This window comes from Xenia sp. Carnegie-2017, unplaced genomic scaffold (assembly GCF_021976095.1).
Source record: "Xenia sp. Carnegie-2017 unplaced genomic scaffold, XeniaSp_v1 HiC_scaffold_6, whole genome shotgun sequence".
NCBI classification, from domain to species: Eukaryota; Metazoa; Cnidaria; class Anthozoa; order Malacalcyonacea; family Xeniidae; genus Xenia; species Xenia sp. Carnegie-2017.
Genome location: NW_025813526.1, coordinates 4546902 through 4618990, shown reverse-complemented (window position 1 = coordinate 4618990; position 72089 = coordinate 4546902). Strand labels below are relative to the sequence as shown.

Genomic DNA, 72089 nt, shown 5'->3' with positions numbered 1-72089 from the left:
TTGGCTTTATTGCCACTGGGACCTTAAACAAATTTTAGGTTAGGAGATGTCATTTATGCTTATTAAATCCTATATAAGCACTTTCAAGAAAGTAACTGATGGATATACCTCGTTTTGCAAAGAAATCTGCCATGGGAACTTTTCTCTTGTACTTTGATTGATATTTCTTCTGGTAGTTTGTCACTGTGAACTTTCCAAATTTTGGGGAGCTCTACTTCTTCACAAATATGACAATACAAGTAAAGTCCTTCGTCCGAAGATCAGCTGAAAAAATGGGTCGCTCATTGCATTTGGTCCACGTACTTCAAATGCTTAATTAAATGACTTTCGCTGGAACTGATTGGATTAGAAAACAAGCAAAAGCTTACCTGAAAATGTGCATGTGATCTTCAACCCACCAATCTGCTCCAATCTTTCCTTTGAAGCGACAAGAAAATGATCTTTAACTGCAGTAGGAAGAGAGTGTGCATTCCTGCCATGCAATGATTGCAGCTTCTCAATAAGCCCCTGCATCCCTTTTGGAACAGCAAGTTTCACAACATAATCGGGGATTGTTTCACCAGATAGATCATTGGCCTCGCCATTGGCTCTCCACACCACATTGCAGTTGTAAAACTCCAGATCCTCGATAATTCTGTTCCGTCTCCAGTTTCCTTTGACAGGATCGACCTCTGAGCTTTAAGGAGCTTCGACAACATCAGGAGTGTAACCAGTTACGTTCGCACACTTCTTTGAAGAGGTTGATGGCATTTAATGCAAGTGTTGAATTACCTATGTACTAGTACTACTTATCTGTAAATAGTAACACCTTTAAAATTACTGAACTAAACAAACTAATACAAAAACAGACCAAATTATAACGGTTATTAATCACACAGAGATAGACACCCACTCACCCAACAACCAACATGTCACTAACTATGATCAAGGTTCATGATTTTGAGACAGGGAATTGACTGATGCAATCAATGGCTTATGCAATTAATGGCTGATGCAATCAATGGCTGATGCAATAACATGGTGTCAAATTAGGGAGATATTTTTGGTCCTTTATAGGGTAATATGAAGATAGATGACATGGGGGCAAAATTGAGTGATGTTGAACTTTGAAGTTATTAACTTTTTTTATCATAGATGCATTTCATCTATTTTTTAATTTTTCTAATAGGGAAAATCTCAGAACCCACCCCTACATAGACATACCCACCCCTAGTTTATAACCCACCCTAGAAATTCAAAATTTTTTCGACCCACCCTAGAAGGCATTTTTGAAAATTCCAAGAACCCCCCTAAATTTAGGGGGTAGAAACTGTGCCTTGCCACTGTAGCCATCAATGCACCCATGAACTGGAAAACCATAAGGTTTTAACTTATCATATCCATCCACGTGCCATGTATAGTTTGGGCCTGGGGTGTGATAAATTCGACGATGATGAGTTTTGGACTTTCTTTGTTGTATACCTTGAGGATCAAGTTCCTTTAGGATAACTCTAACGACATCTCGTGGAACCTGCATACCTTCAATTCGCAATGTATGCCAAACCACACGGTAACCGCCAGAACAACCGGGACCGTCAAGCTCTTGCTGGATACGAGTTTTAACATTATTTAAGTTATAGTCAATGTTCTTTCGTTTAAGCCCAAGATAGTGAAGTTTTGTAGTTAAGGTTCTCAAAGAAATTCTGATGCCATGGTATTGAGACAAAAAACAAAGTATCTTTTGGTAATCAAAGCCTTGTTTAAAGTAACGCTCTATAATCTCTTCGCAAGGTGGATTTTCAGCGCGACTCTGACTATTCATTTTCCAAAATAAAATGCGCTCGAAAACGCTGCATTATACGCTGTAACTGTAATTAATCTAAGTAGTTTCTTCGTTTTGCAATCGTGGATAAATGGCAGTAACAGGACTATTCGTAAAGTGTTCCCTTATGATCGTTGATGTTCACAGATGCAACATTTTGTTGTGTATTGAGAACAATATATTTGTGCATAAAGTATTTATGTTAATGTTTATATAAAAGGAGTTGGTATATTGAGAAATATTTACTTGTGTATTTTCCAATTTTCTCGTGCATTTAAACTTCTTTATGCGAGAATATATTTTGAATTTTGTACTGAAAAATTTATTTATGCATTTCAACTTTAGTTAGTGTGCTCATATATTTATTCGTGTATTGCACATACGGGCCACCCTAGTGTTGTGACAAAAAACCGCAAGTTTTAATATATAGAAACATTTTTTTTACAAATATATTCAAAACAGAAATGTGTAAATTTTAGACAACACTAATAATAACTCAAACAAAATCCATTTGCTGTCATCACATCTATTAAACAATTACCTTCAATTATCTTATGGGTGATGATGGAATCTGATACTACTAACTTCAACAAAATCGAAAATATAAGTTTTATTATAAAATCTAGATGCAAAATTTTTTTTCACCACTTTAATGTATTGAATACTCAATGCGGTTTGTGTTATGACACATATCGCAAGTTTTAACATATGTGAAACAAGTAAACGCAAAAACAGTATGTTTGTAGGGTCACAAGGTTATATTTGCGGAAAAAATTTGATCTAAAAAATTCAAGCATTTATTTCATCTACTTCACTTGCAACCATACACTTATTGCGAAAGCAGTGAGAAACAAACGGTGAAAGCAAACAAAGAAAAATGGGAAAATGCCAAAAAGAATGAATATTACGATAGAGAAGACGTCAAGCAAAAATTAAACAACAGAATAGAAAAAAATTAAAATATACAGCGACATAACGAAAGAAGTTTGCGATGAAATGATAGACTTGATTGAAAAAGAAGTATTAAATTTGAAGAAGTCACCAAATCAAGACAAAGACAATTGGAACACGACATGAAATTAAATGAACTAAAGAAAAACAAAAGAAAGAAGAAAAAAAAGAAAAAAAAATGTAATTAGAAAATGTAAAGATTACTTATATTTTATTTTTTAGATGTTAATATAACCGAAGATGAAAAACAACTACATTTTAATTGTTCAAACAAAATTTTTGATGAACTATATTAAATTTATTCAGAATAACATTTCACTTTGTCTGTCATCGTTTTTTGATATCACACTAACTTCAATTTTGAAGTTCTTCATCCAACTTAGCTTGTGCTAGTATTAACTTTACTTTAACGAAACGTTACAATAAATTCAATTTTAAAATTTTTTGGTCTATTTCTATGGCTCTAATTAAAACTTTGTTGGCCATTAACTTTTATTACACGAAGATGATAAATGGTGGTCTTTGAACTAACATTCAAAAAACAAACCGATATGTGTTTGCTATATCATTTGATTTATCAGAGAGTCCCTGACTGGAAAGTATGTCGTGTGCAACGTAGATATAGGCTGCGCAATTTTGGATAAAATTCGCGTTTGAAATTTCTGAGGTAAATTAGTCTATAAGCAAAAATTTCAGAATTTACCCCGCAAAGTTGAACTACAACTTCACAACAAGCCTTTTTATCGCATCATTATTTTGAAACTAGGTTGAAATGAATTATACAGCCAGCTATAAATCAAAATATATAAAACTTACAAATATGAACAATCACTCAGCACACATTGTTGTGTAGAGAAATACATTTTATTACAAAATCATAACAGGAGATTAATGCTATGTACAGGTAACTTTCCTCAAAAGAAATACAAAAAAGCTGCAGTCATCTGATTTAAGTATATTCAGTAGGGGGTTGGCTTATGAGTCTTTACTCCCCAAAGTTGACAATTGCCAGGTTGATCAAGTGCGATGCTACCCAAATCATCAAGAAGCCCTGAATCCTTACAATGTGACATCTCTTCCTGGCAAGAGTCAACTTGAACAGTGGAGAAGAGCAATAAATAACCAGATTACCACCAGTGGAAGTACATGGAAACACCCAAAGGTCGATTGGATATTGACTGCCTTTATCAGTTCACAAGATTCCATACGGTTAGGGACATTAAAGCTGCAGTTGAAGAAGACATTCAATGGTTCTCACGTCAACAGTTGCTGGTCATCCCACTGTTTCTTGTATTTTACATTTCCAAAATTTCCTGTGCTGTACAAGGTATAGTGAGATCTCCATGCCATATGGTTTGTCCTCAGATGAATTGTCTAAGCTGTTCGCAGATAGTTGGGTCTCATCTGATCATATATGCTGGCAGACAATCAACCTTAATCAAATCCATACTATAACTTACTTTGTTTACCTAAATGGACGAAAGCAACTCGCAACATCTTAGCACTGATTTACCCATTGTAAAGTGAAGCCTTCCAAATTCAGCACCTAGAGAGGGAACATGGTGTGGACATTAAAAACTGAAACATTATTTTGCTGGACAAAATGACAGGTTAGAATGTACAAAAAATATATTACATCTTACAGTTTTGTTTCACTTCTATTGTCTATCTCATTTTATTTTAGCATTTGAGCAATGGAAAGACAAATTGGAAGAACACGTATGCTCTTTTACTAAATAAAATGGCGTGAAAAACACAACACAAAATTACCAGTGTAACCGAAGTGGTTTGTATGTCCCACGAGGAAATGGAAAAAGATGCACAAAGTTGCTAGGTGAAAAAATGTACTACACATGTATATTTTCAATTGTATTATGTACATTTTATGACAGTTGAGAATTTTTTTCAGGGAGTTGTAAAATGCAAGAAAATTGCACTGCAGGAATTAAAATTACGAAAAACAGGGATGGAAATATATTGGCTGAGGTATGTCATACTCATCATGGACACAAAACAGAGGTGCAACATACTTGGCTTACTAAAGGAAAGAGAGAAGACATTGCTGCTTGTCTCAGCAAGATGTAGGTAGAGAAAAAATATTAAACAACATCAGGGATGAAGCCATTAAAGAGTCTGACAAGGAGTTCAAATGTCATCACCTGCTTCAAAAAAAAGATCTTAACAACATTAAGATATTTGTTGGAGTAGGTGATGTACAAAGACATACAAACAATCAGAAAAGTGTATGTTCATTGGTGCATAAATGGAGCAACAGTGAAAGCGATACAATTTTATTCACTAAATTTCCAGGAGATGACCCAACTGAAATACAAAATCTAACTAAGGATGATAGCAATAGGCCAAAGTGAGAGCTGGGCTCATTGCTATCGCATGGGTATGGGAATTAACACAAACATGGCCGTAAAAGCTTTTCATAGGGTGTTTAAGTACAATTATCTTAAGGGAAAAAGTAACAGAAGAGTAGATAATTGTTTGATAGGTCTAATGCAATATAGTAGAGACAAGGCTTTTGAGAGAGTAACCAAATTAACAAAAGGAAAATCAAGTTCCAAAACCAAAGTGATTTGTGAATGCCACAACAAAAGTAAAGGACTGTCTATAGATGCAGTTTCAGAAGATGGTGAACTTAGATGGAAAATAGCAAACACTGATGGAATTTCATGTACAGTAATAAAGCAAGCTGATTACTGCATGGATAGCACCTGTCAAATATAATGCGAAGAATGTAAAATCTGTATCCACCAATTTATATGTAATTGTCCAGGCAGTTTGATACACAACCCTATTTGCAAACATGTGCATCTTTCACAAAGGTATCTGACTGCTATGGAAAATCAAGCACAAGAAATACCTGGTGACCTGACAGTTCCCCAGTATGCTTACTCAGACTATAAGGAGAGGGAGGTTAAACTAGTCACATTTCACCTTCAACAGAGAGACAACACCAAAGACAACCTGAGCAGAACACTTAAAGAAGCTACTAAACAGCAGCTCTTAGTTATGATGGACCAACTTAATGATTGTGAAAATAATGAGGCGCTAAAAACTTTAAATAAAAAATTAACAGCTGGAAAACACTTATTCATTTCGATGAAGGGATCCACAACTGAAGTTTGTCACAAGTTCACCTGCCTATAAATGTATAAACAAGCAGAACAGATTCAAGTCAACAAAGAAAAGAAAAACAAACAAAGTGCTTTGCCAAGCCAACAAAAGATGATATCGGATCACTATTTGCACCTAAAAAGAATGGTAAGTAGGATGCATGTGCCTAAGAATGAGTGCTTGGAATTGAAACCTGTGAGGATTACCTGCAATTGTACTTATGATATGTTTGGTATTTTACAGATTTGGTTAGGGAACAACTTGAAGGTTTTGGGGTTTCTCAAATAGTAATTAAGAGAGCAATCTCATTGAAGATATTACTGACAGCAAATGACATTGTTGATGATGTACAACCACCAGCTGAAGCACTTTGTTACAGCCTCACACACATCAAGCAAGTAATTAATATCAAAATATACAAAGCAAGTAATTAATACCATGGCCAAATGGCTCAGCATTTCCAGACTTTGCTCAAATTTTTCTGGTGTATATTAAACAATAAAAGCCCCAAACTTCATAAAATGGTAGCATTTATTTTAATTCTGAATTTACAGGAACTGTGTTAAGATTGTCGAAGAAAACGAAGAATGGTTTTGCCAGATTTGTGAAAACGTAAATAATAACAAAATTTTAGAAAACTAATAAAAACAAAACTAATAATTCTTCACTTGCAAACGATATTTATAACAGTACATACGTGTGATTGATGCGTATCATATTAGTAACAAAATGGTATGTGGTAACTTGTAAGAAATATGTATATCAAATGTAAATTAATGTACGTATGCAAATAAGATTGTTACCAGAAAACATTTAACACATCATTGACGAAAACGTCCAAGAGTTACTTACCTAAAGAAGTAAGGTGAGAAAAAGGTGATATATTATTATATAACTCATCAATTAAAGTTTCATTACACCGTAGTTTACTTATTTTTACTTTTTAAGCCTAGTTCTCATTCATCGCAAAACGTCGGCGATAGAGCTTTTGCGACGTCGGCGAGCGCTTAATAGAGAGTTTACGAAACTTCACATTTTGACGACGACGCCGGGAGTTAATGCTAGTGCGCATGCTTCTTAACATTTTGGCTGCTTCCTTTGGCAACGACGCCGTGAAATCGTCTTCTTTGGACGCGTCCTGCATGTTCAAGATGGCGGATGAACATCAAAACACAAAAAGGTAGGAATCGAAGAGTTTTAAGTGTTTAAAGCCTTTTTTAGCAATAAGTTATTGTTATGTTCAGTTTGTACTGAGATAAGGGTAAATTATTTAACACACAGAGTACTAAATCGATTGTTTTTTTCAAGTATTACAACTCAACTAATATTTTATTATATTTTTATATAAATATTATATATTTATAATTAGTTTATTTGTTTGGTTTTCTTTGCATTCTTAATTATTTTTGTAATTTTAGCAAAAAAGCAATGACTTGGACAAATGAACATAATGAAATTCTAGTTCGTGAAATGTATTTATTCCAACCATGGAACTTCAAAAAAGGATCACAGCAACGAGGTAATGCATGGGAAATGATCAGTGATTCCTTAAATGATATGGATAGCCCAAAGTTTAACGTGACGCAAAAGTCTGTTCGAGACCACTACACTTTACTTCAAAAACAACAAAAGAAAAGATTAAGAGAGGAGGAAAAAGCTTCTGGGATCTCTCCAGAGCCATCTGCAGTAGAAACTTCCATTGAGGAAATTATTCAAATGTTCAGAAATAGAGATGAAGAAGAGAAAATTTTGGAAGAGAAACAAAAACAAAACTCTGTTGCAGAAGTAGAAAAGGCTGTGGAAATGAGACAACAGTCAATGGAAACATTAGCTGAAACTTACAAAAGAAAATCTCAAAGTAAAGATGGTGAAAAACCTAAAAGAAGAATGTCATCCAATGGAAGTGAAATCATTGCCTATTTACAACAAAAGTCAAAAGTTGATGCAGAACTTAAAGAGAAGAATTGATGTTGAAAAAAGCTGAAGCTGATGAAAGAAAACAACAACAAAACAACATCATTTCTCAACAGGAAGCTCTCACTAAAGCTTTAACTGACAGCATTGCTGCTCAGCAAAAGCAGCAAGAGCAACTAATGCATCAACTGCAACTTCAAAACACTGCTTTACTAACATTGATGCAGAATATTGTTAAAAAAGACTGAAATGTTTTATTAAAACAGTGCATATATTTTTGCTTGAGAGTAGACCAAACTTTTTTCACATATACAATTTACTGTTATTGATATTATAGATGAAACATTCATAAAGTTATCCATAACAAGAGTATATTAGAGTGATGTTAAAAAATGTTCCTGATGACTTAACTCTGTACATTAAACAATTAGTCAACTTGATAAAATTGAATATTTTGAACTTTTACACAAAATATTCATGTATAGATGGAGGTTGAAGTCCAAAAACTGTGAGGTTGTAGACCCATAAAACAGCATCTTGCATTATGAAGTAAGGTACAACAAGTGTACATTTTCCCTACTGCACTAAGTTGTATTTTTAGGTTCTTTTGAAGTCAAGAAATTTAAAATAATTAACTATGTCCCCAAAATCCATTCGACAGACACTCTTACACTGCTCATTGCTTTGTTCCATTGTTGCTGTTGAGGAGTTATTCTTGCTCCTTTAAATGGGCATTGTAGTTGAGGTCGATGAGGATAAGCAGGGTCACCATAAATGCAAACAGGAGTTTCGTTGTTCAAATGATCCAGCTGCTGAAGCTTGTTATATAAACTGGATTGGGCAAGCATTGCGCTGTCATGGCGTCTACCCTCCACAGGACCAAAGAGATTAGCCACAAGACCATTTGGAACAGCAACTGACTGAAATTTTATGGCATGAACTCTTTTATGGCCATTATAAAGAACTCTTTGATTTTGACCAGGTTTAGAAATTGGACGTACTGTCCCATCGACAAAACCAAAACAATTTTCTAAGGCACCACTCTTCTGAAACACTGCATTACAAAATTCTTGAATGTTGCCTGAAGATAACCATGGTTGATCAAATGTTAACAGCAAACGGTTCCACTCCATGTATAAAAAGTTTATGACAGCATTACTGATCATACAGAGTTGAGGGACTGGTCTACCAAATCTTGGCAACATATCCAGGTATCGACAAGGGTAGGCAAAACGTTTCAAAAATATGCAAAATGCCTCAACTCTATCAACCTTAAGGCCGTTATAACACGTAATAAATTGTGGTAGCCTCAAAGCATCCACAAGAGTATAAATGTGTGATTTCATAAACCGAAATTCTGCTTTACACTCGTCGCTTAATTTATCTAAATCAAATTCTTCGTATTTCCAATAAGGCAAATCCGGACTTTTAGCAGTATATAAGTTGTAAAGCAAAATAAATTCTTCGTCGTCGATTGATTGATCCGAATAAGACATAAAAAGACGCTCTCGAATTGCTCTCCACTTCGGCATTCTTTGCTTTTGAATGTTTTTGAAAGCAATGTTTTCTGATTTATATTCCCGCCAATTATTCTTCCGCGGAGGCGACGTTGTAAATTTGCGTAAACTAAAAATACGCTTGCGCCGGCGTTGTGAAACACAAGACGTCGCCGTCGCGAAAAACAGTGGAACGTAAACTCCCTAATATTAATGAGAACGCGTTAAAATTTATGTCGCCGAGCGTCGGCGCTGCCATCGCAAGAAACAAAACGGTTTGTTTCTTGCGATCATCGCCGATCATTACCGACAACTTTCCATAATCTTATTCCAACATGGCTGCTTTTGAAAATGACGAAGAATCAGACTTCGATTCAGTGCAAGCATTAAATATTCTTGCTGTTAAAGCAAAGGACGATGATAGAAGCTTTATGGAAATTATTCGTGAATTTCCCACGATATACGACAAGCGAACAAACGGTTTTCGTGACAAACGAAAGAAACCTAACTGCTGGCAACGAATAGCTGAATTGCTAGAAACTACAACAGAAGTGGAAAGGAGATACAAGACTATTCGTACTGCATTTTCTCGTTATCTTTCAAAACAAAAGTTTAAGTCTGGGTCTGGAGTAAGCGATATTCCGAATATTGATCAAAGGTTTGAGAATCTTGGCGGATAAGAGTCACAGGTATGACGACGATTGATTGTATAATTTTAAAGAAATCATCACTCAGACAATTTGCTCTTTCAGCAAAGGAATTTTATATGTATTATCACTAATTTGTATTTGTATTGCCAAAATTGGGTTTTGGTACTAATATATCACAAGGCGGAAGTTTCTGTAATAATTGTGGCCATGCAGTTGCAAAAAAGGTAGTAGTAGTTTCCTATGGTCACACCTCCATGTGTGTCTCATCAAGCCAGCTTGTGAAGTCATCATCCGCTTTATGCACTGTTGTGTAGCCGCCGTCAATGCGTGTGAACGGACATTGCAGGATGATATGGTCCATATTCTGGTTGGTGGCGTTACATGATGGGCAAGTTGGCGAGTCTTTGTAGCCCCATCGGTATAGGTTGTTAGCTGTTCTGCCCTGTTTTTATCTTATTCGGTTACAAGCGCTCCATTGTTTACGAGTTAGCTTCTTGAAACCAGGAAGAGGGACATTTGTGGGATCTTTAATTAGGTCAGCACCCTTTGGTTTATTTATGGACCATTGTTCCTTCCATGCATTGTTGAGGTCAAACGATTCAATCTTGGAGTTATAAAAAGGTTTTCGTGATTTAAGTCTCGAAGTAGTTGGGGCAGACTGGATAATGGTTTTTAGTGGAGTGTCAATTAGTGTATTTTCAATGGGATGATGTTGTTTCTGTGTTGCTTCCTGTCTGCGTATGTTAGGTGGAGCTATAGCACTCATTACAGGTAGCCAAGAGGTTGGGGTTGATTTTAATGTTCCGGAAATTGTTCGCATTGTGTCATTTAGCAATACATCTAACTTATTGATGTGTTTAGAGCGAGACCAAACTGGAGCACAATATTCTGCAACACTGTATGATAGGGCAAGAGATGATGTCCTAAGTACTGTTGGAGTGGTGCCCAACGATGTTCCTGCCAGTTTTTTAATTATGCCATTTCGTTTTCGCAGTTTTGTGGCAGTGTTTTCAATGTGCTGTTTGTATGTTAGCGAGCGATCTAAAGTCACACCCAGGTATTTTGGAGATTATTAAGTGTACATACACACAACTTGTGTGGACAGTTGACACAATTAAAATGACTGTTGAAAAGGTATGATTTTTAAATTGCATATAACCTGCATCTCTGTTAGTGTATTAAAGTGAATATCTCTGAATAAAAAATTTTACAAATCAAGTCTTCTGCAAACGATGATGATTTGGTTGCATTTCTGGAAGAAGACTAGATGATGAATGTTTTGCAAGTAATTGGTTATTGTGGTATTTCTTCTAAGGAGTCAAGAGAAAAAGCAACGAGATAATTAGGCAAATTCAAAAATGTAAAGATGGCTTTGGAAATGCTGCAATAGCTCTGAAAGTAATGTGTCGAAAACTCTAGCCATAACCGACCAAATTAATATCTGGTCTTGGGCTACATGGGGTTTTGACTGAGTTGCACTAAAACAGAATTGTTATTGAACCATTATTTACCACTGATGGAGCACAAGTTTCCACTGAGAGTTGATCATATTCTAGATCATATTTTGATAGAATGCATTCCTGAAGGGAGAAACCAAAAGTTATTAGAAATCAATATTCACAAGATTTTTTGTGATTATATTCTAGCTTTTGAAGCTAAAACAGGTATACATAGTGACTAATTACCATTGCATGGACCAGGGAACATACCAGGATATTGATTGCTAAAGATGGTGAAGTTTGTTGCGAGTAGGGGATCCGAAGACAGTTTTAAAAACTTCAGTTGAAGCGTAAATTATGAGGTAAAGTTGAGGAAGAGCAGAGCAGATAAAACAAATTATTTGATGGGATTAGCTGCTGCTAATCCCCAAAATTATGATATTCATCTTAAAGATTTTAAAATAAATACTAGAATGTTTAAACCAAATGAACAATTGAGTAAAGCCATAAATAATAAACTGATACAAGAAAATAAAGAGTGTCATTATTTTATAAATAATATGAGAGTTGTTACAAAAACTCTTCCTATTGGATCCCAAGCAATCAACTGTTATGATGTATTCACTGGGGGTGTACCATCAAGAGTTTTTATAGTTTTTCAAAAAACAACAAGATTTAATGGATCACATCAACTCAATTGTCACTTATATAATTTATTGAATTTCCGTTATTGTTGTGCACGTACTAACCGTGCAGTAACACATGAGTATTACGGTCGAAAAGAAGCATATTGGAATTTAAAGAAAATTTTAAATAAAAAAAATGAAAAAATGAATTTTGATTACGCACGATTTAAGTCTGAATGTGGAATTATCGGATTTGATTTATCTCCTAATCAAGATAGTTTCACCGAAGTTTTATCGGGTCAGAATACAGGGGATTTCGGATTTGATATTAATTTAAAAAATGCATTAACTGAAGCACATACGATGATATTTTTTGGAGAATTTAGAAATCAAATGAATTATGGATATAAAATCCCTATATATTTTGAATATCGATTTTAATTTTGTTATTATTGTTGTGTATTCAACATGAGAAGAACAAAAAAATTATATAAATTAAAGAGAAAGAAAAAAAATTTAAAAAGAAAAACTTTAAAAGTAATCGATATTGATTTTCCATTAAAAAAACAAATTATACACGTTGATCCAGTAATAAACCCTACTTATTTATAATGGATGATAAAGAAAATGTAAATGAATGGGGAAAATATGATATGGAAAATGAAGATAATAAAGAAAATGTGGAAAAAATTGTTAAAGACGAAGAGAATTTAATTAAAGAAAAAAATAAATTTGATGAAGAAAAATTTGATTCTGATGATGATGATGATGAGTATGAATTTGATGATGATAACGATAATGATGATGAAGATGATGATGGTGAAGAAAATATTTTAAATGAAGAGGTTTTAAAAGCAATTGTCAAATTAGTCGAATTTTCAAAACAAAAGAAAAAAAGTGAAAAAAATAACATTATTCCAAGTTTGAAATTATTTATTAATTCTAGAGTAGAAAATAGAATAAAATTAATTAAAAATAAGAATATATTTAAAAATCTGATTTTTATTTTAAAAAATATTTTAAATGATAAAATAATTTTGCATGAAGAAATAAATCCATTTCATAAGAAAATGTTATTAAGAAGTTTAAAGAAAAAACATAGTGACGATATAAAACATTTATTATGTGAAGATGTTCAAACGGGGTACTTATTAGAAGATGCTTATAACATAATTAAAAATAATGGTAAATGATAGTGTTGAGAAATTTGGTCTTGTTGACACAAGTCAAATAAATAAATTATTAGCAGAATTGAAGAGAAGACGTGAGGAAGATGATTTAATTAATGGGATAACTAATAATACAAAAAGACATGAAGTAATAAAAGCATATAATATATTAAAAAAAGATAGGAAAAATAAAAGAAAAGGAAATTTAATTAATTTTTTGAATAAAGCGAGTGATTTAAGACGAGCTGAAAACGAGGACGTTGTAGATACAGATGATATAATGGATGATGGCGATACTTTAAATATAGATGGTGGGGGTACTCCCTTTAAAACACCAATAATAACGACGGGGTCAAAAGCACAACATCACAATTTAATTTCAAGATTTTTTAATAATCAGGGCATAAACAAAAAAGACTTAAAAATAAATGGGAAGATATTTAATTTTACCTACTTTGATTTAGTAAATGATTTAATATCTAATAGAAAAACATTAAATCTCAAAGAACATGAATTAAGATCTATTTTACCTGAGTTAAAAAGAAAAGGAATGCCGGTTTCATATATTAAAAATAATAAAATTAAGGAGATGTATATAAATTCTAATGCAAGCAATACTAGAAGACGAACTTCACGTTTATCTTTTTTATTATCTTCTTCTTATTCTTCTTCTCCTGCTTCAACATCGTCATCTACACGTACACCACCATTATTAACTCCTGAACCATCCTTAAATTTAGGGAGTTCTACACCCCATCATTTTTCTAGTTTTTCTCGACGAAAAACATTGAGAGAAAGTAAAAACATTTGATGTATAAAAAATGGATATAAATTGTATGTTAGAAAAGTTTTTAACAACTGATAATTTAATAAATTTGGGTGGTAATAATAAAATTATAAAAAAAAAATTCAAAGGTGTTTTTCCAGCTGATTATTACCCTAAAATAGATTTTAAAGAAGGTGGATGGATATGGAATACAGATACTAGTGATAAACCAGGTCAACATTGGGTAGCAGCATGGAAAAATGGGAAAAATTTATATTTTTTTGATAGTTTTGGATTAACTCCAGAACATTATAAAAATAAAAGATGGAAAAAATTTGCAACTGATAAAAAATTAAATTTTGAAATATTTTCTTATAAAAGACGTCAAAATATTAATACAACTACTTGTGGGTTTGGTGTTTGTTTTTGTTACAAAATGTTTAAAATGAATATTTTAAATGTAATTAATCATAATTCGACTTTAGATAATGATAAAAATTGTTAAGTTTATCTAAAATGTTTTTTCAAGAATTAAAAAGTGTATAAGAAAATGTAAAATGAGAAGAAAAATACTCAAATATGTTGTAGTTATAAAATATATTTAAAAGTAAAATTATGTTGTTGTCATTTTATCAGGAATTACATCAATATCTTTGCTTACATATCCATGTCTAATACATAAGTCCCAAAACTTTTCAACAAACTCTTTCATAACATAAAGTTCATCAATTGTATAATCATTGAAATCGGGATGCATCATGAATACTCTGATAAATAGCGAGAATACAACTTCATCCAATGTAAAATGTACTTTTTCATAATCGTTCTTGTAAAATACTATGACAACCATCACTTTTCTTTTTCTTCTTCTTCAAAATCTTTATATGAAACACGAAGTTCGGTAATTTTTAAATCAGGCTTGCTTAGAACTTTAGAAAAATAAATATTTGAGAACGCAATTCAAATCTTTTCATCACATTTAAACAAAATGTTTACCTCGTTCAGGAATCAATGAATTTTTAAGAAAGTACCTCCAAACTCTCGTGACAAAGTTTTCATCAATACATATCTCTTCGTCCCTTTCATTGACAAATGGGACTTCTACATTTTCTTTTCCTATATTACTTACTATATCTTCAAACACATCAAATTCACACCAAAATTGAAAAATGGGTATAGTGTAATTATGCTCAAAAAAAGTTACAATCATTTTTTTTTTAAATAAGATGATTTCGTTAGAAGTATTATACAAAATTTGAAAATTTACTCTCTATACAAATCATTTAGCGAAAAGAACTATCTTTATTTAATAAAAAATATATTTCAGAAATAAAATTAAATATTTACATCATATATTGTTGTCAGTTCATTGGGAAAAATATCTTTCCTAATTCTTACATTATGTTTACTTTTTATATGATTGTCGAAAACAATATAACCATGATCATTCTCATTCATATCCTCTATTAAACATTCCATGAAATTTTTTGATAAACCCTTATTAAACAATAATGTTTTTAAATTCCTATTATCTCCTACATTATTGAATACAATAATGTATTGACTATTTGTTCTAGCTGTTCTTAATTTTGTATTTCCGTAATTTAAATTTTGACATGTAAATATGATAGAAAAATCCTCATGATGACAGTCTCGTGTAGCAATTTCATCCAATTTTTTTGTATTATCTTTATTATCCGTTGCATTAATCATCAAATCGTCCAGTATTATTAATGTTTGATTTCCTAATTTTGTTTTATGTCAGTTACAGAGGGTATGTGTAATTTGCATTTGATAAATTCGTAATTTTGCAGGGCTGTATTTTTTGTTCATTAATAATAGATTTTATTTCGTCAAACATTTCTTGATAACTAGACGAGTAATAATATAAAAGTTTTGTAAAGGGGGTTCAAAGATTTCATCATTAAATTTTATCAATTCTTTTATAAAATGTGTTTTTCCACATTGTGATGGTCCACAAATAGTCATCATAAAAGGATGTTGAAATTTTACAACTGGTTTATATATCATATTTTCAATCTAAAAATAACCATAAGGAATTGTAAAAATTATCTAATACTATACGTTTATCAAAAGTGAATGCAAACTTTTCACTTCTTCGTTTAAAAATACATTTTGTTGGTTATCACGTGATATTTTTTCTTTATAAATTACTTCAATTATTTTTTCATTATCTTTTACACACTCATTTATCGAATCAAATGTTATTTTTCTTTTCCCATCACCCTTTAAAGAAAATCCTTTTGCATGCACTATTTCATTATTTTTATCTGTTTTAAAAGAATAACTTTTTGGTCCCGTAGAACAAAATGATTTAATATATTCACCATTTTTTAATTCGTTAGTAAGGTCACCTAGGTAATTACCCGTTTTAATATCATTTCCATCAACACTAATGTAAATTATTGAATCGGTATCATAATATAAAACTTTGTCTTGCAGCTTATGTAATACATTTAAAAGCTCTAATCTTGCATAACTTGTTACAAAAGAAGCAATAACAACATTACGATTGGGTAAAATTGACGAACATGTTTCATTTTTTTTATGTGTTGTTCTTAAAATATCCGAAGACACGATATTTAAAGAAGTTAATTCGTTAGTATGATTGTTTGCTAAATACAGTAGATCATATAAGTTATTGATAAATGATACTGTAACTACATTATCATTTTGAGCAAACTTTCCCCATAATGAATTTAAAATCATTTTCATAATGGTACGAATACATATATTTTTCTTAATATTACTTCTATCTAATTGAATTCCTTCGTGTTCATAATAATCTAATATAAATTCATTTAATTTTTCTTCATTAACAGTTTTTCATCCTCATTAACAGTTTCATCCTCAGTTTCATTATAACATTCTTTAGGAATACCACTATTTTCTTGTTTTATTTTCATAAAATTGTCTACAAACCCTCCGAAAATTTTACCCCTGTTTTATAATGATAAATTTCATATATTTTAATTATTCTATAACCACATTCAATAGCTTTATTTATTTCAACACTAGTCCATGTACCCCTTAATGCTCTCTTCTCATCATTATGATTACATTTTCGATTTTTTCCATAGCACAAGTGTAACATAGTGTAAATATTAATTTATTATCAATGCGTAAGGGTAAAACAGGAAATAAAAGTGTAGTAGGGGGTAATATACAACATTTAATTAACCCAAACACACTTCCGACATCAATATTTAAACATTCTTCCTCTAAATATATTTCGGGATGATTTAAAGGATATTCATACTTTTTTTGAACATATGGATATAATGACGTAAAGTCAACATATTTAACCTTTTCATTTTCCTTCACTTCATAATATAAACATGAAGGTGATGTTCTACCACCATATAATGCATCACGTGGATGCAACGGTAATACATTAAAAAATTCCTCTTTCCTACTTTTTATTTCACTTATATTTTTATCTTTTAAATATTCACATTCCCACATTTCGACTACATTATAATTATTTTCAATTAATTGTTTTGAAAACTGTTTTGTTTGCATTCGTAAAAATACATTTTTCTTTTTCAAAGTATTATAATCATCGTTATTAAAACATTTATTACAACCGTGGAAAAAACATCCGTGAAATTGATATACAGTATTGTTTTCTTCACAATACCCATCAACAAATCTACCTAGAATTTTTCTTTCTCCATTAATGGATAGTTTGTATTCTAAAGTGTATCCCATTTCATCTAATTCTGATTTAACTTCACTCAACCAACATAATGCTATTAAACTTTGCATGGTATTACCCCTGTACCCGAATGATGGAATTTGTGCAATTTTATCATCTTGTAAATAATTACTTCTAAATATTTTTAATGTTAAACCAGCAATTGTTATGCATGTTGTGTCGTAAAAAGGCAAAATATTTGTAATGTTGTAGATCAAATTTGAAAATTTTATACATCCAAGCCTTAGAATATTAACATCATTACTACAATAATAATAAATCGCATCTCGAAATACGTATTCTTTTCACATTGTTTGTCATACCATGTGTTAAAATCGTTTTATCATCTTCTGAAATATCAAAGTATTTTTATCAATCATATTTCCCTATACGTCAGATCAAAAATTTGTATGGGTGATATCCTTTTACAATGTTATCAATTTCAAGTGATTTTGGAAAGTCTGCTAATTTCATGTTTAAAATGAATAACTATCAATAATTTGCAGATTAATTTCTTTTATTTTTAAAGATAAAATTTTATTTCCGTTCATAACAGTTTCCGGAATTAAATTTTTTTCTGTCAATAAGTATTTTAATAAAAATATTGTATCAAATCTACCACCATTATGTGCAATCCAAACAGAATTTTTTTGTTCTAACATAAACTGAGCTAATCGTGATGTTACATCATCATTATTACAATCAAAGACAAATTGACGATAACCACAACAGTCAACGGGATCAATTGATAAGTCAGTAATATAATCCATATCGGGTAAAAAATACTCAAAATTTTTATGAAATGGAATTTTTTCACATTTACGACATACTTTTTGAACAACACAATAGAATGGTATCATTAAATTATTTTCATCTGTTTTTGTTTCAAAATCAAAGAAAAATAACGTTGGTGTAGACTTATACTTATTAAATTCTAAGGGTTTGATATGACATTTATGTTGTTTGTCCAAATATTTTCTACAATGAGCACAATATGTTTTTTGACAATCATGTAAAACAACCTTATTTTTTTTAACAAAGAAAAATCTTGGAACAATTTTATTACATGTATTACAAAAAAATTTTTGACATGGTGTGACTTTAATACTATTCTTATTTTTAAACAATTTATTAAACAAATGTTTCGGAAACAATCTGATGATTTGAAAATTATATTACATTCGGTGCATTGAATAGAAAAATTTGCTTCTTTTTACAGTTTGAATAACATTTTAAACATGTGTCTTCATTTTACAAATATGAGAATCCGCATACTCGTCAAATTTCAAATAATGCATGCATTTAAAGCAAAATAAATCCAATTTTAAATTAGAAAAAGTTTAGGATTTAAGATTAAGTCATAGTGGGAATCATTTAACCATAAAAAAATAATTTTAACACTAATGTGAAAGGAATCATGATTACTCACTCTTGAGTCATAAATTATTGTATCTAATTTATTTTAGAAAAAATCACCAAATGAAAATTATCTTTTTTTAAGTAGTTTTCGTAAACTAAATTTAATTGATTAATGGCGACACTTCCTTCTGATAATTTAGCTTCTTTATAAAATGATTTAACTTCGTCTACAGTAATTATTTCATCACATGTTTTATTTAAATTTTTTTTTAAAAATTGTTAGTTTCTCATCATTATTAATAAACATTTTTCCAACTAATACAGCCACAGCAAAACAACAATTTTTAACTTGAGTTTGCAATTTGTCACACTTAATTTGCAATATACCATTTCTAACTTCTCTTTGATGTTTCAATACTGGACGATTTGTTTTACCACCCCCCCTACTATCATCATCAGGATTTAAATTATAAATAAGTTTTTTGTTTTGTTTTTCCGAATTGGTCTTTTTTTTTCCTAAATGAGATTTTCTCATTTTTATATTGATGTGGGACAATCATAAGACATACATTAGTTTCCCAGTCATTATTTAAAAATTCTGAAATATTACTTTGTAAATTATGTTCAAAAGTATCTAATAATCTCTGTATAGTAAATTCCTTTAAGGGTAATAAGGATGTTGAAAAAGGTTTTAACGGAGCTTTTTCGAAAAAAAATCTAATTAAATCATTCTCAGATTTACGGATAATTTTGCTATATTGAGCAAATATTGTAATATTTTGAAAATTGTTTCAAAAATCTGGTAAACTGTTGAAATTGTTTTTTATAAAATTTGATATATGTGATCCTTAACTTCACCATTTAATGTAAAATGGTATTTTTATATTGTAAATCAATTAATTTTTATTTTTTTGATGTATTCAATTTTTTCACCAATTTTTGAATGAAATATACTAACTATTTTCTTTATTTCATCATTCGAAATAATTTTCATTTTTTTTCTTCTTTCTTCTTCAATTTCTTCATTTTTCCGTTTTGACATGGTTTGGGTTTTTCTTTTTTTATTTTTTCTTTATTATTTTCTTTTTCCTTTATTTTTTCTTCACCGTCTACATTATCATGATAATCAATTTCATTTTCGGAACCTTTTATACACATGCAGTTTAGATTTAATTTTATAAGCGGTGTATCGTTGGATGGTTTACACATAGAATTACCCATTGCTAAAATTAATTAATAAAATGGCTGGAGAAACACTATGTTATATAGAAGTTCATTTATTCTTAAATGAAAATGAAAAGAAAAAGAAAAAATAAAAGAGCTAGTACTAAATGTACCTATCAAATACTGGATAATGATAAATGTATTTTATTCTCACCTTTCTTATTTCATCAATCAATTCAAGATTGGAAATCAGATGATAATGATGATAATTCTGTAAGGTATTATGATGTCAATTCATTAAAAAAATTTTCTTTTTAAAAAAATATATAATCTCGAGTCAAATCATTCTGATATATGTTTTAAAATTGAGAAATTAATAGAATATATTGAAACAAATATTGAACTTTATGCTGGAATAAGATTAATTTACTAAAAATGAAACAAAGTATACGAAAAGTACAACAATGTGATGGAATTACCTTAAAAATGTAAGATGTCGAAAAAACTTCAATGACCAATTTATGTTGGATTCACTTGGGAAAAATTTAATTTAAAATTAAAACTTCAAACATTTCAAACGGTGGTAAAGGATTATTTGCATACAAAAAAATTCAAAAACAAAAATTGCAAATTATACAGGAAGACATCTTACCTCAAGTCAAGTAATAAGAAAATATGGTGATGGTTTAGCAGAATACAAATTTGCGATAAAGGAAAATGTGTTGATGCTAATGAAACAACTGATGGCGCACCAAGATATGCAAATGATGCTCGAGGCTCACGCTTTAAAAACAACTCGTTTTTACTTGGAAAAAAATTTAATTATTTCTTAAAATCATCAAAAAACATTAAACCACACCAAGAAATATTTACTAATTATGGTAGAGAATATTGGAAAAAAAAAGTAAAAAAGTAAAATATTTTGTAAATAAATAATATTTTTTTATTGAATAAAAATATATTTTTACATAAATGTTTTTTAATTAATTAAGTACACAAATTGATTTCAACTAAAATATCGATCCCAATATTGGTGCTAACAATGGTAATATTCCTCCTTTTTGACCTCTTCTTCTTTTACCCCTTACATACATCTGACCTCTATATGCACCTTTACCCAATTGATTATTTGCAATTTCAAATGCTTTATCCATTAAGGGTGAATTTACAAATTTTTGCTTTAGAACCCAGTATTCCTGATTTTGCTATAGCTCTGGCAGCTTTTGCAGATTTTAGCTAAATGTTTTTACTTAATGCTTTTTAAATCCAGATTTAAGTGTATTGCGATTTTAGAAAATTTAATAAATCCTCCTTTTGTCGTCTCCTCCTCTTTGACGTCTTCCCATTTTTTAGTAATTTTAAAAATATTTCAGAAATTTAAAATGTGATTTTGTAAAAAATCTATATATATGTTATAACAATTGTACTACTTCTGCATAAATAAACAGATATTGCTTCCCATGCATATATTTATTGAATTTGCTTACTATTTATTTTACTTATTTATTCTTTTTAAAATAAAAATAAAAAAATGTATAAAAAGAAAAAAAGAAAATATAGAAAAAAGCACAAAGAGGAGGAATTATTGGTGGACTAGCAGGATTGGCATTAAAGGGTATTCTTCCAGCTATAACCGGTGGAGTTGTTAAAAAAATATTTAAATAATAAATTAATAAGGAATAATTTCTTTCTGATGAAACAAAATATGTGTAAAAGGAAAAGAAAAAGGAAAAATTATTGTATAAGAGGATCAATAAAAAAATAAAACAAAAGAAGGTGGCTATTTAAAGACAATGATGAATGAAAATAGAAAAAATAGAAAATTTGTATTTAATTAATCAATTATTTCCATTAAAATTTGAAAAAAATAATTCGTATCTATCAAGTTCATTTTTTTTAAAATAAATAAAATATCATTACAAGTTGACGTATGAAAATTAGGATCTCTATCAAATATTAAACCAATTTGTTCAAACGTTAAAAAAGTACGTGTTGTTAATGTAAAATTAGGTTTTTCTAATTGTTTACATTTTATAATAAGTAAAGTTATAAAATCATCAAACAATATATTACAATATTTACAAGATAATATATGCGTGCATAATCCGTATAAATTTCGTTTTCTATTAAAAATTATAAATTACATCTTTATTTACATTTTTCAATTTTATTTTTCAATTGTATTAAAAATTTTTACAAGATATATAAATTTTACATTACTAACATGTTGAAAAAATATCTATATATCCCATTACACTCTAAACCTAAATGAAAACTATCTTTTTACAACCTGAGAATCATGCAAATAAATGTTGAAATAATCATATAAAATTATATTCGTTTGTTTATTTACATTAAAATAATGATATCTGCAACAAAATTTTCATTAAATAATAATATTTTTTATGTTGCATATAAACTTTGGGTAACCAATAAGTCGAAATTAAATAAAGATGTTCGGTATTTTCATTCTCCCAACAACGTATTATCCCTACTGTTCCATATAGAAATTCAATGAAATCTACATTTTTGAAGACGGATTTGAATTTTTCATTATTTGAAAAAGATTTAAAATAAAGCGAATATTTTAAATCTTCTACAGTTGGCTTAATTTTAAGCACTTTCATTAGTGACGAGGTTCTTTTCAATTTTAATAAACAACTGCATACAAAATACAACGGATATAACAATGGATGACCGGGATATTCGTTCAATAAAATGGCAAATACTTGGATAGATAAAAAATCCATATCGTTAAACTATAAAAAAAATATAATAAACGTTAATTCTTTCGAGGTTATGTAATGGGTGAAATACACAAAAACGGTATCAAATATAACCAATTTCTTTGTCACTATGTTATCTGCAAAGAAATACTAATAAAACCATTTAAAAATGAAACAATTGATTTTTAATATATTTTTATATACATTGTATAGTTAGAGTTAATATCAACTCGTGGTTTATATTGATTATAATAAAAATTACAAGTATGTCCACCAAAATGTCCTACACGACAAAAAATATATCCATTGTGATCTATAACAGCACATGACTTTTGATATAATGTTTTTCCATTATACAATTTCCAAAAAATTACTAAGGAAAAAAAAAGTATCATTAATTTAGTTTAACTCGTTTCATAGCTTTTTTGTCAGATATTATTTTTCTTTTCTGACCTTTGTTTTTATTAAATTCAAATTTATCATTGTCATATTCTTCTTCTTCCATATAATTGTCTTCTTCTTCAGTATCATTATTTTCGTCTTTTTTAAACCATAAATTTTATTCAACAATCCATTTGGGTTTAATAAAGTACAATCCATATTTCCTTTTTTCAAAATTTTTAATAGAAAATTGTCTTTAATTTGAAAATGATCCTTTCTTTGTATCTTTCCACGAATAAAATGAAAGAAATCAGCTTCAATATAGTCCAGTATTAATTTTGCTAAGCAACTTGAACCTTACACAATAATAGCACTTTTGACAGTTCTGAAATTTACTTTCGCAGAGTTCTTTAAATAAGCTCATAACTCTTTTTTGAAATAACCCATAATTTTCCTAGCAAAAAATTAACATAAAATCTCTTGTTCTTTTAAAACCCTGATTCTTTGGATTATGCATAAAAATATTTAAAACTTTATCAAGATCTTTAATATCATAAAAGTTCTTTTCATATCGACTAACTTTTATAATAAAATGATTTTTCATCCATATTAAAAATTCTAAGGGTAGGTGATATACGTCTTTACAATAACAATTTATAATAAAAACCCAGTGTGATATTTCATCAGTATGACGCAAATACTCTTTCAAATGACCCATTAATTGTTTTCTATACCGTGTGATCATCTATAATTTTTTACATAAATAATATCATACTTCGTAAGTAAAAGCAAATAATATTTAAATTCTTACCTTTATTTCAAACAGTGTATACTCCTTCCAATAAACACACTTTAGCGTAGCTATAGAATGTTCAAAACCCAATTTACTGATGATACAAATTCTCTCGTTTCAATACATCATCCACAATAAAAAATCGGAAAAAGCATTTAAACTTTTCACCATATTCATCGTCCCAAAACCAGTCTAACCAATCTTTCATTTGTAAACAAAGACATGGATAAAACCTTGAATTAGTTGTTATGTTACACATTCTAAATTTTACCAAACTCCAATTTACTGATGATATAAATTTTTCGTTTTAATATATCGCTTTCCAATAAACAGATTTTAACGTAACTAGAAAATACAATTGCATTATTAAGAACTATCTCGTAAATAAACGCAAATAGTATTAAATTGTTAGCTTTATTACCATTATTTGGAAGAAAACAGACTTAAACGGACTGTTAAGTGGGGGTAAACAGACTTTAACGTAACTAGAGAAACGTTAATTCAATTGCGATATTAAAAAATTACCGCGTAAATAAATAAAGGCAAAATTCTTACCAGTACAAGTTTCGTCTCAACAAATAGCGAGTGGTCAACGATTTCCAACAAGATTTCAACCGATTTCCAACAAGATAACTTCAACAGAGCTTGAGAAACTTCGATGCAATTGTGATATTTACACGTTCTTAAATACTCTCGTTACAACAAAATACCCTTTGTTTCCGTTTCACCTTGAACGATCGTATCTACATCTCAATACACTGTATCTTTGTTTGCTAGTTGCCCTTGAACATTCGAGAACACAAACAAACCCATTTACTGTCATCATATCAATTAAATATCAATTAAACACCTGTGACTGGTACAATCTGGCACTGACTTCAACAGAATCGAAAATGAACATTATGTAATAAAGAAAGATACAAAAATTGTTTTCATATCTTTAATGTATTTAATAATCAAAGCGAATTGTACCATGACAAAAATCGCAAGATTTAATACATAAAATCACACCTAAATTCAAAACAGAATTGCACAAACTCTAGAGAATACTAATAATATCTCAAACAAAATCCATTTGCTGTCATCACATCTATTAAGCAATTATCTTTAATACCTGTGACTGGTACAATCTAGTACATATTTTCAACAAAATCGAAAATATGCATTTTGCATTAAACAAAGATGTAAAAAATTATTTTCACCGTTTTAATGTATTTAATAAACAAAACGATGTATCTTATAATAAAAACGCATGTTTAATACATAGAATCACACCTAAATTCAAAACAGAACACAAATAATATCTCAAACAAAGACCATTGGTTGTCATCACATTTATTAAAAATTATCTTCCAATGCTGTCATCACATTTATTAAAGTATTATCTTCAACAAAATCGAAATATGAGATTTGTATTAAAATTTTGTAAAATTCTAACATTTTCTGTACAAATTTATCACATTTAACATATTTTCGCGTTCTTTTTGTAATTTTTTGATTGCTTTGATTTCATCTTTACACACCTGAAAATATCGATGTACTTTAACTTGATCGTAATTTTGTTCTTTTAATTCAGAGTGCATCATCTCTAATATGTCTTCTATAAATCCCTTGAGGGTGTCGATGCGAATTTCACATTTATATATCTCATCATCTATTCTATTGTACCAATCCCCATCTGGTGTCATACCCATTATGATACACGAGTTACAAAACACTCTTTAACCTTCAACTACCAACAATCGATACAATTTGTGTTGTGACAAAAAAACGCAAGTTTTAATATATAAAGAAACAATTTCTTACAAATAAATTCAAAACAGAATTATATTATATTAGACAATACTAATAATAACTAAAATAAAATCCATTTGCTGTCATCACATCTATTAAGCAATTATCTTATGGGTAATGATGGAATCTGATACTGCTAGCTTCAACAAAATCAAAAATATAAGTTTTATTAGAAAATCTAAATGCAATTTTTTTTTCAACACATTAATGTAGTGAATACTCGATGCGGTTTATGTTATTACAAAAATCGCAAGTTTTAACATATGTGAAACAAGTAAACGCAACAACAGTATGTTTCACTGGGTCAAAAGGTTATATTTGCGCAAAAAATTGATCTATAAAATTCAAGCATTTGTTTCGTTTACTTCACTTGCAAGCATACACTTATCGCAAAGACAGTGAGAAAAACGGTGAAACAAAGAAAAGATGGGAAAATGTCAAAAGAAAGAGTTCTACGATACAAAAGACGCGAAGAAAAAACAACGCAATATAAAATATATTAAAATATACAGTCATATTTGGAAAGAGGTTTGCGACGAGATGGTAGAGTTTATTGAAAAAGAAACAAAACAATTTGAAGAAATCTTCGAACTAAATAAAAACAAATAGAAGAAGAAGAAAAAGAAAAAGTAATTAGAAAATCTAAAGATTATATAGACTTTATTTTTTTAGATGTTGACATGTCTGACAATGAAAAACAGTTGCATGTTAATCGTCTAAACAAAATATTTGAAGAGTTATATTAAAATCGTTATATGAACTATATTTCATCACTTTGAAGTTCTTCATCCAACTTAGCTTGTGCTAATATTAACTTTACTTGAGTATTTTCTTTTATTTTTCATAATCAGTTAACGAATTGTTTAAACAATCGCATTCATCTTGCAAATCTTGAACATCTTTTAAATATTCAATATGCTTTGCTTCATTTTGCTCTTTCTTTTTCCAACTCATCTTTTAAAGCTTGAATTTCTTTTGAAAACTCACTCAATTTTGCTTCATTTTGCGTTAGCTTCTCTCTCGTTTCTTCTAATTCACTCTGCAAGTCAAGTATTTGTTTTCTAAAATCGTTAAGTTTTTTATAATTTTCGGTAAGTTCAATGTTTACATCATCATCATCATCAGATATATAATAAAATTTTCTTTTGAGCCAATGCGATGTGTTAGGACTTTCATCTTCAGATGAATTTGGAGTTGAAATGTGTGATGTATTTGTCTTTGATTCTTGTGATTCCATTTTATAAACAAACTTAACAAATATATGACACGTTAGTTCTTCAATGCATACAATTTCAAATAACAAGTCTTTTATATACCGCAGCAATATTAAAAAAACCAAAAAAATTCAAGCAATGCAAATATGAAGCGTTCAAGGTTATCGTGCATGTAATAACCATATATAGTAATAAAAACATGTAGTAATTCTTCATTGACATCAAAAAATGCAAAGCATCTCAATTAGTAACTTCTAGACACTCAGTAATGTCAAGGTTATATTCTAAATTTAAACAAAAAATGGTATCAGATTGTACCAAGTACAAACAAGGCTATGTAGCAAGTTCATCCAAGGGTAATCATACCATAAATAGATTAAATGAAAGGAAATACAATTTTTTATATCAAATTCCAGTAGTATATAAGAGCTTGCTCGTTAAAAATTTCTTTATTATAAAGAAAAATGGGATCAAACGTGTCATATGAAGATTTTTTACTTTATTTGAAAGATAAAAAAACAAAAATCGTTCGATTTGTTTATAAAAAAAAAAAGAAAAAATTTAAAAGCAAAAGAAAATCAATTTCAAGAGAATAATGAATATCTCTCTTTACATACACCCATACCAAATTGGATAAATACTGAGAAAAATAACGAGACAAATTCTGAGACAAGTGGCATCGAAAATCAAAATCGTATATCATCATCACCAAATTCTCCACAACCCATGGATGAAGATACAGCAGAAAAGAGTGATGGTAAAAGTCCTTTGAATACTTATAACGATAATATTCAAAAATCATCTCCTTTACCCATAATTAATAATGTATATTCAACAAAAGATTCTCCTACTAAAAAATACAACTCTTATGAATATCATGTCTCCAATCACAAGTACAAGTATGATGTCACCAAACACGAGTCTTTCTTAAATTACAATGTCCCCACACCTTTTTAAGAGAACTTGGAGACATTGAATTTAATCAAGATCAAGGATTTACAACTCCTCCCAATAATAATACTGTGATTCAAAATCAAGGAAATACATCTCCTCCTCCTGAACAAATGAATCAAGATCAAGTATTTGCTCATCCCATCTAGTATTTACAAGTCCTCCTCATAATCTTAATGAATGGGTAGGAAAAAAAGACAATTAATGGATGCTACTGAAAGTATAAAAAAAAGAGGACGTCCGACCAAAAAAACTTGAAGAATACAACAACGAAATCGTTAAAAATCCTGAATACTCTTGTAATATGTTGTCTTTCAACAATGGACAAAATTATGTCAATAGACAATTTTATTCACTTATAAAAGGAAATATAATATGTAAAAATGAGGAAGAAGCCAATTTTTTAATTGATCTGTTTGAGAGAAGAAAAAAATTACTTGATCAATTAAAAGAACTCAACCAAGAAATTAATTCAAACAACACAATGGAGTATTTTTTTAGAAAAATGTCTTAAAATTCTTTTATATACATCAAAATTGTAAATACTTCATCTAATACTTTATATAATACTTCATATAATAAAAAATTCATGTTTTTGTATTTTATTGAGGCTAGTATCAGGTTGTACCAGACACGGTTCTTAAAGATGCTCGCTTAATTGATGGAATGGTTGTTGGTGTTAATAAATCAGTTCTACATATCGGACAGTTAGAAAATCCTTGTAATAATAATTGTGTCAAACAATCAAAATGTATCTTGTGACCACATTTTAACATTCCAATTCCAGTTAATGTATCTTCCAAACATATCATACATTGAACATGTTCGTTTTTGCATATATGATATTGATTTTTTCCTTTTTCCTTTTCGAAACACGATCCACAAGCATCACAATGAAATGATCTATGTAATTTAACTCTACAAACACCACATTTTACACAATGATAAGGATCTTTCGAATAATCATCGTAAACCTTACATTTGTCACAAAAATAATCAGCCAACTTTTTCTTACACTTGAAACAATATTGATGAATTCCTTGCTCAAACCCACAATAATTACACATTATCCAGGAAATATCTTTTGGATTGACTTTTTTATTGCAAAAATGATCTTTATTATGACAATGATGACATGGATAAAATCTTTCACAACATTTAAAATAAAAAGAACAATTTTTTTTAGAGTGTATACAATTTGTAAACATACATTAATACTTCTGTATCCGAGACATTTTTTAATCAATCTGTTTTTACGTGGAGGGGTAAATTATATATATACACACATCTTCACCTATTCACCTACATAGGAAAATATTTTTTCAACATTACTGTTCATAAGTACTTTCATTTGTTCAAAATGTTGATGATTATCATCATTTTCATCCAAATATTTTTTTAATACTTTAATAAATACTTCAATAAGTGATTTTTGTTCCAAGATATATTTCTTTTCAGTTGCATCAAAATTCATTATTAAATTATCTTCTTGACATTCATCAATAACATCAAAAACCCTGCACTGCTTTTTCCAACTCAAAATAACATCTGAAGATAGAAACACTTTATTCGAAATATCAACATCAGCATCATCATCAGGAGTTAAGAAAAATACTATAGTTCTGCTTCGCCAATCCGCCATTATCACCAGCAAGAAATGATACTAAACATCTAACACTCAAATGTCAATCAAACTTCGTCTTCTTAAATATATTTTCTACATCATCTGGTAAACTGAAGCGATCTGGTTGTCGCATGATGATTGGTGATATATATAATACTTTATCCATATTAAATTTGCATTTGAAGACCGCAACCATTTTTCCGAAATTTCAGCAATTAATACAATAATTCTGTACAAAACAGTCATTTTACCAGTAAGAAATTATATTATGCAATATCCGCTACTTTTACCATCTTATATATATCATATAGTTACTATTACAATTTTTCAATAATATTTTTATAAAACACTTTAATTAAATCCAATTGTGTAATGTGCTTATAAAATTCTTTTCATCATGATAATAAAAGTAGTCTTCCAATTTTTCTATAAATATGTCAATACTATCTTTTTGCTGATTATCATCCCTTCATCATATAATTTGAAATTAAATTTTCTTCCATCTTCAATTTCTTTATTAAAATAATCATTCCACCACCATCAATGAATTTAGATATATATTCTGATTTCATAATAATTTGACTTAAATCTTTTTCTTCATCAAAATCTTCATCGCGCTCAAATATAAAAGTAATGCTATGATTTGAAGATTTTGCCATTATCAATTAGACAGCAAAACATTCAAATGAAAATAAATCTTTTATTGAAGATTTTACATTAAAAGAGTGATAAAAAGGGTAAGAAATTCGATTTTTTTTAAAAAATAAAAAAAGAAATATGATGAAAAAATTGAGAAATTCGAATTTTTTTATAAAAATAAGAAATATGTTTTTTTATTTATTTACTAAAAAAAGTGTAATATATAAATCCTTAATATCAATGTAGAGTAGATAACCACATTGGTATTGGATAAAGAAAGATGGAAAAAAATGATGTGGATAACCCTTCCAAAAATTATGGTGGATTTGGAAATATTTCATATGAAAAACCACCAACATTTCGTGAATTTAATAATTTTAATTCACACCGTATTTCTCCTCTAAAAATATGTAAGCAATCAACATGTACAAAATGTATCTATTGTGAAATTGAATCTTCTGTAAATTCAAAAGTTTTTTCTGAATTTAACAAAATAATACCAGTAATAAATGGAGAAATAAAAAAAATTGAAGAAAGACTTACAGAGAAAATTGATGAATTTATAAATCATCTAAGAATAGAATTTGAGTTTAATATAAAAGAAATGTATGAAAAAGTAGAAAAAGATATAAAGTAAGAAAAAAAGACAAACAAAAAATTTTATTAATTGAAAATAAAATTATTTGGGTAAAAATGTTTGTACTTATAAAAAAAGAAAAATAAAAAACCCATAAAAGGAAGCATTACAATGATTGGTTACTAATAATCATTGTGAGGCTTGCTTTCATGGTATTATTTTCATGATGTCAAAGAAACTGGTAAATGCATCAAGACGGAATACAAGAGAAAATACTAAACCCGTCAACTGTATTAACTATGTTGAAAAACACACTAAGAAATATCCTGATGGAAAATGTATTTACAGCCACAATGCAAATGAATTTCTTTGGAAAGGAAATATTGTTCATTGGTTGAATAATCGACAAGAAAGAATTCAACAGAATCAACTTTATTATGAAGGAGATGATGAGCTTTTTCAATTTCCATATAAATCAAATAGAGGTGAAGTTGAATATGTTCCCTATTCTTTTTATTTATGGATAAGGCAAAAAGAATATAAATATGTTGGTGTTTGCAATCGTTTGAAGTCGTTTTTTAAGAAATAACTCAAAGCAATAAAAGAAACCCTCATTTACAATGTGTGTGTACAATGTGTGACATACCATCTTCTACAAATTCTTTTACATGCGTTTGTGTACAAATAGAAGATTGGATTAATTGGTTTTGGGACGACAAAGTTGGTGAAAAGACTGAGTCATATTTGCGATTCTTTCTTGTCGATGATATATTGAAACGAAACAATTTATACCATCAGTAAATTGGGTTTTGGCAAAATTTAGAATGTGTAACATACAAGTTGGGTCAAGTTTTTATCCATGTCTTTGTTTACAAATAGAAGATTGGGTTAACTGGTTTTGGGATGAAGAATTTGGTGAAAAGATTGATTCCTTTTATCGTTTCTTTAATGTGGATGAAGCATTGTTGCGAGACAATTTGTATCATCAATAAATTGGACTTTGGACTTTCCATATTATCATTTTTAAAAAATTGGACTTTGGACTTTTATCAATGTAATTATTTTATATTTTATTTGAAATATACTTTTTTTATAAAATCTTCTTACTTATATATTTTATATTACTCTTATTCACTATTCTAATATATATATGTATATTATCACAGGCTCACCCTTCTCTATTTTTATGTTTACTACCGCTGACTGCCTCAAAAACGATCCCCCCGGTTTTTTTTATTATAAGATGTATTATGACTATTTTTAGACATAATTCATTTTATAATAAAAAAACTTGAGCCTGCGATGATATATATATATATATTAGTTAACTACTTTCCTGAAGAGACTTTCTCGATGGTGGTAGAACCCACTGGGTCTGTGCCTTTGCTGATGTGTTCTGTGTGGATTACTTTGACAGTTTCGGACCACCACCACCTGACATGGTTAAAAACTGGATGGAGCAGTCAAAACTAGTCGTTCGCTATTCCTGCAATGAGATACAAGATCAGCGCTCAATTATGTGTGGCTGGTACTGCCTTCTCTTCTTACACGATCGGGTTCACAATCGGTCTGCGACAGATATTCTTTTAGATTTTGATTCGCACCCTTCTGCGCATAACGAGCATATTGTAAAACAGTTTGCTAGAGAAACTATAAGAGTGCGCTAAATAATGTACATCACGATCCATTTTCACACATATTTATAGGCAGCTATGGAGAGCGCATACTGTTGTCAAAGAAAAAATCAAATATACAAAAAGACAACCTACGCTCACGGGGCGCTGCCGAGTCTGTGCCAAGTTTCTTTCTAAAAGTAAACTTCTGGATAAAAAAGGAGGAAGATTAAGAGGTTTGAATAGTGCACTTCCATTTGGTATTTATCCAATTGATTTGGCAATCAAAGCCTCGAATAAAATTGATAAAATCAGAAAAGCTTGGTGAACACATCAAACTAATATATAGACAAGTGAAAATGACAGTCGCGTTTTGTATGTGTTGCAAAAGACTGCAACCAGTTATAAGTAGTATAATTTTTAATCATAATGGCAACCCCAGAGTTGCAGGGCGCTGTGGTGTATGTGGTAGTGCTGTTTCTAGGTTTCTTTCCCAAAGCGAATCTCGTCGTAAATGAGGAAAAATAATCGTTTCTACAGACTGAAGCGTTGAGGAACGCCTCGCAGAGGCATACTACAGTCCTGCGGGGTACTGGCGCGGCTGTGCTGCTATCCCAAAGCTGGCTAAAGAGGCTGGCATCGGCGAGGATGTGGCTCATGAATGGCTAACAAAACAGGCCATCTGGCAGATTAACTTTCCCGCACCAGCGCGAAGTGCTATCCCCCGACCTAAGTTTGACATCAGCACCCTGAATGAGGTCCACCAGGCTGACCTCTTGTTTCTGCCTCACATTCAAATACGCATTGATGGGCGTCGACATAGCAAATTGGTATAAGGAGGCTCAGGCAATCACAGACAAAACAACGACCCATGTTGGGAAGGCGTTAGAGTCTATTTATGCCCGTGGGCCTAAAGTGACTCTTCGATGGCCTAAAGTTTTACAAGTCAACCCTGACTCGGAGTTCCGCGGGGCTGTGCAAAAAGCGTGTGATAAAAATGGTGTCATGATTCGACGGAGTAAGGTTGGGGTTCATAGATATCAGGGGATCATAGAAAGATTTAACCAAACTTTAGTGGAGTGATTGTTCGGTTACCAGTATCATCGCGAGCTGGCTGAACCCGGAACTCAGAACAAAGAATGGGTAGTAAGATTACTTGAGGTGGTTAAAGTGCTCAATATGAAACTATTGTTTCACAGGTGAAAAGCCCTCCCTTGCAATTCGGAAGAAGAGCGTTAAGGCCAAACCTGCTGCCCTGGCACTTTGTCCAGTTGGTTTAAAAGAGCGACGCTTGCCACCATCGAGAAAGTCTTGTAGATTGATAATACTTTGTTCAGCTTTAAGGGGCTCTTCAGAAATAATGTCTTTTGAGAACACCCCCCTAAATCCTTTAGCTACTGATTTAATATTACCATTTATTATTCGGTTTATATCTCCGTTTGATAGCGGCTTCCATTTCCTCACTCGCTTCACGGCCAACCGGGGAGGACTCCTTCCCCCAATGTCCCAAAGCCAAAAATTTTTCCTAGGACAGGAGCTACGATCGGAGCAGCTACAACTGCAAGCAAAGAACCAAGACATCCTCCTTTCTGAGCTGGCTTCATAGCTGCGATCTGACTTTTAGACAATTTCAGATCGATTCCAGATCCTTTGGGTCTTGCGCCCATTATTCGCTTGATCTGTGTATTAGTAAGCATAAGCATATCAGGACCTTCAAGAGCATTGTTGGCAATTCGCAAAGTTACTCCACTTATGTCTCTAACTGCTTTTGCCAAGGTAGTTTTCTGATCTTTTCAAAGTTTAACACCGTGAACTGTGTATCCAGAACGACCTTTCTTACCAGAGCTACTACAAAAACCAAGAAGACTATTATTATACTCAGAAAATTTATGCAATATGAAATGACCAACTTTTATCTTCCCTCGTTATATTGTTAAACTCTTCAGCCAAGTCGGTGTATGAATCATATGTGGTTGGTAACTCTATCATGGGACCACATGTATGCACAATAGGGCGACGACTAAAACCATCTAGCAATGTAAGCTCAACAGTAATGTTATCACACACTATGACATCACTGCCAGTGATAAAATGAAGGAACTTTTTCTGGGCGTTACCTTCAAGGGATCCAACATACGCTCTAAATTATCGAGGGCTCTTATCTGGCTATCATTTTACGTTTCAGCATTGATCGTACGAAGAATTTTTTATGCACTTGGACGTTTGCAATCATACAAATTTGGGATGCGTTCTATTGTTTGAAAAGCAGGATCTACTTGGGAATTTGCAGTATAACTTGGCTTTTGAATTAACTCTTGATGAGCTAATTCATAAAGGATAACCTGACTGTTATCTTTTGTTGGTAGTCTATGACAGTTCCAGTTTGACAAAAACTCTTTAATCTGTTCATTGGTGGGGTCAAAATCATTATTGACACACTTGTCAAAATCAAGCAAAGCTGGCCTAGTCAAGTGATCGTCTCCAAACAAACAAATTGACATAAAGATGTGTGACAACTGCAATGGGAAGTAACCAACAGCCTTATATCCATATACCAATAGTCTTGCTATAGCTTCCCATTCTATTTTTCTTTGCTTCCAATACTCAAAACCGTATAAAATTCTTGCCAGAATGTTGAAAGCACATCCGTTGTCACACCTTCCCCAGTTCTTTCTTTTTTTCCATTTGCATTTATCACTGTAATCTTTATCGAGTACTTCAATATTTCAGGATTTTTAAATGCCATGAACAAATGAACTCTTATAGTTATTCTATGCACCAATACCTCCACTACACAAATACCTCCAGATGCAGATGACCTTCATGTTGAATTGAAAAAGCGTTGAGCTACATAGGGAGCCAGAGAATTAGAAATGGGGTTGCGACTGCGACTGAAAGTTTGCAAGGACTTACTTTGCTGTTGAGTAACATCTTGTGTTGTTTCATTCAAACCATTACCTGAAAACACGCTCCTAACTTCGCGATTTACATCAGGCGTGGCTATCGCTTCAGAAAGCTCCTGCACTCTGTTGATTAATTCGCCAACTATGCTGTTTGAATGGTTTCTCCAGCTGCCATATTAATCAGACTTCCGCTTTTGCTTCGTGCGTTTTTGAAATGGTCAACCACAGACCTCTTGTACAGACATACGATTTCTTTTTCTCGACAATCAATTTCTTTAGTTTTACACTAAACTATCAATTATTAAAGCTTAATACACTTTTGTCCACTTTGGCTTGCCATACAAACAAGGGCTTGAAAACATCAGTAAGTTTCTCGCAGGAAGTGCAACTGTCAAAATGGGAGGTCCCATATTTTTTGATGTTTTCTTTGGTGAACGATTCCTATTTAGCTATGTTGATTTAAAGTAGTAATGAGCCGTACCAGTGATGAGTTTTCCCTAATGGAATCTAAGGATGGTGCGAAGTCACCCTGAAAAATAGCCCAGCCATTAACCCTGCAAGGCGTGTGGGTTGCAAAAGTTTCATCTTTCCATCAATAAACCCATTGCTGCCAAAAAATAACCTTTTCAACGGTTTAGTGCTGAAATCGCTTGTCGTCATTTTTGTTGCAAGTGCTGCATTCAATGGTGCTTATAAAATGAACCCATTCAATTTCCAACATTTCAAAGTTTTATCACTGCATTTCAATAAAAGGCGAATCTCTACCATTTAAACCTTTCAAGCTGTCTTTTGGTAACCATCGAAGCATTGTATATATATATAGAAGCATTTCTATCGCTATTTGCTGGCACAGAAAAAAATTTTTTTAAAGCAGGAAATGGTATTTTGAGACAAGATTTTCCAAATAGGTTTGCTTGTATTGACTTGACCTAACGTCGGATATGAGTGGTGCAGCAGAGCATTATAATACAGTGCAAAAAGTAAATCTTGCCATTGACATAAAATTCTCCATGGCACCAACTAATGCAGTTAAGTCTTGTCTGCTAAGAGTTTGAAAATATAATCTACATCCATTCTCAAAGAAATGTTGTCTATGACTAAAGTGGTTAAATGAACACCTCACAAATTTGTCTGCTTTAAGATCAGATCCTTTTACAAGCAAGAAATTTCTCGGTGTTTTTCCAGCCAATCGTTTACCTAAAGTAATCCTAAGCTATTGGATGGGCTTATTGCAAGTTTGACATGCCCAGACTTGTCCCACGAAATAACATCAGGATGTGTTTAAGGCGCTACAATAGTGCTGACATACGTTCATGCATAGTTTTTGGCACACTTTGTACAATGGCAGAGTCAGCTAATGTATGAATTTCATTGGTGCTTAGTTCAGATGTACATTACCGACCTCGAGTAACATGACATGACTCGCGAGTATCGAGTGTGCGAGTCAATCGCGAGTCACTCGAGATTGACGAGTTGCGATTGAGCGAGTGACTCGCGATGCAGTTGCGAGTCACTCTTGAGTGCGAGAAGTTTGCGAGTGAATAAGTGACTCGCTGTTTGCGAGTGAATCGAAATAACTCGCAAAAAATTCTTTCTCCAGTAATTGGAATTGACTAACGTAATCTTAAGTGTAGTAACAAATAAAATTCGTTCAACGTTTTGAAGGCAACGGTTTTATATCTTTTTATGAAACATGGGAGCAAAACGACTATTCATTTGAAGCAATATCTCGGGACCTAATGACGTTAAAATCTTTTGAATTTTTTTACAAAAGCATTTTAATAACTTCACATTTTTCATGGCACAAACGTTATTCGTAAAGACCATAGAGAAATTAGTAAGAAAATCAAAGTAACTCTCAAAGATTTTCTTCTAACAGTCTTAGATTGTTGACATATATTATCTTAGGATAGAATACATTCAATCAATTTGTCTTATAAATATTCGTCTTTTCTTGCATGTTATAAAGTACAATATAAAGTCATTGCCCTTTAATTAACAGCAAAACATGCACGCAAAGAGGAATATTTATATGAAAAACTAATTGATACAATAAAAGTTTAAAAAAGTCACCTCGTGGTAAAGGGATTATCGTTCGAGTAATGACTTCCGTTATCCATATTTCATGCAAACTCTATTCATAAAAGCTATAGACACTTAAAGTCAGCAATTAATAAAATCATGTCCTATAAATAGTTACATATACGCAGAATGACTCATACGTATAACGCAAGCCAAATAAAGTGCATGGAAATATTATTGATAGGTGTATGTCACTGGAGTCACCCGACAGTCACGAGTTGCGATTGAGCGAGTGACATGCGTGTGAGAAGTTCTCGAGTGAATCGAAATAACTCTCAAAAATTTCTTCCTCCAGTATTTGAAATTGAAAAACATAATCATAAGTGTTGTGAATAGTAAACTTCGTCCACCATTTTGAACTCGAAACCTGAGGACTTTAAAATCTTTCGACTTTTTTTCCAAAAGCATTTTAATAACTTCTCATTTTTTATTTTCTATATGCACAAAAGTTATTCGTAAAGCAACAGAGGCCATAGAGAAATGTAAAGTAAGCGGTTCGAAAAGTTGCCAGTCACTTGCGAGTAAAGACATTTTGCGAGTGAGCAGTGAACAAATGACATGCCGACAAAAATGAATGAGATGGTGTGATTGACAATTATCAATTGGTCCATGAAATGAAATTATGTCCTATAAATAGTTAAATACTTAGGCAGATTGTTTCAAAAACTAATCTCATTTTTAAACAAATGTACTGGTAAGTGAATCACAAAAATTCTAGCCATTAACTATACACGTGGTTTTATTTTATTGATTGCTATTAAATGTCTATTGCCTTTATCAATATCGTCTGTGTAACACATCGAAAACGTGAAGTCAATGAAGTTCTTTCAGAACCAAATTTAAAAGACTATACGCACACTCATCGCATAGCTCCATTTCTTAAATGTTTGAGCTCAAACAATATTCGTTTTTGAATACATTCTATCTTAAGAGAATATATGTTAACAATCTAAGACTGTTAAAAGAAAATCTTTGAAAGTTACTTTGATTTTCTCAATAATTTCTCTATGGTCTCTACCGCTTTACGAATAACGTTTGTGCTATGAAAAATGTGAAGTTATTAAAATGCTTTTGTAAAAAAATTCAAAAGATTTTAACGTCATTAGGTCCCGAGATATTGCTTCAAATGAATAGTCGTTTTGCTCCCATGTTTCATAAAAAGATATAAAACCGTTTCCTTCAAAATGTTGAACAAATTTTACTTGTCACTACACTTATGATTATGTTTGTCCATTTCAAATACTGTTGAAAGAAATTTTTGCGAGTTATTTTGATTCACTCGCAAACAGCGAGTTATTTTATTCACTCGCAAACAGCGAGTCACTTATTCACTCGCAAACTTCTCGCACTCGAGAGTGACTCGCAACTGCATCGCGAGTCACTCGCTCAATCGCAACTAGTCACTCGCCACTCGCGAGTCATGTCATGTTACTCGAGGTCGGTACTGTATTTAGCGCAAAGTATAATGTAATTTTGACTGTACAATCATACAGAATAATAAATTAGAAAAGATTTCACACCGCTCATCATTATGCTTGTTGTACATCAATCAGCACAATACATCCATAGATTGAGTATGAAATCACTACACTGTAAATTTTGGGGGGTGAAATGAGTGCCACAGAATGCCCCGGTTTTTAAGGGTAATATTTATTTAAGGGTAAAATTTACAGTGGTAATATTCAGTGGCGTAGCTAGCGAAAAACATTTGGTCGGGCTCACGAGGCGCCACCATGGTTGGCGCCGAGCGAGAAAATTTTCCGAATTTAGACTCCCTAGAACGTCGGAAACGGCAATCTTAGAAAGCAAATGCGTGATATTTATGCAGGAAATAGAACCATTTTGGTTAATTTAAATTGCCGAAGGATCTTATAGTAAAGCAGAGAAACAGTTCTACAATAGTTGCAGATATGTGATTTATTTTCTCAACACAACATAGATAAATAGATACCTATGTACATCTTGTAAAGAAACTTTGACAAAAGAACAGAAAAAGGCTCAGATTTGTCATCAACAACTATCAAAAGTTGTGATGAAATTGTCGTGCTGAAATGACAATCATCATTGACTGCATTAAAAAGTTCCCGGAAAAATTCTCACATGCCATGGACGTAAGACATCATCAGCTTGTTATCAGTCATATATGAATACCTATTTGTATAAGAAAGCAAGTCTTCGTGGTTTTTCAATGAACTTCTTTACTACCTCATCATGCAATGTGTTGGCGTCTTCTTTCTCTGACAGTATGTCTTTGTGAATGGAAATCCTGCAAAGAGAACTAAAACGTCCTTGGCTCAAAGTATTTCTAAGATAATTTTTTACCCTCTTCAAACATGAAAATGACCTCTGAACTGAAGCACTTGTAATTGACAAAACCCCATTTATCTTTAACTTCTGGAATACTAGATTGATAATGGAACTGAAAAATATATTTCAATAATTCATCGCATGAATCACAGTGAAAGTCTTTATCTCTGTAAATAAAACAAAGTTGGCTAACTAGCATTGGTATGTCAAACATATCACCATAAACCTCCTTTAGAAGATTTACTTTTTCTGAGGGCACTTTACCTTTCCACATCTTAAACACCCTAGGGTTAACAAGGTCAAAAATCTAAAATGCTCCATATCCTGAAATCGCTCGGTCAGCATAGTCACAATTGTGTCAAGAATTTCAAAATACATTTGTTTCTAATTATGCCGTTGGTCATACCTGGTTACTGGTGGTCCCACTTTCTCAACAGCCAGGTCGTACACCTGACAATATTCTGTATCATTTCTCAGAGAAGCAACAAAGGCCTTGAATCTCTCAAACCTACTCATTCCATAATGAAAGTCAGTGTCCTTGTCTTGCAAGATAGAATAAAGTATGGATGACTGCTCAAGAATTCTCTGACAAACATGTACCAAGAAACAAAACAAGAAGCCATTAAGGTAGCCAAGTAAACCAGTAACCTTACTTAACGTTTCATCATCCCAACCTTTTGGATTATCAGTAAGATTTTCAAATATGTCTATCAGTTTCTCATAGTTAGAATGCAAGACATTGATGACATGAGCCCTATAATACCATCTTGTGTCACCAGGACTAGGAAACTCAAGCCTATGGGATGATAGTAAAGCTTTTCTTTTGGGGGGAATTGCTAGTAAAGGTGCAGAAAGCACTAATATTAACAAAGAAAATCTTAACAGGTGAGATGGAGGATGCACCTTGACATAATACTAGATTTAGTCTATGGGCAGCACAGTGAACAAATTGAGCATAAGGATAATCCTGCTGAACTTGAGCTTGAACACCATTGAGATGACCAGACATAACAGATGCACCATCATAAGTCTGTCCAATAAATTTCTCTTTCACATTATTATAGTGACTTAACTTACCCTTAACCACTGATGATATAGCAGTTGCAGTCCTATCACAACTAACATCAACAAACCCAAGCTGTCTTTCAATGACACTTTCCTCTTTGTCCATTCGAACAATTACACTCAATTGTTCTTTGGTAGAAACATCAGTTGCCTCATCAACCTGTATACTTAAGAAAGTGCAGCAATATATTTCCTTTAAAATCTCATCCTCTATTATCTTATCAAGACAATCAATCAAATCATTCTGAATATCAGGAGAGACTCCAGTAAACCGCCCTCCCCCAACAAGGTGGGTTTCAGCAAGCCTTCCATGTAATCGCCTTTCAAAAACAGAACCCATCTTGGCAAAACTTTCAAGTAGCTCTCTATAATTTCCTCTATTCATGCTGCTACTAGATTCATCACGCCCCCTAAATGCAAGCTCTTGCCTAGACAAATATAAAACAGCTTCTGTTATGGTTTGAACATTTCCCTGTTTTGCCTTACCTCCTCGTTATGACGCTGAATCTCTTCACGTCTAGTTTGTGACATGAGACAGTCGATACGAGGCTGAAAACCATAGGTCTTCCAGGTCTTGTAGGCACCCATGTGCGATTTTGCCTTCTCATGCTTCTTACAATCGGATAGGAAATTCTTCATGTTTTTTCTCTTTTGAAAAACATGGAAATTCTTCCTGAATTGCTTGAAAAACAACTCATGGTCGTGCAGTTTCAACTCGTGTACTAAGTTCACAAATTCCCCTCGTATTGCACGACTTTTAAAAAGCTTTCTGACCCAAAATCTCTTTTTGTATTTTTTCAAACGTCGTTTTCTTCTTCGGTATATCAAGAGCAGGCAAGTTAATTGTTTGCGGCTGAACTCCATATTGCTATATTATTTAAAAGTTGGCGCTCTTTTTCTCATGTGTGGAAATCGAATTACAGGAGAAAATTTCGCAGAAACAAAATTTCGCGCGAACTATTTCGCATTTCGCTGCTGTGGAATTAGGCCTTAATAGACTGTGGATTATTCCAAAAAGAGTCGCAGAATTTAAAATTTTCGCAAATCCAATTTTAAAGAAAACAAATTTTTCATTTTTGGAAAAATATTTGGTCGGGCTGGGCCCGACCAGCCAGACCGCTAGCTACGCCACTGGTAATATTTAGTTAGGGGTAAATTCTATTAAGGGGTGAAATTTATCAAGGGGTAAAATTTATGGGGGTAAATTTTCAAGGGGTGATTTTGATGGACTTGCAATTCCCCCATAAATTTTGGGTAAAAAGAAATTATGCAGAATGCTGCATTTTTTAGGGCACATGAGCAAATACAGGAGGTAATGTTTCAATGGGGTTAAAACGAACTCTGAATCTATAATAAGAATAAATTAAAATAGATAAAAAAAAACAATCTCTTTATTTCAACAGAAAAGGAATGAGCATAGCTATCTCGAGAATGGAGTGAAGGGTGGCAAATATTAAAAATGCACGTTATTATCAATAAAAAAGATTAGATTCAAGGAAAAGTAACGAGGTTCAACATGCAAACATAACTACTCAAGCATTTACAGAGTATTGGCAAACACAAAGACTCTACCATTGGCAGAACATTGATAGTTGGGAGGGGGGACTCATATATTCATATGTTATAATTCCTTAAACTAATTAATTTCAATTTAAAGCAGAACGGGCACAAATTAATAATAGTGCCCCCCAATTTTCAATACTCTGCCGCCCTTGAGTACTCCCCTCAATAATTGAGCTAGCTACGCCAACAAAAAACATGCGTACACCGTAACAGAAAAAATGGTCTAATTGTCCAGTGTAATGGTTTAAATGTCCACTTAATGCTTACTTTAAACTGGCAAGAGCCTTAATAAATTTTTGCAAGCTAATTCTATTGGTAGCAGTGTGCTGCAACCCAACAAAAACGGAATCAATAAAAAGAAATACATCCTTATGATCTTGTGGATAAGCTATAGAAAATACATAGTATGTTGCATAGAGCGTAAAAAGTACTGTTTCTAAAGAAAATGAAGTTGCATCAACGAGTTGTCGTCCTTCGACGCACAACAGTAGCCGGTCAGGCTTCAGTATGTTTTCACCAATAACCAAAACTCGTGGATAGGTGGTGCGGTTATTTTAATCGCAAATCATCATCTTCCTAAAACATACACAAAAAAGAAAATGCTTCAGTGTTTGAAAGTTGCCTCGATGAATGCACTATATGGAAAACGTTCCTAGTAAATTAAAGAAAAACATCGACACAAGCGTTGCATGCAATTCACTAAGAAGTCTTTATCATTGCTTACCAACACCATTTCCATAAGGCTGTTTTCAGACGTTTTCTTGGTTAGCAAATGGACTAACAGCATCACTTAACTTGCTGTTTCAAAGTCTGCTTAAAAGTTAACAAAACTTAGTATTTATAAAATATTATATTTTCCTTAAATATTGTGATAATAGATAAACCACGCGGAAAACATATAGGGATGACAGAGTCATCGCTACATGTTGTAATTTATAACACTCTGTAACTAATAGCGAGAGACTTTCGAGGTGGGAAACTGATACGTATTAAAGAAACAATTGCCCAACATAAAATTCAAAAAAAAAATTTAAAAAATGGCTTTATTACTAGGCTATATTTACCTACCGGAGGAGTCCTCTATTCTTTCTGATACTGCTTTTTCTAGGCACCTTAAAGTATTCTTGATGAATGTACTTTCTTGATTTAATTCTTTACAGTATTTGAAGATTGCTTATCAATAAGTAGAAAATGAAGACTTCATGTCTTTATCGGCACAATTATCTCTCATCACTCTGCAGTATTTATGGCGAATCTAAAATTGCTAGATAATATTTGTGAAACATCTGATTTATTGCAAAATAAGGTGAAAGCAAGACTTTGTCACAATGTAACTTATTCAACCCCTAACCCCTTTAAGTGTGGATAAAGGAGGATATTGTTGTACGATATCTTCAACAGGAACAACTGTAGTCAATATGTTTCTTCGTCTGATATCGTAAGTTGAATTCATTAATTCTTTAATAATTCCATAATCTTGAATAGATGATGATTTGCGGCATTCACTTTGCAAGTGCAAAATATGCTCCTTGTGAATGGTCTCCGTTGTGTTGTTGCATGATGGTACTTCGCTCCAGATTTTTGTTTGTCTTGGCCTTCCTTTCAGAGGAGTCACGCTGCCCTGGAGATCAAAGTCAACAGTCGATGACTTTCGTTTCTTTTTGTTCTCGTATTCTCAAACATGTTTAAATCGATTTTTGATTGATTCAGACCAAGACCCCTAAAAATTTTCAAATCACCACTTATTGTATATATTTATGATTTTGAAGAGAAGCGCACACTTGTTCATTTTCCTTAAATAGCAGAATGTTGACTTATGCTTAGACATTCTTTGACTTTGATCATTATGATAAATGTGAGGAAACATGCAGTGATCTAACTAGATTAAAAGTTTTAGTTCTGCTTTGTAGCTATAAACAGAGCATCATTTAATTCTTTCATGGGAAATTGATTGTTCTTGCAGTAAAGGAACATAGAAAAACTTGCTTATCAGAATCATTCTTTCCTGCAGGCTAAACACAAGTTCAAATTCAGGCAGAAATGCTTGCCTGTCGTCGTTTGTGGTAAAAGAAGTTTGTGCTAACTATACTGTCATGCAAGATCACTTCGCAAAATTTAAATATACTTGTACGTTTAATTACTCTATGAGTTATGACATACCAATCCACTTCCTATAGCATCCTTGAGATGTGAGGGTATTTAGTGACAATTGCCAAAGAAACTTTATTTCTTTCCTCCTTGTTTATGTAAGCGATGCCATGAGATAATATGTCTTTACATATATCCCTTATAAATTCTCTCCTTAGTTTCCCAGTCAAGCAATTATTCGCCAAAGCAGATGTTGCAGCAGGTGAAAACTGGTAAAGGAAACAGGTCCATATGAATATATGTGTAAAATAAAAAGAACTTGCTCTTAAAAAAAACATTTTAACGATAGTTTTCCGTGGTTTCTAAATTTATCAAAATAAGAGTAAAGAGAGAATTTAGACTGTACCGTTTCGAGCAATTTATAGTCTTTGAAATACAGCCTGTTTCGTTTTTCTTGGTATGCAAAGGGTAATGGCAGTGTGCTATTTTTTGTATTGTCGTTTTCCATCAGGGCGTCATCCACATCAGTCCGAACTTCCAACTGAAGACTGGAACAAGCGCACTTATACAAAACATCCTAAGTTTAGTTTTTAGCCTAACAAACATACCAGTTTGATTCAAGACTGTCTGTGATAAGGAGTTATGAGTGATTATAAACTTCCTGTGACCAGCAATATGACCAGTCAAGGTCAATCAATCATAGTCACTGTGGGTGACACATGAATATTATTTTATACACAACACACAAGCATGAACACTTACCATTGTTGTTGTCGTGTCTTTGTTCTGAACCACCATTTCTGCGCAAATTTTTTTAATTCGCATTGCATCACCTGCCTTAACTCCACACAAAACTAAAACACTGATATCTGCTTCATTTAATATAAAACAGTCATTCAACTAGATAGAGAGTTTGGAAATCAATGCGATATTTAACATTATGATTTATATGTTTGTAAATGATACTCCCGGGTATTTATATGTTTGTAACGATACTCCCGGGTTCAAACCATTTACTTTATTATGATTTATGCAAGATGCACTTCACTTACTTTTTCATTTTCCAATATAGAAACTGTTGCTTCTTCTACGCCGGAATTAACGAGTTTCTCCCTCAAATTTTTGTCCATCCTGCCAAAAAACAACACAGCAAAACAGTTTCATTTACAGAATACAATGCTATAAATGTCTTTACAAGCAGAAATGACAGTTATGTACTTAGAGAACTATAAGACTTCACAATCAGGCAGTATACTTACATTAAAATAGAGATAATTTCTTACACGCTTTGAGACCACTATTAATTTGTGGCATATTGCATTTTATCAAAAGTGCTTCTAAGATGTGAAGTTCATTAGGATTATTATTTTTACAGCGATATAAGATTTTGGTGTTACTTGGAATCAAATTACAAGGATTAAGTGGCACGCATGTGAGATCGTGGTCGGAATCAACGTCAGGAAGTGAGAAAAAGTGTGAGATGTAGTTGGCGTCTGGACAAATTATTTTTAGCTATGATTTTTATTTGTTTTATTTTGTATTACTTGAAATTGTCTGCTTGTCGTGGTTATTGGGATAAACACTGTTCCGGTACTTTGGAAAGAAGTCACAAGAAGCTTTGTAAAATAACGGCTTTTAAAAATGGACTGAAAAACCTCAAGCTTTTAAGATAAACAAGACAATAAAAGGAAAATTTGCCATACCTACATATACATCGACGCTTTCATGCCCTGGCAGTGCAATATATGTGGAGATTTTTCTGCTGAACATTGCAGTCAATTGATAAACCATATTGGAAGGTGTCACAGGAATGATCCAAATTTCCATTGTTTGTGTGGCATAAGTGGTTGTACAAGAACGTTTAAAAGTTATTATACTTGGCGAACGCATGTAAAAAAAGAGCATTCATCGCAGCCAAATAATGTTGAGGAGCATACAAACATAAGAAATAATAATGAAAATGATGAAAATGGAGGCGTAGTATTGGAAGAGAATATCGATACCATAGAAAACACCAGATTGGCTGCATTATATATTCTCAAAATACAAGAAGAGTTCTTGATGCCGAAGACTACTGTTACAAGTATTATAGAAAACACAAAATCACTCATTCAAGACACATTAAAAACGGTGGAAACACAAGTAAAAAGGCGATTAGGTAATGAAAGTATTTCGTATCAAAATGTGCCTGAGCTGCAAGAGATTTTTGAAAAGAACAACACAATAGCCAATCCATTCAAAAACTTGGAAACTGAAGCACAACAACGACGTTTTTACAAAGACAATTTTGGATTAAAGGTATTACAATTTATTAACGAGAACGCAGAAACATATGATAAAACAATGAAAAAGCTTTTCGTGGACGTCTTTGCTTTTTTTAAACAGGAACCACGTAGAATTATTCTGGGTCAAAAGAGAGTCTTCAAAAGAAGAAATGGTGTATTACAGCAAATTCAAGTAAATGATGAGGCATATTATATACCACTTTTGGATAGTCTGCAACAGCTTCTATATGATGACTTCATTTTAGCAGAGGTCAGGTGCATGGTCTTTGAAGTTAAATAATAGTTAAGTCAAATATACATTAGGGCAAATTGGAAAAGTTGCAGTTACGATGATTTCACTTGAGATATTATCATTTTCACAATGATGTTTCTTAGAATTTATTTCTTTCACCTCTAAATTTTAGGTCAAAAATCCTCACATCAGTTCAGATGGCCTTCTGAGAGACTATTGTGATGGTCATCAGTTCAAATTTCGAAAAAAACAGAGGCTCTTCAGATTATGTTGTATTACGACAATTTAGAAACATGCAATCCGCTTGGATTGAGGGCAACTAAACATAAAATTGGTAAAGTAAAATAAATTAATCAAACACGAAATTATTAAATTAGAACTTTCATAATTACACATTTAAATTTTTAAGAGCATTCTACTATACACTGGGTAATATTAATCCCTTTAATCGGTCATCGATGAAGGCAATTCAGCTTCTGTGTCTATGCAAAACGTCTAACATTAAAGAGTATGGAATTGATGCAGTATTTAAACCATTCGTTACTGATTTAAAAAGGTTAGAAAAGGTATACTCAAGCTCACACAGCAGCATAATAAAGTAAACAACTCTACTTTTCCACTTTGTTTTCAGAAAAGTGGTCAATCCTTCAACATTAAAGGTGTAGATGAGACCGTTTTTGGATCCATAGCATACACATATGCTGACAATCTTGGGGCACAGTTGTAAGGAGGATTTAAAGTGAGTTTCAGTGCAAACAAGCCATGTCGATATTGTCTTGCTAGTGCTGAAGAATTGAAAACAAAGGTATAAAAAACATCTTGAGCATTTATTCAATAAAATTAAGGCGATAAATTACGGCCGAATGGGGTCTGGTAAATATGACATTAAAGATGTTGATTGATGAACCAAACAAATTTATTAGAACACTTCATAAAAAGAGAATCAAATTAGTTACACCTATGTAAGGGCAGACAAAGCTCATGTTTAAGAAAGACTTCGTTAATTGACTTTGAAAATTTCAACCGAACACTGAAAGTGTACATACAACTATTTTTAGTTTTTTATTCTCAAATAGATTTTGGATAAATAATACAAATGCCGTTTACAGAATTTGAATAACTTTTTTGGTTTTTGAGTTATCTTTCTGCAAAGATGCGAATAACACCTGAATTTCAACATTTTGTAAAAAATGTCGAGAGCTCTAATCCGTGACATGGGACTTACTTGTGACGTCATTTAAGGAACACAAACTGACTGCCAAAACAACTTGCACTGTTTATGCATGTAAACAAACACAAAAATGCCAGATCGATGTGTAGTTTTTGGTTGTTCTAACGTAGCCAGTTCGGAGAAAGGCATTTCACTTCATCGCATACCATTTTTTAACGACGAAAGAAGCAAAGCTAAGCGTAGGAGAAAGCGACGGGTCAACTTTGTGAAAGCTACTCGCGATAAGTGAGTCCCCACAAAGAATTCCGCAGTTTGCTCGGAACACTTAACGAAAGATTCGTTTTCTCGGCAATTCGGCTCGTTTTCTGAATCAGAAAGTAATTTTGCACCTCGACTCATTCAACACGAATTCGGAATGGTTGCTTACCTGGCATTTATCCTCGAAAAGATGACAATGAACTTAAAACAAGAGATCGCGGAATGGTGAGTACGTTAAACATTATACATATGCATATCTACATTTTACCTGGAATCTGTGTGAGAGTATATTTCATAAATATATGTCATTTTAGATGAAAAGAAAGTGGATGTCTGATTATAAAAGACAGGTTGAATCAGAAAATATTCCCAGTACAAGTAGCGAACCTCAAGAGCAAATAGAAGAAACAACTTGTGATGAGCCTGTATTATCAGAATGATAAGCTACTCTTTTCCTGGAATGTTCTGCAGGTATTCTATGAAACATGTGTGATGAAACACCTATGTATCATTACAGTTTTTATTCCCTTGTGCCAATTTAAACTCTTACAAGAAATTGAATGCAATTTTATATTTCATGAAGGCATATCCTTGTTGTAACTCACTTCGAAAGCAATTTGGAAGGGGGTAATCAAGAGGTTAATGGAGTTCCCCAGGTTAAAGTGCACAATCCAAAATTTACAAATGGTGAAGCTGTTGTAAGAAATGTAAAAGTTGCTCAGGATTTTGGTAAGGTAATTTAATATATTTCTCCTACTGCCTGATATCATGTGTTAAATGCCATAATAATGAAAGCCTTAATAAGAAATGATTACCATAAAATAAAATTTTGAATAATTTGCACATTGCTCCTCCAGGGTATGTTGAAGATATATATCAAGTGTTGTGCTCTGCACTCATTGATGAGGAAACATTGAGAAAAGCCAAAGGTGATCTTTATGAATGACTCCATTGCCAATGAATTCCATGTTGGACAAGCAATCAAAAAGTGAAGCTATCTCAAAAAAAGCAAGAAGACAAAGCATGCCAGCTGTACATTTTCCCCTAACTAAGCCAGGTTTAACAAAAAGGCATTACTTGCTTTGAGTGAATTTGAATCTTACTTTTGGAACTGACTCACTTAATTGTTTGATATAGCTGAAGTATCACCTGTCCAAGAAAAAATCGCTGATCAGAGAAATGAGAGAGCAGCACCTTGATGCACTGTGTGCAAGAATTGGATGAAAAGCCATAAAAATATAGTTAACTGTCCAAAAAACCAAAAGTAACCACTTTTTTTAGGAGCTGGTGGTATGAGCCCAGTTAGTTGAGATTCAGTGAAGTGTGAAATGACTGCATGGAAAGAATAAAAAATTGTAATTTTGTACGTTTTGTATAACAAGAATAAGTGTGAATCGAAGATGCAATACATCAAGAGTGGCTAATATTCCACACTTCACTGGATCCCTACTAGCTGGGCTCAAGCACACAACACCTAAAATAATATGTAATGTTATGTTATTTTACAAATTGTCCTTTTCATACCCTGCAAAGTGTTCATTTTTTCTAAAATTAAAAGTTGTTCGAATAACATGGTAAGCACAAGCTGGAAGTGGAATTTTTTTGTCTCGAAGAATGCCATGTACCATTCTTGTAAATTGCCTATATGCAACAACTCGAAAAGACCTGAAAAGGCATAATACACAAGGTCCATTAAAAGAGGTAGGAGTCCATAAAATACAAATTTTGCAAGTGTGCATTCATAGATAACCCAGACGGAAGCATTTAACTATTAATTGTAACAAACCTTTGCTCCAAGAATCCTTTACGATATTTAACTCCATACAAACGTAAAGATTGACAGCTAAATTTAATGCTCATTGATTGAGGCAAATGGCATCAAATCCTGGATGCTCTGTGATGCATTTTGGCTGCCTTCCTAATTTGGATACCACCAAATGATCTTGCAATTGATAATTTCGTGGCAACATCTACATTCTTTTGGATTAACCAAGAGAGGAACACGGCAGTTACCACAATTGCATCTAAGAAAGTTATCTGTCAAAACTTCGGCAACAATAAATAAACAAATTTTCCAACTTTTCTTACCAAGAATCAAGAGGAACTTCATTTTGCATTCTGCATTCGAGCTCTTCTGTTTGGCGTTTTTGTTCTTCTGTCTCTCTATTATAGTTTTCTAACCACTCATCATCAGCAAGTGGTTCGTTTTCATATGCTGCAGCTTGGCCGTACTCAAAATCGCCGTCGGTGTTTCGGAGCGCATTTGATGACGATTGATCTTCGTCGTCTAAATCGAATTCCCGACTGTTCAATTCAATATTTTCCGCTGTTGTTGCTGTACTCGACTCAGAATCGGATGTCGACATGTTTTGTACAATTTTTATATTAATTTCAAAGCAATATATAAAGAATTGTTATTTCACACTGTGTGGTTTTGTATGCAGCGCATTCATACATTCCTTAAATGACATCACAAACCTCTCGTCTTAAGTCCCCTCATAGGCGCTGAAATTTCTCAAAAGCAAGCTAATTCGAACGGCCAAAAACTTTGCTTTCATTTTTTTTTACGAAATTTTCTTCGAAATCATATTTTCCACATTCTAAACTTTAAAAGTTCAACGAATTTAGAAAGGCTGTATGTGCAGTTGAAAGAAAAAATAGATAAAATAATGGCCTGTCAACAGCCATTATTAACTGGTTACTGTCATTTGATCGGCCTTAATTTTGAGCACTGAATAAAATAATAGTTTCTCTGATATGAAATTGAGCTTTAATTTTTTATACAAATTTATCTCATTGCAGCAGCTATCAACTTAATTCAAACTTGGATTAGTTAGTGGTTACTCTACATACAATAACGCAATTATTACTTTGTTTTGAGAACAAAAGAAAACTATAACACCCATGCTTTTCAAGCTGTACAGTATGGCGAACACTTCAGTAAAGTGTATGGCATCAACCGTACATCAATCCTAACTCTAAGCAGCTACTACCATGTTGTTGGTGGCCTACCACCAGACATAATGCATGACATTTTAGAGGGGATTCTGCAATACGAAACAAAGGAATTATTAAAAAATTATATAAGAGAGGAACGTTATTTCACTCTGGATACATTGAATGAAAAATTTGCAAAATACGACTTTGGATATTACAATGACACCAACAAACCATCACCAATAACAGAAGCAAAGTTATCATCAAATGACAACAGTTTAAAACAACATGGTATGTTGTTCGTTGGAAATGCACAATGGCTTATAATAATTATTATCGTAATATGTTGATGTAGTTCCAACAGCTAGATAGCTGAGGTATGTGTTTTTATTATAATTGATTGCAGCTGTTCAGATGTGGTGCTTGGCAATACACTTACCACTCATAATTGGAAATATTGTTCCTCCAGAAAATGACCGATGGAAACTTTTTCTTAGTTTGCTACAAATCACATCTCTTTGCTCTTCACCTGTAATATCAAAAGATGAAGTGGCAAATCTTCAAGTCCTAATCAATGACCACCACAATAAGTTCAAGGAGCTTTATCCCCACTACAGCATAATTCCAACAAGGCATTTTATGGTCCACATTCCTAGTGCTATAATCAGGTATTGTAAAATCAAACAGTAATAGAGTATTCCCTTCAATAGATATCAAATAGCAAGGTACCATATTTAAAACTTGTAGAATGGGCCCTCTAGTTCGCGCTTGGTGCATGCAATTTGAAGCAAAACACCATTTTTTTAAGAAGTTGAGCACTGTAATTGGTAACTACACAAACTCACCATTTACTTTGGCCATGCGACACCAACAATGGGTTTGCTATAAGTTGCAGTCTGGCAATCATGAATTAGGATTTCTCGAAAAAGGCATTGAAGTTGCACTAGGTACAGCAAATAATTTAACCCTATATTAACCATAGTGACTAATTATTTCTGAAAAAAAATTTTCTTTGGTTATCACTTTATTTTTTGCATAACTAACCATACGAAAAAGAAAAAAATCATTTTATCATGTTTTCCAAGAATTTCTTTATTGTACCATATATGCTACATTGGTAAATAAGGTGTAAACTAACATTAATTATGTTCAGGTAATATATATTGTAAGTAGCCTCAAGGTTCAGTGAATAGTTTTAGTTCTAAAAAAACATAATATATGCCATTAAAACATTAATTTTAGCATGTCTTTCTATGATATGCAGTGTAGCAATTACGATTTTTGTTCAAGCATAAATGAACCTTGCACTTCCCACACATAACAAGTGAAAATCCATCCGTGCACTTTCGGCATTCTCTGCATAAATGGGCAAATGATCAACACCATCAAATTGAACGTCTTCTACTGGTGCTGGATTTACTGATTTTTTTCTCTTCTTTCTTGCACTTTCTATTGACCGACGTCCACGTTGTGGTTTGTTTACATTACACAGGGCAAAGGCAACCATAGCTTGAAATTTTCTCAATGGCATTGCTCTGATATTAAGAATTTTGCAATCTCTTCTGTATAGGAGCCATGCATTTACCAGTGCAATTGTGAGAGTATGATAAAAGATGTAAATATACCACCTTTTGCTTCTAAGCTTATATTTGTATAGCGAACACAGCATATCCATAAGGTCAACTCCTCCCATTGATTTGTTGTAAACCGCAATAATCGATGGTTGATTAACACTAATATGCTGTTTCTTTGACCTATCATATCTCTGTACATTATTACCATCCTGATTACCAATATAGGAGGAGATCATTGTGACACACTTGTTATCATACCATCGAACCAAAGAGAGATTTCTTGTTGTCTCGACAACACTGTCCTCTGACCCTCTCCCCTGTTTTTTTAATTCTTTCTCTGATTTAAGAGGAGCCCCATGAAGACGATTGTTGTTGATTGTACCAACATAATGTAATCCTCTTCTTTCTAGTTCAGCAACCATTTCAAAATTGGAGAAAAAATTGTCAGCAAAGACTTTGAAGTTTCTTTCTGTTGGAAGAGTTGAACACAACTTCAAAACATTTCCACCCAATCCACATCCAGAGACACTACTTTCTTCTTCAGTTCTGGCATTCTTTCCTTGGTAAATATCAAAAACATGTAAAAACCCTGTTGATGAACATCGAGCCCAAAGCTTGAATCCCCATTTTCTTGGCTTCTTTGGAAGATATTGCTTTAGTATTGATCTTCCCTTGAAAGCAACCATAACTTCATCAATGCATTGGTTTTCAGATGGACTAACTTTCAAAAAGTTTGAATTTAAATCATCACACCATCGCCTTATCTTCCAGACTTTATCATTCTTATTTTCCTCCGTTACTGTTAGGTTGTTAGCAATGTGCATATAGGAAGCAAGCTTTTGAAACCGCTGTCTTGACATCACATCAGCTATTGGATTATAATGGATGTATGTTTCCCAATAGCAACCAACAGCAGGCATTTGCACCAATCCCATATGAAAAAAACAGACCCACAAATGTTTCAAGTTCACATGCTGATGCTTGTAGTGAAAACCCTGCTTTTTGATGGGCATAATGATTGGATTCTTCAGCCAAATATTCAAACATGTTGCTGGTCACAAAATATTTGAAGTAGTTGTAGGGACTGTCATCTTTGGGTTCAGGTTGAAGTGGTGCATCTGTGAATTCAAGGTTTGAAGGTGGAACAAATGCTCTTCGCTTGTCAAACTTATATAAATTTTTTGGTTTTTCTTTTCTTCTTGCAGTTGAGCCATGGGGCACTTCTTCAGAAACTGTAGCACGATGATCAATGCTTGTACCCTCATCATCAGGAATGGTAGCCGGGATATCCATGTTATCATCATGTTGTTTGGCAACTTGGCTGTCATCACCAGGTGGTTGCCATTCATCTACTTCATCATCACTAGATAAATCACTCAACTCACTCTCTGAACCGATAACATAATCAATGATCTCACTTATATCTTCAAAGCGATTTGACATCTAAAAAAACATATATGGATCAATACATTTATAAAATGTATCAACTAATATTTAGAACAAACCATAGCCATAGTATGAAATTTCATTCTATACAGTAGTTAATATGTTAAAAGTATCATAAGATTGATTTTAAATAGGCAATATTTCAATAAATTTAACAAAAACTCAACTTACAATAAATACTTCAAGTAGTTCGTTTTATCAATTATTGACCAATGTAGCAGATTTGGAACAAGGATTTTCATTGAAAAATTATGAACATAAAGATGCATTTATTCAGAACAAAAGATGAAACGAAATGTCTAGAGAAGGCCCTTGTTTGAAAATATCAAAGGTTTTGGAACAAATCATCATATTTCAAAACAGTAAATGCAATTAAAATTGCCTCAGATTGTCGCACATGCCTTCTTTCGTGATCCGCCATGTTTGATTTGTAAAAAATAGTAGCTGGGGGGGGGGGTTACATGCTTTATTAATATAAATTAGCATCAAACATGTAGCAAAAAATCTACACTGGTGAATAAAGTTAAAAAATATTGCAAAATTTGTAGGAATTCTTTAGTGTTGCCCAATGTAGCATATTTGCAACAAGGGTTAATATAGGGTTAAAGGAGCTATAGCAAGAAATGAGCATGAATTACAAATGTAAATTTAAATTTTTAAATTTAAAGGTCCAATACTATATGCAGGAGATCATGAAAACTATGACTTATTAAGCAACCAGGATGTCTTCATACATCAAACTACTTCTATTGCCAGGTATACTTTAATAATACTCACTGAAACTTAAGTGAAATAAGCATGGCAAAGCTTTTATCAATAATTGAAAACGTAATTTTTGAAAAATTCAGGTAAAATGCAGTTATTGCACATACTTGTTCATGTATAAAGAAGTAAAAAATGTAATTTTAAGAAAAATTTATACAAATAATGACTATTTGCAATTTTCATGATTGAACATTCCTTTTCCTAGTTTTTTTTTAGCTTTTGGCAGTTAGTTATTAATGCACTAATTCAATTAAGTAGATTTACAGAACAAAAATACAAATTGTTTTTCTCAATATTTTAGACCAAAATGGATTTCAGTTCATGGTAAGAAATTCAAAGCTGGATCTGTTTTGTGGGTTAGTCATGACAATGAAGAAATGCCATGTTTTGTGATATTGAAAGAGATTTTGGTGGTAGAAAGGAATTTGGAAAGAGCATGGTTTATTACTCAGAAACTTGGAACTGTCAAATTTCATGAGCATTTCAGTGCATATGAAATGGTTGACACAATTGAGCTACAGATAATTAAACAGCAAGAGCTACTATACCCATTGCCACTGCATTTGATTAATATTTCAGTTCATGGGCAAAACAAAATATTTGTGTGTCCAAAATATCAAATACCTGTTATTTAAGGAACAAAACTTTGCATTTTTATGTTGAATTAAAAGGCGAGCATAATATGAATTAAAACATAATCAGAAGCATAAACCTTCTCTAGTAGGAAAATATGTTTCCCATTGAAACAAAACACAACCTCTGTTGCATTTGAATTGATCAAGAGCAACAATCGTAAAGAGAAACGTACTCAAAAGAAAAATAGTCGGAACCCTAGACTGTTAAGATTCTATCTCCAGGTCATTTTGCCAAAATGACCTAAATGCAGCCTTTTCCATAGTACGCAAATATCTTAAATGGTTATTTATACAAGAGGCTATTCAAGATACAACGGAGTTCAGAGCTTCAGAGTAATGAGAGCATGTATTAAGTATTTGTTTACAACTCTTACATTACGTCATGTTATTTAAATATACTATAAATCAATATATATATATATACACTACCGCTCGCGTATTTGTTAACATAATTTTTGATGTCATCATTGTGCTACAAAGCAATTGTTAGTGTGTCGTTTCTTATGTTTATAGCACACGCAACTTTGAATGAATCTCAAAACCAGCTAATCACAATTACTTTCCGTTTTCATAGGATGTGTCACAAACTATATACGTCATTGATGAGTCATATGTATACTTAGATACGACGTGAGATAAACACATTTCGTTGAAACTAAAGCAACCCAAAATTTATGAATGCATAACATACATGAACTTGAATGGTATCATTTATAAAAACCCAATTGTTTTATTCTTCCTTTTAACTCCTTCATGGTGAAAATTTCTTAAGTGTATATTGATGACATCTATATGTCACCATAGTGCCGCTCATTACGATGAACAAAGTTCAATCAAGTATCACAGCGTTTCATCCTCGTATCATACGTACGCTTATCGTTCACGCATTATACGCTCATCATACGCGTATCCTTTTCGTATCATACGCGTATCGTTCTCGTATCATACGCGTATATTTTTCGTATGATACGCATATCATACGCGTAGCGTATGTTAACAAATACGCGAGCGGTACTGTATATGATATACTTACTTTCTTCAAGAAATCTTGGAGAAATAGACCATAAATGTTAATATTCCGACAAAGTGGTTTGGACTCTGTTGACGAGGAGGCATGTTTCTTTCACTTTTGCTTAATTGCGCCATGTTGATTTTAAAAAATGCGTTGCACTTGGCATCACACCAAACGCATGGGGTAGTTTTTACACCCACATGTTGCATTTACACCCAAAGAGGGTCATTGTAAACATTACCATTATGTTGAGGGTAAAATTTAAACCACGGATAGCAAGCCACCCAAGATTTTAGACAAAATATTACCCTTTAGTCAATTACCCATCTGAAGCTAGTAAATATTACCCTAAAAAAAGATAACTTTTACTCCCTAAAATTTACAGTGTATATTTGCCACACAAACTAAGCCACGCTTTTGCAGATTGTGCTGTGATACGATATTTAGATGTGCAAAGTCCAGTATCTTAAGCCTTCATCGCTGCTGATGCTTTCAAATTGAGCTACACTTGAAATCAGTTAAACGGCGATGTAATTGCGTATTCTGGCTTCAACTTGTATCTAGCATATTATAAGATCTGTGCTTCACACATATAAAAAATTTTTCTTTTCTGCCAAATTTATATGTTTGGACTTGATTTTTCTGATGTGTTTGGAGTTGATTTTTCTGATTCCATTATACAACATAAAACAAGTTCAACAAATCTATGATACGTTAGATATTCAATGCATATGATTTCAAACGACATTTCTTTTATATATGAGCAATAGATGATTTTTTCACATAAATTAATGAATTTCTTATGAATTTTGCATTTCATATAAAAAAACAAAATTTTTTTTGAATAGAAAGGCAAATCATTAAAAAAATTTATAAAATTGTAAAAAAAAACAAACAATATTTAAGCATGCAAATAATATGAAACGTTCAAAGTCATCATGCAAATAGTAGCCGTATAGGGTAATAAAAACATGTAGTAGCTCTTGATTGAAGTCAAAAAATGCAACGCATCCTAATTAGTAACCAACTATAAAAGTTCCCAACTATAACTACAAATTGAATCATCAATTTGGAAAGAAATCAAATTCAAGAAGAACAAAGAGGAAATGAGCAAGTAAGTCTACAAACACCATTACCGAATTGGAAATATAATACTGAGACAAATTACTATGAAAATTAAAATCGTACATCACTGTCACTAGAGTCTCCACAGCCTATGGAAGAAGATTTATAAGAAGAAAGTGATGGCAAAATAAATTCTGAACAATCGCAAATTACTAAAGATTTTATTCAAAAAAAATCTTCTTTGAATACTACATCATAATATACAAAAATCAGTCCTCTAAGCATGATTCAGAATGTTTATTCATCAAAAATTTCTCCTAAAAACCATGCGTTTATGAACCTTATGAATATCATGTCTCCAATTACAGACACAAGTATTATGTCACCAAACACTTATAACTCTCTTAAATTATTACGATGTACCCACACCAGGTACTATTATAAGAGAATTAGAAAACGATGAAATTAATCAACCTGAACAATTGGTTCAAGATCAAGTATTTGCTCATCCTAAATAAGTATTTACAAGTCCTCCTAAGAATAATACTGATTGGATAGAAAAAAAGGAAATTGATGGATGTTACTGAAAGTATGAAAAAAGAAAGGACGACCTCACAAAAAAAACTTGAAGAATACACAAAGAAATCAATACACAAAGAATAATAAACCTGAATACTCTTGCAATATGCTTTATTTTAACAGCAAAGAAAATTGTGTTAGTAGAGAGTTTTATTCACTTTTAAAAGGAAATATCATATGTAATAATGAGGATGAAATAAATTTTTAACTAAACTATTTGAAAAAAGAAAAAATTACTTGATGAATTAAAACAACTCAACAATGAAATTGATTTAAACAACAAAATGGAGTATTATTTTATAAAATGATCTCACAAATATCACAATAAAATGATCTATGTGATCCAATTCTACCAGTACCACATTTTACCCAATGATGAGGATCTTTCGAATAATAATCATTATAATCCACACAAAAATAGTCAGCCAACTTTTTTCTACACTGGATACAATATTGATGAATTCTTTGCTCAAATCCACAAAAATTACATATTATCCAGGAAATGTCTTTTGGATTGACTTTTTTATTGCAAAATGATTTTTATTGTGAGAAAAATGACATGGATAATATTTTTCACAACATTTAAAATAAAAGGAACAATATTTTTTATAGTGTATACATTTTATAAACATACATTGATACTTCTGTATCCTAGACATTTTTTTCCATCAATCTATTTTTACATGAAGAAGGTAAGCTATATTTATGCATGTTCAACTTATTCGGGGACATAAAATATTTTTTCAATATTACTGTTCATAAGGAATTTCATTTGTTCAAAATGTTGATGTTTATCATCATTTTCATCCAAATATTTTTTTAATACGTTAATAATTGCTTCAGTATGAGATATTTATTCATTTTTATTTTTATTTCCATGTTTGTTTTCAAAAACTCTACAATACTTTTTCCATCTTAAAATTATGTCTAAATTATGTCTATGTTTATTTAATCCAATTGTATAAAATGTGTATTTTTTTTTCGTTGTGATAACAAATGCTTCAATATGAGACACATATTTTTTTTATTTTCATTTCTATGTTTATTTTATAAAACTCTACAATACTTTTTACGTCTTAAAATTACGTCTAAAGACAGAAACACTTTTTCCGAAATTTCAGTTATGAGTACTATAATTCTACTGCAGCAATCTGGCATTATTACCAGCAAGAAATGATATTTATGCAATTAGCACTAAAATATCACCCAGACTTCAAAGTTGATATATAATACGTACCACATCTTTATTTATACATACATGTCATATGGTTACTATTACAATTTTTTCAATAATATTTTTGTAAAACGCGTTTATTAAATCCAATTGTGTAAAGTGTATATATATTTTTTTTCATCATGATAATAAAAATATTCACCCATTTTTTCTAGAAATATGTCAATACTATCTTTTTCCCTGATTATCATCCCTTCATAATTTGAAATTAAATTTTTTTCATCTTCAATTTTTTTATTAAAAATAATCATTCCACCATTATAAATGAAATTAAATATGTACTCTGATTTCATAATAATTTGTCTTAAATCTTTTTCTTCATCAAAGTCTTTATCGCACTCGAATATAAAAGTAATACTTTGATTTAAAGATTTTCACATCATGATGTTTGTATTCATTCGCATGGTTAAAATTTTTATCAGGGTAAAGTCAATTTTCTTCCTTGTTATTATAACATATTTTAAAATTGGACTTTGGTCTTCAGACGATGAAATATTATGTGGTGAAAAATAAATATGCCTTTTTTAAAATATAGTTGTTATATATATATCTTATTTTCTTATTACTTTTAATATTTAATATATGTATATGTACATCATCACAGCTCACCCTCTTTTTTGGTTTTTAACCGCTGACTGACTAAAAAACGACCCTCTCGGTTTTTTTATTATAAATTGTATTATGACTATTCTTAGACATAATACAATTTATAATAAAAAAACATGAGCCTGCGATAATATATATATATATATATACACACAATCCGACAGTGCTATAACTACGCACGCGCAGTGAGCGTAATATACAAAGTGTATATACAATGTGCCCTCCTGGCTATCACCATATTAAAATGGTGACTCCTGCACTTGGGACACAGGACGTACCGTTACACATTGTATGGATTGTATTGTAGAGTCACCACAGTGCTCAAACCTATAAAGGTGAGCTTTGCATATCGCGAACACGGTGAACGTCTCGATATGAGACTCTACACAATCTGACAGTGCTCAAACTATATATATATGTATTAGTTAGCTACTGTATATTGTAAGTCAAGCTTCTCTGCGATATTCTTACTTATTTTAAGAATTTCATTTTTTGTGGAATATTCAGTTGGTGGCACGTTTATAACAGGCAGGTAACCCACCTGCCAGTTATAACATAAGCTAAATCAAGCTTGTGAGCCGTTTCATTTATGTTATGGTTCCTATCAATGAGAATGGAATGAGTGATTTCATTGATATGACAAAAGATTGGAGTCTTTTTTGTCCCAATACTGTATTGTGCGATGTTGGTATACGGCATCTCAACAGTTCGCTGTGACTTTTTGATGCTGGAATTTTTCATTGTTATGTGTTTCTGAACTGACAATTTCTGCATTATGATTCCATTTGTGACATAGGTTTGTTTTCTTTTATGTACTTGCCAAAATCAATTTCCCTCTAATGACCATCAAGAGTCATCCAAATTTCTTTGCATTCCAAAAAATTTTTAAAAGAAACTTTGGTAAAATTTGTAAGTTGCCCACTTTCTTCTTTAAAATGAATTAAACATTCCAAGGGCAAAGATCCCATTATTTTCACTAATTTTCCGTAGATTACTAGTATTTGCTTCTTAAGAAATTGCATAAAGCTATCTTCAAATTGAGTTGTAGCAGAGAATACCGAATATTGCAGTTTTCCTTCAAGCAAGCATTGTGGAGGTAGAATATTGACTGAGAAAAACTTATTAAATTGCAAGAATTTAAGCGCAAGCACTGGAATAGCAGATAGAGTACATAAAAGTATCTGACGCACAGGATATCATTTGGTTTCAACCGCATTTTGAGTTTGTGGCTAGATATATGCATTTCCTCAACGTAGGATGAGAAAACATAATTTTTTCTAAAATGTTGGGTTTGTGTCACTTGCGATATCTTTTTTCAAAATACACTTTTAGTAACAACTACAAGTAAACTTCATGAACGAACTGATTTTATTTTACAGTGCAATATTTATAGCATTCATTACAAATAAAAAATACTATCATTGGTCAGAATAGTTACTCTATTTATTCTATATATATTAGATAAGGAAATTTACCTAACGACAATAAGTGTTCCTTGGATATTAGCCATGTGTAAACGGATATATTGGCAAACGAAACTACGTACATACTATCTCCTTTGAGGTAAGTTTATGAGCATGACTCAATACTAAATATTCTATCAATAATGACAGAGTAAATCTACCGCTTCAAACAAGTACACATACATATTTAACTTACTGTTTTAGTTCAATAGAAATCTGAAACAGTGCCAATAATAAACATTTAAAAGACTAGAACTAGTACTATATGTATTTGTTGCATGAAGAACCAAGAGAAACATAGGCGGCAATTAAGTTTCACAGCAACAAAAATTATTGATGTTTCATGGCAAAATGCTCATAAACTGCAAATATTGACAACAAGTAAATTTTTATTCACTGTATAAGAATCTATGGTATATTTGGATTAAACTTAGTGCCAGACTAATGGCAACGGAACTGCACAATAAATCGATACAGAATACAGCTTAATTCATTATTTTCTCCAAATTATAAATCAAGAAGTATATCTATTTCTTTGTTAGTAATGTAGTTATTACTTGGATAAGCATACTCCAAATATTACAAATTTTAAAAATAGAATCGAAGGGGCTTTTTCATATTCCATTATTTGCAAGGATTGCAAATTAAAATTAGCACTAGCATCTAATTTAGATAACCCTCCATTTAAATATAAAAAAAATTTTATGTTTTAATAATTAATATGAAATATTATTTTGTTTGCTATTGCAATTTCTTATACTGTTTGTTAAACAATTTTGCACCTAAGGTACTTCAACAAGCTCTGGGACTTTTTGTACATTTTCACTTGTAAAATGAGTAAATTTAAATGGAATTCCTGAATGAATATTTAAAGTAATACCACCTTTTTTGAAGTTTTTTGGTTTTAAACACTATTCGATATAAAATATTATTTTTATTAATTCCTGTTAAATTAAATGGGTATAATATATCCATCTGTGGATATAAAAAAATTTGAGATAAAGTATGTTGTATGATATTTTGCGATATTTTAACAGGCCGTAGTTTAATTTCCATTTTTTAATCAATTTGACATTCCAGTGTTATATTCATTTGTTAATATTATGTCATTTTTACCATATTTATTCATAGAAAAAATATAATCATTTTTATAATCATTCAAAAACAGTATATTGTTTTATTGTTATATATACCCGATGATATTTTAATTCTTGGTAGATTAAACTTCAATATTGGATATAAACTTTTATTTAGTAGTAACATCCGTTTGAATAAACTATTTTGAAAATTTTATTTCTAAATCACATCAGCATTCATCTTCATTAATATTTTTTGCTGTTTTTGTATAAAAAAACATCTAACACAGTTATGTATTTGTTATTATTTAATGCATCAATTTGACCAGGTAATGTTGTAGTAAAATGATTAATATAGTTTTTTTCACCATTTTTTATTATTGACATTACTAATTAATGTAATATTCTTCATTTTTAAACCTTTTTTAATACATCACGATAAAATTTCCCCTGAATTTCTTCACCGTTGTCATCACAAAGTTAATAAGTAACAGGATCCGTCAAGAAAACTTTATTTATATAAAAAATCTTGCTGTCTTAAGCTTTCTTTTTCAAAAATATTTTTCATTCTTGAAATTTGCACTTTATCATTTTTCTTTAATATATTTAATTTTTTATCCTTTTTTTTGTATGAAAAATTAAATAATCTTTTAATGTAATTTATTTTTTTCCACCTAAATGGACATCATATGGTGAAAGATTGTCAAAAAGTAATCTGCAATGAGGAGATTCGTTATATCTTTCTACAATTAAATGTAAGCATTTTTTATAAATTTCAATTTTTTTTCGTTTCTTGTTTGCAACAAATCAATCGTTCTTCTAATCATCTGTGCTATTGTTTGTATATATCTTATAGGTATTTTAAATTTTAAAATTATACTTTTTTGACACTTCTTTTCGAAGCCCTAAAAATTCAGTTCCCTCATCTGATACTAAGTTTTTAGGAAATTCATTTTCCCTCAATAAAATATCTTCAAAATTTTTCATAATATTTTTACTAGATTTATTTTGCAATAAATGAACAAAACCATATCTTGAATAAACGTGAACTACACATAACAAATAATGCAAATTGTCATATCTTTCCAAATCTTTCATTTCAGCTAAATCAATACTCCATAAATTATTTTTTCATACATTGATATTTAAACGATTAAATTTTTTCCTTTTCTTTTGATACAAATTATATATATTTTGTTCATTATCTTCCAAATGTTCACCTTTTAATAATCTTTCAGCTCTTTTTTAATTCATCGTTAATTAAATTATTAGTCTTCTTCGTTCTCATCATCATCATTCACAAATGTTGGAGGATAATGAAAATCAAGAACTGAAAGAAAAATGTCATTATATATTCTTTCAATTTTATCATTTCCATATTTTTTATAAAATTCTACAAAATCCTGTTTCTTTCCAATTTTTTCCTCTAAAATTTCATTCATCAAGTCACTATGATAAGTAATGCAATCATATATTGAAATATCCAATTTATTAGAAAACTCTTTCAATACATAAATAGCGTCAATTTCATTACCATTTTCAATATCTTTTTTTCGTTTTTGCTTGCCTGCCACAGTTTTTGTAGACATTTCTTTTTTACTTTTGTTTAGCTTCCTTTACTTTAGTTTGTTTTTCTTTTCTTCTTCACTTTTTAATAAATCACGACAAAATCCAACAAATTGTCGAAATTTTTGTCATATAGTTTTTAAATCGTCATCTTTTCTGAATATATTTCGTAAAATTCATCCGTCCAATCAATCATTGCAATATTGTTTAGATCGGCGGTTTGAAGCAATCTTCATCATCATCATCATCATCATCATCATTTATATAAACAGTTCCACTTTCATACACAACACGGGATGACTTTTGTGTTTTTAAAATTAATTTATTATCTGAATCACATCCCAAAATAGCGCGTTTCTCATTAGATGAATACAAGACTTCATACAAAATTTCACTTTCATCTTTGTTTGCAATCTTTTTCAATACATTTGCCAGTCTTTCACATGCTTGCAAATTCATTTGCAACTCATCTTTACAGCACTGTCCATAAACAGATTTTGAGAAAAAGCATATTTACTAAAGCAATTAAAACTGCATACTTTATTTGAAACGATTGCTTTTCCATTAAAATAACTTTGTAAAACTGTTACCAAATTCTCTAAAACTTTTTTGTAAATGGTATACTCTTGAGCCATTTCTTTTATCTTTTCTTTAAAAAACTTATATTGATATGTTGTCTGAAAGTATATGATAGTAATTGATGCAAAGCATAAAACATAATGTGACCATCCGGGACTGATTCATCCGGGATGAATCTGTTGTTTTGTGATTTTTCTCAACACCACTACACATATTTACGCTCTGCTCTCGGGCATCAAGCACTGTTTTATACGGAAAATCATAAATTATAAACTTCCTATATATATATATATATATATATATTATTATGGATAATATTCCTGGATAAAAGAGCGCTCAATATTCTATATATTAGAAGAAGATAAAATGAACTAAAATAAAATGGACAATTGTGTTCGGAGTTTCACGCCGTAGGGCGATCTTCAGGCAAGTGACAGATTATTTATTATTTGCTGACTATATACATCGACTAAAAGGTGTTAAGTTACATGACGGCATGCACTAAACATATCGGAACGTTTATTTAAAATGTTCTTTTTACGTCCTTTCAGGATAAGTAGCCTTTCTTCAAGGCAAAGACGGCAGGTTCTTTGGTTTTTGTTTGGAGCAAACAAAAGTTTAGTGCATGCCGTCATGTAACTTAACACCTTTTAGTCGATGTATATAGTCAGCAAATAAAATATAATCTGTCAGTTGCCTGAAGATCGCCCTACGGCGTGAAACTTCGAGTAGCGACAGCAAACAATTGTCCATTTTATTTTAGTTCATATATATATATATATATATATATATATATATATATAACCGTACGTCCTGTGTCCCAAGTGCAGGAGTCACCATTTTACTATGGTGATAGCCGGGAGGGCACATTGTTATACACTTTGTATATATATATATAGAATCATCACTGAAATTCACCAACTCAAATGATGAAATCAAAGAAGACATTCGCCACAAAGTAACGACAAACCTCTGCCTCAAAAGACCAGTCACACTTAACAACGAAGAACAAAAAGCTATCAGAAACTTACGAAACGACGAAGACATAGTCATACTACCAGCCGACAAAGGACGCAAAACTGTAATCATGGACAAATCAGACTACATCAACAAAGCGACTGTAATGTTTAGAATTTATCTTCTTCCTTTAGTATCTATCTATTGTGCTCTCTAATATCTGTCTGTCAACAACATTCCTCATTCCTATATATATACATGTCCTTGTCACTTTTAAGGGGCGTGTCTACAACAGTACATCACTCCTCAACTTAACGGATAACAAAGTCAGGGTTTATTGAGTTCCCATATTGTTCTGTTATTTTTCTTTGTCGGGTTGATCTCCTTGGAGCTGGCTCTTCTGGTTCTGGTTCTATGATGTGTTCTGGTTCTTCACATTTTGGTACGCATTGGTTGTGTCTGTACGGCTGTTCGTGGATGTTGTATTCATCTTCATCAGTTGATTCTCTCGACTTGTCTCTTATCTTTTTAAAGAACGATGTGTTTCTGGTTATTTGATGGTTATGGTTCTCAGCGACTACTTTAGCTCCTCTACGATAAATCACTGTGTATGGTGTTTGCTCAAATTTTGTTGTGAATTTATCTTTCTTCCTTTGTTTTAAGAGGACTTTGTCTCCCACCCTGATATCTGATTCTTTAGTTCTTCTTCTTTTGTTTCCCAATTCTCTTCCTTTCGATTTCGCTTCAAAATCATTCGCCTGCGCCTCTTTATGTCTATTTAGCACTTTGTCCTTGGGGTTTAGCATTGGTAGGATACCTCTCAATGGTCGGTTAAATAGTAGTTGAGCTGGTGGGACATTGGTTGAACAATGAGGCGTAGTGCGATAGCTGAGTAAGAATCTTGAAAGTTCTTGTGTCCAATTGCGATGTTCCGCACGGGCTGTTTTGATCGCTTTAGCTAAAGGCTTCATGAATGCCTCGGCCTCTGAGTTTCCTTGCGGCCACTCCGGGATTGATATCTCGTGCTTCACCCCAAGTTTATGTAGATATTTGGAGAATTCCTTACTGTTGAACGGTGGACCGTTGTCAGATTTGAACTTTAATGGGATTCCATGCCGTGCAAAAATAGCATCTATTTCAGGGATCAGTGCTTTGGCGGAGGTACTTGAGATTATTTCGGCTTCTGGGTATCGCGAATACTTATCGATCAGCACGATGATATATTGTCCAGTAGGGAGCGGACCATAGAAGTCAGCATGGATGGTTTGCCAAGGGCCCTCTGGCATTTCTGGACTTGCTAATGGTTCTGGTGGGCTGGTTGATCCATTTACTTGACATGGTAGACAGGCTTCAATTTCATCCTTGACGGCCTTCTCCATATTAGGGAACCAGGCGTATTGGCGTAACAAAGCTTTAGCTTTGGCTATTCCTTGGTGGCCTTCGTGGGCCAGCTTCACAACGCTTGTTTTTACGGTTGTTGGAATGATAATCCGCGTTCCTCGTAGGAGTATGCCATTCGTGTTGTCCACAGATATTTCATCTTTGATGTTAAGAAATGGTTTCACAGACTGATTGCTCCAATCACCCGACTCGACCGCTGTTCTTACCGCCTGAAGACTTATGTCTTTGGTCGTATGTTCTTTGATGACTTCAATTGATATGGTGGCATTTTGAGCTGCATTTGTCGTGACAAACGTGATGTATTCTTCGGCGATGTTGCGTTTGGGAGTCTATAATTGTGGGTGTCTGGATAAGAAGTCTGCAGGGTTCGTGTCACCTGGTCTGTAAATGACTTGAAAATTGTATTGTTGAAGTCTCAATAACCATCGCTCAATCCTGGCGGGAGGTCTGGACCGAGGATTATTATAGATAAGTTGTAATGGTTTGTGATCAGTGATCAGGGTGAACGATGCCCCAAATAGGTAGATGTGAAAGTGTTCGATACCCCACACGATAGCAAGGGCCTCCTTTTCAGTTTGCGAATATCGTTGTTCTACTGACGAAAGAGCCCGACTAGCATAGCAGATCACGTTATCGGCGTTTGTTTTAGGATCTCTTTGTGTTAATATGGCTGATAAGCCAACTGGGCTTGCATCCACTAATACCGACGTTTCTTTTGATGTATCAAAATGACTCATAACTGGACTGTTGGTTACTGCATTTTTTAACTTGTCATAAGCTGCTTGGTGTTCCCACGTCCATGCAAAGTGCGCACACTTACGTAATGGAAGCATAATTTTGGATAAACTTAGAGCTGTAATTTTCCATCCCCAGTAAGCTTCTCACTTCGCTGACCGTTGTGGGTATTGTAGTTTTAACGAAAGCTTCTACCTTTTTTGGGTCCGGGCAGACCCCATGTTCTGAGAATAATAACCCAAAAAACTCAAGGTTCTTCTTCAGGAACTTGCACTTTTGGCAATTAAGTGTGAGATTGTGATCTTGTAATCGGGTAAGAACTTCATCCAGTGCACGGTCATGGTTTGCTCTATTACTTCCAAATGCGATTATGTCGTCAGCAATGTTCTTGACCCCTTTAATTCCTAGCAATGTTTCCTGCAGATTATGTTGAAATAATTCAGCTGCGGCATTAGTTCCATAGTTTAATCGCTTATAACGATAGAGACCGCAATGAGTTGAGAATGTTGTGATGCTGCGGGATGCTGGACATAGCTCTAGTTGGTGGTATGCTTGAGCAAGATCAAGCTTTGAAAATATACGTGCTCCATTGAGTTCCATGGATACAGATTCCACAGTTGGTATTGGATGTCTGGTTCGTTTGATAGCCGTATTTGCTATCCGCATATCAACACACAATCGAATGTTACCATCACGCTTAGGAACAATCACCACCAGTCAGTGGGCATGCCTTCAGGTATTTTCTCTATGATGTCATCGTTCTCTAATCTGTGTATTTCACTTTCCACTTTCAGGCGTAGGTGGAACGGTGTTCGTCACTGTGGTTGTGCAACCGGGAGCACGGAGTCATCAATTGCTAGTCTAATTTGTTTATTTTTTAACTTCCCAAGTCCGTCAAAGACAGGTGCATGTTTGTCCAAAATGTGATGGAGCTTTGTATCCTTTGTTGTAAGTGTTGAGTTTTCTGGCGATGTGTTAATTTTGTTCAAGTTTATGCTTACAAGTCCAAGTTCTTGCGCTGTTTCCGAGCTGAGTAAACAGCCGCCATCGTCTGATGTCACATATATAGTAGCAACTGTGAACTTGTGTTTTGACTCCGCAAGAACACGAAACTTCCCTTCCATCTTGACTGGCGTTTTTGAGTTAAACGGGTATGCTTTCACGGATGTGGGTTCAAGCTCAGTATTTCGAAAGTTCCGGAAAGTCTTCTTGTCGATTATATTTATGCTTGAGCCAGTGTCAATTGTCATTCTGACATATAGTCCGTTGAGCGATATTGACGTTTCAGGACGTTTAGGCTTGTTGTTGTTACAAACCGCATAACAGTATTCCGAATTATTGTCGCTGCTGCTATCTTTCTCCTCATCAGCCTTTACCGGTCGTATGTCTTGGCGTGGTTTAGCGGGTGTTTTGATTTTCTGCAAGTTTCGGCTGCGACATTGGCTTGCAAAATGATTTAACTTCCCGCATTTGGCGCATGTTTTGTTCTTCGCTGGGCACGGTTTGTCTAAATGGGGGTAGTTACCTCCACAGTAAAAGCATATCTTCTGTGGTTTATCGGCTTGGGAGTTTTTATTTGTAGGTTTTTTTAGTGTATGTAAAACGTGGCTGTCCAAATGCTCTTCGATGTCCGCCGCTTGTACTTTACTTGTTTCTTCACGCCTTGCTTCAAGCAACAGATCTTTTAAGGTATATTTAGGATCTCTTAATGCTTGTTTTCGTACACGACTGGATCGTCCACCAATAACAATTTGAACCATTATCTCAAAATCTGCATCAGCAAATTCACAGTTTTAGATAATGAGCGCAGTCTTGTGAAATTGGTCGATTGTTTCGGACTCTACTTGCTTTGCTTGTCGAAATTTGTAAACTTCATATAACTGATTTTTCTGTGGTTCAAAATACTCCGTAAGAAGTATTTCCGCTTTAGCAAAATCATCATCTTCTCCGGTCTGGAAATTGTCGAAATATCTCTCGAATTCGGGGTCCTGCTTGATAAAGAAGTAAAGCCCGTTGCCGAGTTCTATTTGTTATATTACTGGCTGTTAAAAATGTTTTAAAATCTGCCAACCACGTGCGCCATCTATTTGCAATGTTTCCTCCGATTTCTTCATCCGGATTGAAATGTGGCATGGGAGATAAAAATGTTGCCATGTTTGCGTTGGTATTTTATTCCTCGTCGCCAATGTAATGTTTAGAATTTATCTTCTTCCTTTAGTATCTATCTATTGTGCTCTCTAATATCTGTCTGTCAACAACATTCCTCATTCCTATATATATACATGTCCTTGTCACATTTAAGGGGCGTGTCTACAACACTACAGCGACGACCCTCTTACAAGACACCAACACGTATGAACCTCTACAAACAGACCCCAACAAAACCACTACCAACCGCATCAACAAGAAATTAAAACAACTAAAAGACAAAAAGAAACTTAACGAAACCGTCTACAAAAGAATCCGACCCAACGACTCCTCCACCGCCAAATTCTATGGACTACCAAAGATTCACAAAGAAAACAACCCGCTACGACCAATTGTATCTCTTCCTGGATCTCCCACGTATGAACTATCAAAATATCTTTCTTATATTCTGCACCCACTAGTTAAATCATCACATCATACTATCAAAAATGCCACAACTTTCCTCACCAATATTTAAAATGTAAAACTAAAACCAGACGAAATCATGATATCTTACGATGTAGTGTCACTTTTCACATCCATACCACTAAACATAGCCAAACAAGTCACGAACGAACTACTTACTAACAACAACTCATGGAAAATCACAACCGAACTAGACCAAGACGATATCATCGACCTGCTCGAGCTCTGCCTCTCCACTGAATTCTCCTTCCAAAATTCATATTACCGACAAATCTCAGGAACACCAATGGGCTCTCCTTTATCCACTTTCCTTGCAGAAGCTGTTATGCAACACCTTGAAAAGCAGTCAGTCACCAACAACGCACACATCAGACTATGGAGAAGATTTGTTGACGACATCTTTGCTATCGTCAAAAAAAACAAAACAGAACACATTCTACACACAATAAACAACACCACACAGAACATAACCTTCACCTTGGACAAAGAACAGAACAAACAACTTACCTTCCTTGATATTCTACTTACCCGATCACATGACGGCACATTAAACACACAAGTATTCCGCAAAAATACACACACAGACCAAATACTCAACTTTAATAGCAATCACCCAACACAACACAAAATTAGTTGCATACGAACTCTCTTTAACAGGATTAAAACACACTGCAATACAGAAGAAGCCAAGAAGAATGAACGCAACTACTTATACTCTACATTCATAAACAACAATTACCCACGAAACTTTATCAACAAAGTATTAAACAAAATACACAACAAACCACAAACTGAAAAACCTAACGAAAATACAGACGAACCAGTAAAAATAGTGACATTACCATATATAAACGGAACATCAGAAATGACATCAAGACTACTCCGACCATTCAAAATAAACATCGCACATAAACCAACACACAAACTCAAATCATACTTCACTAAACATAAAGACCGAACAACGACATTCGACACAACCAACGCGGTCTACATGATACCATGTAAAGATTGCCCCAAACAGTACATAGGACAAACATCCAAGAAAATTAAAACAAGACTCACTGAACACAAGAATGCCATCAAACGACGCGACCCAAAATCACTACCAGCAGAACATATCTACGATACCAACCACACATTTGACTGGACAAAAACACAACTTCTTGGACGCGCACATACAAAACATGCACGAGAATTCAAAGAGGCATGGTACAGCAAAGACAACAACACAATTAACAGACATATTGACATCCCCATCATCTATTCACAACTAAAAACAAAACCAAAACAACAAACTAATAACACAACGACTAAAATAAAACACTCGAATTTCATTAACGTAATCGATACACCCGAAACCATGACAACGCATCTTGTACCATCCAATAATATCAACTCAAC

At 32.3% G+C, this 72089-nt stretch overlaps 5 protein-coding genes and 1 long non-coding RNA gene across 6 annotated transcripts; 3 read left to right on the top strand and 3 right to left on the bottom strand.

Moving 5' to 3' along the window:
• Positions 1-4044: 4044 nt before the first annotated feature.
• LOC124457847 lies at positions 4045-4560 on the top strand. The gene is made up of 2 exons (XR_006952833.1): positions 4045-4362; positions 4437-4560. It is a non-coding gene; the product is annotated as an uncharacterized LOC124457847 (long non-coding RNA).
• A 2294-nt stretch (positions 4561-6854) lies between these two features.
• On the top strand, positions 6855-8232 carry LOC124457627. Its single transcript, XM_047007837.1, has 2 exons — positions 6855-7058; positions 7297-8232. The coding sequence occupies exons 1-2, from the start codon at positions 6937-6939 to the stop codon at positions 7844-7846; spliced, it is 672 nt and encodes a 223-aa protein (XP_046863793.1). The 5' UTR covers positions 6855-6936; the 3' UTR covers positions 7847-8232.
• A 31143-nt stretch (positions 8233-39375) lies between these two features.
• Positions 39376-41487, bottom strand: LOC124457773. Its single transcript, XM_047007945.1, has 5 exons — positions 41335-41487; positions 40861-41008; positions 40190-40457; positions 39821-39895; positions 39376-39742 (listed from the first exon to the last, which is right to left on the bottom strand). The coding sequence occupies exons 1-5, from the start codon at positions 41485-41487 to the stop codon at positions 39628-39630; spliced, it is 759 nt and encodes a 252-aa protein (XP_046863901.1). The 3' UTR covers positions 39376-39627.
• A 7287-nt stretch (positions 41488-48774) lies between these two features.
• Positions 48775-49644, top strand: LOC124456937. Its single transcript, XM_047007240.1, has 4 exons — positions 48775-48916; positions 49029-49174; positions 49303-49374; positions 49583-49644. The coding sequence occupies exons 1-4, from the start codon at positions 48882-48884 to the stop codon at positions 49642-49644; spliced, it is 315 nt and encodes a 104-aa protein (XP_046863196.1). The 5' UTR covers positions 48775-48881.
• A 3259-nt stretch (positions 49645-52903) lies between these two features.
• On the bottom strand, positions 52904-54470 carry LOC124456936 (piggyBac transposable element-derived protein 3-like). The gene is made up of 4 exons (XM_047007238.1): positions 54462-54470; positions 53907-54399; positions 53162-53824; positions 52904-52944 (listed from the first exon to the last, which is right to left on the bottom strand). The coding sequence occupies exons 1-4, from the start codon at positions 54468-54470 to the stop codon at positions 52904-52906; spliced, it is 1206 nt and encodes a 401-aa protein (XP_046863194.1).
• Positions 54471-66250: 11780 nt separating this feature from the next.
• LOC124456935 (uncharacterized protein K02A2.6-like) lies at positions 66251-68741 on the bottom strand. The gene is made up of 2 exons (XM_047007237.1): positions 68271-68741; positions 66251-67669 (listed from the first exon to the last, which is right to left on the bottom strand). Exons 1-2 carry the CDS (start codon positions 68739-68741, stop codon positions 66251-66253), a joined length of 1890 nt encoding a protein of 629 aa, XP_046863193.1.
• Between the last annotated feature and the right edge of the window lie 3348 nt (positions 68742-72089).

Excerpts from the sequence above, each read along its gene's own strand:
- LOC124457627 (XM_047007837.1), top strand. The coding sequence starts at position 6,937 with ATGCTAGTGCGCATGCTTCTTAACATTTTGGCTGCTTCCTTTGGCAAC. Across the intron at positions 7,059-7,296 it reads GAACATCAAAACACAAAAAG|CAAAAAAGCAATGACTTGGA; the intron begins GTAGGAATCGAA and ends TTGTAATTTTAG.
- LOC124457773 (XM_047007945.1), bottom strand. The coding sequence starts at position 41,487 with ATGAAGAATTTCCTATCCGATTGTAAGAAGCATGAGAAGGCAAAATCG. Across the intron at positions 39,896-40,189 it reads GTGGGACCACCAGTAACCAG|TTCCATTATCAATCTAGTAT; the intron begins GTATGACCAACG and ends TATATTTTTCAG. Across the intron at positions 39,743-39,820 it reads ACAAGTGCTTCAGTTCAGAG|GATTTCCATTCACAAAGACA; the intron begins GTCATTTTCATG and ends TTCTCTTTGCAG.
- LOC124456937 (XM_047007240.1), top strand. The coding sequence starts at position 48,882 with ATGATAAGCTACTCTTTTCCTGGAATGTTCTGCAG. Across the intron at positions 48,917-49,028 it reads TTTCCTGGAATGTTCTGCAG|GCATATCCTTGTTGTAACTC; the intron begins GTATTCTATGAA and ends TATTTCATGAAG. Across the intron at positions 49,375-49,582 it reads AACATTGAGAAAAGCCAAAG|CTGAAGTATCACCTGTCCAA; the intron begins GTGATCTTTATG and ends TGTTTGATATAG.
- LOC124456936 (XM_047007238.1), bottom strand. Across the intron at positions 53,825-53,906 it reads TGAACTTGAAACATTTGTGG|CTGATGTGATGTCAAGACAG; the intron begins GTCTGTTTTTTT and ends ATAATCCAATAG. Across the intron at positions 52,945-53,161 it reads CTATATTGGTAATCAGGATG|AAGAGATTGCAAAATTCTTA; the intron begins GTAATAATGTAC and ends GCTCCTATACAG.
- LOC124456935 (XM_047007237.1), bottom strand. The coding sequence starts at position 68,741 with ATGCGGATAGCAAATACGGCTATCAAACGAACCAGACATCCAATACCA. Across the intron at positions 67,670-68,270 it reads TCTGCCCGGACCCAAAAAAG|ACTCCCAAACGCAACATCGC; the intron begins GTAGAAGCTTTC and ends CCACAATTATAG.